The sequence below is a fragment of the Lycium barbarum genome, chromosome 1 (assembly GCF_019175385.1).
Source record: "Lycium barbarum isolate Lr01 chromosome 1, ASM1917538v2, whole genome shotgun sequence".
Lineage (NCBI taxonomy): Eukaryota > Viridiplantae > Streptophyta > Magnoliopsida > Solanales > Solanaceae > Lycium > Lycium barbarum.
Window position 1 is genome coordinate 74,934,730 of NC_083337.1, and position 72,089 is coordinate 75,006,818.

Sequence of the window (72,089 nt, forward strand, 5' to 3'; positions counted from 1 at the left end):
AATAGCCAGGCAGCTAACCACAACCTTCAGAAAAGGCTCGACACGAACTCACTCCACCCTTCACCATCCACTAGTACTAGGGACTTAATCTGCACCACAAAAAGTGCAGCAAGTATAGTTTGAGTACAGGAAACACATGTACTCAGTATGTCACATAAACCAACAACAAAAGAAGTAGTGACAAAGTAAAGTAGAAAAATCTCTTTTTCCCATTATTCTTACCCACGGTTGGCCTCGTAGCTGAATCCATCACCAAACAGAGTATAAAAGCACTGTTAAAGTCACTTAATTAAATAGGCAGATAGTCAAGTAGTCAAATAAACAGATATGAAATCCAACACATAACCATATAAGGAAGGTGAAGAATGCAATGCAATGCAATATGCTCTGTATACACACAGAACTTCTGGGACTGTATGGAAGATATGACCCATGGCTAACTGCTAATCCATATAACATCCAGAATCATCAGACTTCTCAGGTCACATCGGGTCCAGGACTCCCAGGACTAGTCATGCTCCAAACCGTAAGAGGTGACTGGCCTTGCATATTAATGCCACCCGTTGCAGGCGTGCAACTAGATCCCTTCGTAACCATATGCACTATTATCATAAATCCATATGTATGCGAAGTTTTGATAATTGACAAAGCAAAGATGATTTAAAGCAGATGAAGAAATAATAGTACTAGGCATGATGAAAGCTGAATTAAAGCAGATGAAGAAGTAATAGTATTGTTCCAAGCCAAAAAACACTGTGAATAAACCAGGTCAATATATATGTTAAAATTGAACAAATATGTTCAATGGTTGAGATACAGAAGAAGCTTCAAACAATGTAAAAGTTTTGAAAAGGCAAGCAGCACAGGATGGTTTGAACAGGTCCATAGACATGTTCCATTGCAAAGAAGCTACAAGAAAAAAGCATGCACATGAACCTGAGTGCATCAGGTGAATGGAACTGGTCCAAATACATGTTCCATCACAGAGGATGCAAATGACTCAGTCACAGAGCAGTTCATTAAGGAATAGAACAAGTATGATTACATGTCTTATAAGAGTCAACAGATGCAGTTTAGGAATTAAGACAGGTGATCAGGTGCAGTGGATGAATGACCTAAACATGAGGAGATCACGAGAAGAAAAGGTGAAGATGATTTAGACTCAGAAAATAATGTTGAGAAGAAAGAAATTGTTCAACAAGGAGAGTTGCAAACAAAGTAAAAGAGATGAACTAGGTCTACAAACATGATCAATGCAGAGCAAGAACAAATCAGATCCAAAGAGTGATCAGTGGTAGAGTTAATGAAGGGAGTTGACCAGTTGCAGACCAGAGCTATAAAAATATATGAAACAGGTCTGGCAACATATTCTAGTCAATATCTCAGAACCAGTTTAACGGCAGAGGCAGAATGAAAGAGATTGGTGGAACATGTATATGAACATAGATGGACGAACCAGGTGGATGAAACAGGTTCGTGAACATGTTCCAAACAAATACTGCAACAACAAGGATTTGTAGAAGAATTATGGTAAAGACTTGGTGGTCAAGTATGAAAGGTTCCTTTCCATATTTGTCGAGATTAGTAAGCCTTCTACAACGAAAAGAAGCCGACTCGACAAGGCAAGAATCGAAGTACAACAAAAACCTTATTGCATGTTATGGTCCAACAAGGAAAGGTTTTGTCACCGACCTGTGGAACTTCAATTGTTATAAATACCCAGGTCTTACCAAGAAGAAGTTTGTGCACCTACAAAGAGAGAATTCAGAATATTGAGCGCGGAGAAGATTTATCATGAATATTCAAGAATCTGTAGTTGCGTCCCTAGTGCAAGAAGACGAATTGAAGGAGTTGTTCTACTGAATAATGTTTTCCAGTTCTTAAGTCTAGAATATGTTAGGTTTCTTCTATCGAGTTGTATATTTATCCACTTACTGAGAAGCATAAAATTAGATACAAGCAATTGTAACTTCAAGTAGGAGTTTACTACTTGATGATAGCTTGCTAGTCAGAGTTTGGGTTGCAAGGCTGAGGTGGAAATTAGGTTGCAGAGTTTATAACTTAATTTGCAGTTGGCTCACAGTTGTAATGGAGTTTAGGGTAAATCCTAATCCTACAGGTCTGTAGGTTATGGTTTTTATCTCCTTTATGAGTCGGGTGGTTTCCACTTAAAAAATACTATGTAATTTACCTTCCTGTTTGTTTTATTCTGCAAACACATTCGTAGAACAAGGTAGGTAACGTGTTATGTCCATAGACGAGAAGTATGTTTACTTGAGGAAAGACACCTAGGTCGTGCAAAGCTAACAAATGTTATTAGAGCAGGTTCTCCTCATAAAGGTTAACACCTTGGGAGAAGATCATGATAAATGATGCACCGACCATTGGATAGAGTAAGGGACAATCAACTCGAAGGCTTTTGTTGTTGAATTGACAATACTATCAATAGTTGAAAGCTCGTATGAAGGACCACCTACAGGCAGAAGATTATGAGTTATGGAGCAAGGTCATTGAGGGACCTAAATATCCCACAAGGAAGGGAGAAGATGGAATAGAGGTAAGGAAGAAAGAGCTGAGTATGATGATAAGGACCACTAGATTCTTAAAAAGAATGCTAGAAGAGAAGAAGCAAGCTCAGTAAGGAAATTTATCAAAAGAGAGAATCAATCAGGCAAAAAATAATACCTCTGATAAGGAAATGATCTTTGATAGGGCACAGGCCGGTGGATGCTTGAAGTGTGAAAAGACTGATCATATGATCAAAAAGTGTCCACTATGGGAAATAGAGTGGAGAAGAAGGAGGGCAGAAAAGAAAAAAGAAGATACAAACCGGATCAAGGAAACCACCAACGTTATGATAGCAGCCTCGGGATCTAATGAAGACTCCGGAGATGAAATAGACCATACTGCTCTCATTATAGTTGATCATTCAGAGGATTACATCAATATAAGCACAGAAAGATCTGAGTCATCGCAAGTTTAAAGGACCAACTAGTAAAGAGTGAAGTTAGTAAAAACATAGTTGAATGGGAGAATGGTCTCTTGAGAAAACAGGTTGCTCAACTTGGTTCATCGGTCTTGAATCTTCAATCTGAGGTTCTAAAGCTGACGTTTAAATCAAGAAAGCAAAGCTTGGACGATGAGCAACTTGAAATTAAGTCTAATTTGGAAAGAGCAAAGAAAGAGCTAATAGATCCAATGGTCAAAATAAATGGACCCATACCTTCCTGGGTGCCTAAAACTAGCCCCTTATTGGTTTGCGTGTTAGAGGAGTAGAAAAGAAAGATAGAATGATAGATGAATAGTTCTTGCTCAAGACATAAAATGAACTTACATAGATAATTCTGCTCACTCTCAGAACAAAGAAAAAGTAGAATACTACCAAAGGAATGTCATTCAGTCGACTCAGACGAGAAGGATGTCAGATAGGGGGAATCCGGGGTGAAACTAGTAGATAAGCCTAGTCTCTGACTAAAAGGATTATACTGCACAGAGAGAGGGGCAGCACAAAATGCAATCACCACAAGTTCAAGCTCAGGTTATAGCACTCGAAATTGGAAGATCATCAAAAGGGTAAAGTACCATTATGACCCTGAAACAGGTTGAGGAACTTGTTCTTTGGGATTAATGAAGACAATCAACTGGAACAAGTAGTTCAACATGATCCAGCAGAGTGTAAAAATGATTTGATTATTGCTGAACAATGAAGGCATAAGGGGTCTTAAAGATATAAGTGAGGAGAAACCCCAACTATCTGGGAAAGAACAGCAATCCGGATCGTTGTCGACAAAATCGGTTGAAAAAATTGTGGGTCTTCTTGGGGAAAAAAGGTAGATGAAGATAGAGATCTATCCAATAAAAGGGGTTGACTCAGACGGTGATTAAGGGAAGACACAAAGAAGGATATATACCTTCTTTATAGCAAAAGATCCCCCCCCCCCCCCCCCCCCCCACACACACCTCCTAGATAGAATTCCATAGAATTTAGTTTAGAGTAGAACATCCACATTGGTCACATTCACTAGGAAAATGACCAGGTTCTCTCTAATTTTATCCATGTAATAATCTTTGTATCTAGGTCTCAAGTCTAGTAAAATGATCTATTATGTATGGTTGCAACCAAGGGACTGGAAATGTACTTGTAAAGGTTAATGAAATTTTACCTTTCAAATATGTGCCTCAAATACTGTGATACGAATGTTTGTAATATTGAGCAACCGATTCTGTTATTTTGTGCATATGTGATTGCCTCAGTGGCCTTGATTTTAATATTTAAAATTGCTTAAACTTCTTCTGAGACTATCTTTTTAATGATACCAAAAGGGGGAAAATACTTAACTCTGTGTGTGACGCTTTTTTCCTCAAATTGCTAACCTGGTTTACCTTCAGAAAATGTGGAATATAAGATGGATAGAACAGGTTACACAATTGGTGTTTGTCATCATAAAAAGAAATAATTTGTTGGAATAAAGCCATATGTATGCGAAGTTTTGATAATTGACAAAACAAAGACTTGGAACAAAAAACAAGCTTATAAGGCATGCTGAAAGCTGAATTAAAGTAGATGAAGAAATAATAGTACTAGGCATGATGAAAGCTGAACTAAAGCAGATGAAGAAGCAATAGTACTGTTCCAAGCCAGAAAACACAGTGAATAAACCAGGTCTAGATATATGTTAAAATTGAACAAACATTTTCAATGGTTGAGATAAAGCAACGGCTTCAACCATGTAAAAGGTCTGAAAAGGCAAGCAGCACAGATTGGTTAGAACAGGTCCATAGACATGTTCCATTGCAAAGAAGCTACAAGAAAAAAGCATACACATGAACCTAAGTGCATCAGGTGAATAGAACTGGTCCAAATACATGTTCCATCACAGAGATAGATGCAAATGACTCAGTCATAGAGCAATTCATTGAAGAATAGAACAAGCATGATTACATGTCTCATCAGAGTCAACAAATGCAGTTGAGGAATGAAGTCACCTCATAAGGTGCAGTGGATGAATGACCTAGACATTAGGAGATCATGAGAAGAGCAGGTGAAGATGACTCACACTCAGAAGACAATGTTGAGAAGAAAGAAATTGTTCGAGCAAGGTGAGTTGCAAAACAAAGTGAATGTTACACCTTGGAAATTTCATGTCGAAGCGTAGTGAGTGAACTACTGCAAGCTTAAGGATAACAGGAAGTTCTTAAGATTATAAAAAGGATAATTAGTGGTCTTCGAATACGTACGTTGAGATCTTGGAGCTATATGAATTGATTGAATAAGGATTGATAAGAATAAGTGGAGTATAAGTGAGGTTTAGGAAAGGTTTCGTAAATTATTGCGTTAATAATTGTTTGGTAAGGCCTTAAGGACGAGTTATAGGGATGTTTAGATCATTAATGAAGTATTAAAAAGTTGTTAAGAAGGTTGTATAAGTATTGGAGATCAAACGAAACGACGAGAACAACTTCGGAAAAACTGTGAGTTACACGACCATGTTATACGGCCCGTGGAATGTTATACGGACCGTATAATGGTTCGTATAACTCAACAGCAACTAAGTATTCCATGGTGGTGAACCACGACCACTTTCACGGACCGTGCCATGTTCCACGGACCGTACAAGTGTCCGTGGAAGTCCCAACGGGCTGAGAAAGTTCAATTATATATATGTGATCCCACTCCATTAATTTCATTTCCCACACACTTCTTCATCTCTCTAAAGACCTCTAGATGGTTCCACATACTTCATCTTCAAGAATACAATGGAAATCAAAGGTTTATACCATAGATTCAAGTGAATAAAGTGCAAGGAAGCTCACTAGGGTTCCTCCAAGTCAAGAATTCTCTTGGGAGTGAAGTTAGGTTTTCTCCAAGTGAAGTATTACCAACCAAAACCCGTTCCTACGAATTCAAAGGTGAGTTTCATGATTATTCCATGTTGTTTAAGGTAAGGAAAAGTTGAAACACTTGGATTTTGGAAGAAAATGGAAAATGGATCACAAAAGGTGAGATTAGTGACAATTGTGAATAGTGGATTAATATGAATCATGAATCTTGATATGTTGAGGTTGTAATCACGTTATGAATGATGTTAGGAGTAGTATGATTATGACTATGGATGACCATGAGAGTAAATTGTAGGAATTGAATAATGACGATGATATTATGAATGTTATTATTGACGTTTGGGAGTTGAAATATGATATGGGGAAAGTAGTAGTAACAAAGGAAATGCTGCCCAATTTTCCCTAGAAATAGTAACACGTTCTTATAACCGATTAACTAATGTTAATGCGAATTCTCTTGAAGGTAGAAACGTGGGCATTAAAGGAGAGCAAGCAAGCGATAGAATAGTTAAACGTAATAGGTATGTGACGCTAATCCTTTCTTTCTATGGAATGAATCCTATAGTATGATTTCTCCTTCTTTCTCATAAATCCTCTATATATCTCAGAAAGCTAAGAGTCTATGATCATAAGTAGCCATGTGAGACAAGATACATATTATGAGTTCAATAATGACGATGATGAGTGTAAGTCTAAAGATTCTAGATGTTCGTGATATGATGTTCCTATAGAGTTAATGATGTCGTTATTGTACACACTTACCTTATTTACTATTTCCTTCAAGGTGAGGCAGAATGCTTATAAATGCTCCATAATGGAATCAGGGGTTCACGACCTTATGTCACCCCGATAGAGTATAATTATTTTGAGCTTCCAGTCATGCATTATGGTAATAGTATGATGAGAGTATGATATGGCTATGATATGTACATGATGTTATCACACCGCGCCTATAAGGCCGGGCAGACACCGCTAAGGCGGGCAGCATATACACCATGTCCAGATGGCATGGGCAGACACCACTAGTGGGCGGCATAAGATGGTACCCCGGACGCGGGAGGCCTGGACGCAGGCTAATGATTATCACACCAATCTGATATGGACGGGCAGCTTATACATGTATGCATATATGATAAGATGATGATTATGAGTAAGACAGCATGTGTTATTTCTTTTATAAGTGACAGTCATATACAGTTGCTCCTTACTGATGCTTCCTTTATCTTATTGACGTATTATTATTGTTTATGCCTCTCATACTCAGTACAATGTTCGTACTGACGTCCGTTTTCTTTGGACATTGTGTTCATGCCCACAAGTAGACAGGGAAGTGATCTTGATCCAGACTCGTAGGAGCTAGTAGCTGATCTGAGAGCCCTCCATTGTTCTGGAGGTGCCTTGATTATTATTTTGTGTATATTTACATATTTTGGGCACGACAGGGTCCTGTCACGTCCCTATGTCTAGCACTCTAGTAGAGGCTCGTAGATACGTAGTGTGGGTTATATGGTCTCACGAGGTTGCCACTATGTTTGAATATATATTATTTTGATGGCCGAAAGGCTTATGTATATAAAAATATTTATGTTTCCAAATGAAAGAAGATTTTCTTATAATTTGAGTATGAATTTGATAAAAGAACGTTTAATGAGTATGATGAGTAGTAGAAAGAGTGGTGCTCGGTGGTTAGCCCCGGGTACCCGTCACGGCCCCTAGTCGGGTCGTGACAGTGAAAGAGGTGAACCAGGTCTGCAAACGTGATCAAAGTAGAGCAAGAAAAAATCAGAATCAAAGAGTGATCAGTGGTAGAGTTAATGAAGGGAGTTGACTAGTAGCAGACACGGAGCTATACAGATATATGAAACATGTTTGACATGTTCCAGGCAATATCTCAAAAATAGTTCTACGGCAGAGGAAGAATGAAAGCGATTGGTGGAACAGGTATATGAACATGTTCTAGCTCATATAGATGAAGATATCAGAGATGGACGAACCAGGTGGATGAAACAGGTTCGTGAACATGTTCCAAACAAATCTTGCAGCAACAAGGATTTGTAAAAGAATTATGGTAAAGACTTGGCGGTCAAGTATGAAAGATTCCTTGCCATATTTTTTGAGATTTGTAAACCTAAAGAAGCCGACTCAACAAGGCAAGAACCAAAGTACAACACAAAACCTTATTGCATGTTATGGTCCAACCTGGAAAGGTTTTGTCAGCGACCTGTGAAAGTTCAATTGTTATAAAAACCCAGGTCTTACAAAGAAGAAGTTTGTGCACCCACAAATAGAGAATTCAGAAAATGGAGCACGAAGGTGATTTATCAAGAATATTCAAGAATCCGGAGTTGCGTCCCTAGTGCAAGAAGACGGATTAAAGGAGTTGTTCTACTGAATAATGCTTTCCAGTTCTTAAGTCCAGAATCTTGTGTTAGGTTTGTTCTATCGAATTGTATCTTTATCCACTTACTAAGAAGCATAAAAGTAGATACAAGAAATTGTAACTTCAAGTAGGAGTTTACTACTTGAAGATAGCTTGCTAGTCAGAGTTTGGGTAGTAAGGTTGAGGTAGAAATTAGATTGCAAAGTTTAGAAGTTAATTTGCAGTTGGCTCACAATTGTAATGGAGTTTAGGGTAAATCCTGCAGGTCTATAGGTCATGGATTTTATCACCCTTGTGAGCCGGGTGGTTTCCACGTAAAAATATTATGTCCTTTACATTCCTGTTTGTTTTATTCTGCAAACATGTTCGTAAAACAGGTTAGGTAATGTGTTATATCCATAGTTGAGAAGTAAGTTTACTTGGGGACAGACACCGACTTCGTGCAAAGCTAACATGCACAATTATATATATAAGAGAATGAATTACTCAACAACTAGACTTAATAGCCAACAATTCTCATAAGTTCATCAAATCATCAAACATAGATGCCAAATTTTCCTTTATAATCATCAAAAGGTTTATCAAGAGCGTACGATGTTATTAAGGGTTTTGACACAATTCAATCATGTATAAGCACGTAGCACGTAATAGTTAATGCCCACATTCTTTGGAATTCTTGAGTCACAACTCATATCTACCATACATCACAACCCAACACAATACATCGATACTCGTACCAATGCCTGTCACATCACGGGTACGAGACCCCCGCTACGCCCTTACCCCTTAATTAATCCATTTTCAACCTTTAATTAATGAATATGTCCCTCAAGTGAAGTCAAGTCTCAATATATCTCGGATGCCTAGCAAACGTGCCATGAAACTTAAGAGAGCGCCTTTCGACAATGCTTTGGATCGATACCAATCTATAAATTACATAATCTACATGAGTATACGAGTTTGTAGGTGTTACACCTTGGAAAATCCCCCGTACATGTACAGTGAATAGGCTAACAGAGGACATAGCATATGCGATGTTTTGACGAGTAAGAAAGAGTATTAGATGACCCTCAATGAGATTTTAAAGGCATACGAGGCATGGAGAGAAAGTTGTTAAGGAAAGCAAAGCCATATATTGTGTATTGGATAAGAATTTCGAGCAACAAGTTTATGATGGAATAATGATGTCTTAGAGAAGAGTAATAGCGCCCCTAAGATTGATATTGAGATGTTAAACAAGTGCCAAGAAGTTTCCATAAGGATCGGAAATCAAACGAGACGACGAGAACGAAAACGGAATCACTGGGCATTATACGGCCCAACCTACGGACCGTATAAATTGTACCAGCCGTATGTTGGACCGTATAATTGGCCAGGAAGGCCACCAGCTACTGGACCAAACATACGGCCATACATACGGTTCGTATAAATAGTACGGACCGTATGTTTGGTTCGTATAACATGGTCGGGCAGATTTTAAGTTTAAGTATAAGGGACCTCTTTCATTTCATTTTCATTCTACTTTCACTCTACACTTCAAGAAACATCTAGAACCCTCTCTACTCTTCAACTACAAGAGAAAGCAAAGGAAAACCAAGATCAACAACATCAAATTCATGAAAACAAAAGTGTGAAACCTAACTAAAGTTCATCTTCCTCAAAGGAAACCAAAAGAGGTGAGATAGGATTTTGGTGCTGGAGGAGAAACTCCACTCAAGACTTGTTCAACCATCATCCAAGGTAAGTTTCATGACCATATCATGTTGTTTAAGGTATTGGAAGGTTAAGATACCCGAATTGTAGAAAAAGCATAGCAAATGGGTCATAAATGAGTGAATAGTACCATGGGTGAGTGGTAGTTGAATTGGATCATGAATGTTAATGTGTTGAGGTTGCCAATACGTTGTAAATGATGTTTAAACCATGGAATAAGTATTATATATGCGAAAGAGAGATAATGAGTTATAAGTATAAATGTGGAGAAATTGGAGAGAAATGGTGAATTGTGGTTAATGTATATGAATGACGATTGTTGATTGCGATATTGTGAATATTGTTGTGAACGCTTGAGAGTTGATATAGAAGGTGGGAAAAGTAGTATAAACAAAGGAAACGCTGCCCAAATTTCTCTAGAATTAGTAACGCGTTCTTATAGTCGATTAACTAACGTTAGCATGAATTCTCTCTTGAAGGTAGAGGCGTGATATCGAAGGAGAGCAAGTGAACGCCAGATTGATTAGACGATAAAGGTATGTAAGGTTTATCTTTTCTTTCAAAAGGCATGAATCTTTCATGTCTTATATAATCCTTCTCAAAACGAAGCCTACGAGTCCTTCTATGTATTGAACCACATATGAATATGATGGTAATGATAATGAGCTAGAGTATAGCGATTCAAGAAGTTGTGGTATGATGTTATCTTTGTTAACACTCGCCTTATGCTCTATTTCCTTCAAGGCGAGGCACGATACTCATAAACATTCATAATGTAATCGGGGGTTTACGACCTTACGTCACCCCGATATAGTGTGATTTCCCTTAAAACCTAACGTATGCTCTTAATGTTAAGATATGATGATATGCATAAGATACCAAGAAACGATAAAATGATGCTATGTTATGAGATGTGAAATAGTGATGTGTTATGATTAATTTTGTGATGATATAATTCCACCGCGCCACGATGGTCGGGCATGTCACCGCTAAGCCGGGCTGCATATGATTCCACCGTGCCTAGATGGCCGGGCATGTCACCGCTAAGGCGGGCTGTGATGTTACACCGAGCCTAGAGGGCTGGGCATGATCACCACTAGTGGGCGGCATATGATGGTTACCCGGACACGGGTTAACGATGAGGACTATGATGAGATGATTTATGTGATGTGATGACATGTATACTATGTTTATGTAAAACGTGATATATGTAAGCAATGTGATTGCCTATGACACTTGTACAGGTTATATCTTTGTCTCATGACTCATGATCTTCCTATTATGTTTATCTCCTTCTTGCCATACATACTCAGTACAATGTTCGTACTGACGTCCGTTTTCTTTGGACGCTGTGTTCATGCCCACAGGTAGACAGGGAGGCGAGCTTGAGCTAGACCCGTAGGAGCTGATAGCCGATTGAAAGCACTCCTTTGTTCCGGAGGTGCTTGATTATTCTTTTGTGTATATTTGTATATTTTGGGCTTGACGGGGTCCTGTCCCGTCTATGTGTTTTGTATTCCAGTAAAGGCTCGTAGATACACGATGCGGGTTATGTGGTCTCACAAGGTTACTATGATGTATATGTATAAAACCATTATTTTGATAGCCTAAAGGCTTATGCATATAAAGATATTATGTTTTGACTTGAAAAGTGATTTTTCTTGTAACTTGAGCATAAAATTAGTAAAAGGGTATTAAATGAGCATGAAATCAATAAATGATTGTTGAATGAGTCTAAGAAGTAATAGTATGAGCGGTGCTCGGTGGTTAGCCCTGGGTACCCATCACGGCCCCTAGCTGGTTCGTGACAGTAGGCACTCATATTGCTATACTTATACCCGACACCCAAAAATGAATCCAAAATATTATAACCCGAGCCCCAATTAAAATAGCAAACTGGAATTTTATTTTGGAAGTAGTTTACCGATAAGCGAAATAGTTTAAACCCAAATAAAAATCATGCGAAACTAACAATGGATGGACCTCCAATTTCAACTTAGGGCGAAAATCCCTAATTTCCCAACCTAAACTATGGATTAAATAACAAATTAAAGGAATAATTTATGAAGAAACATAGAAATGAGAGTTAGAATCTTACCCCGAGCTTAAATGAGCAAAACCCCCTTGAAATCGGCTAAACCGAGCTCCAAAGCTCCCAAAATTGTGTTATGAACAAATGAAATCGAATTGGGAATAAAAGGATATTTTTTCCAGCGATGTCACATGTACAAAAAATCCTTCGAAGATGCGGCGTAACATCTGCAGGAAATCATGTATAGGTACATATCCACTTAAAAGTCCCAACCTCACAAATGCGGAAGCATTGTTGCACCTGCAACATTGCAGATGCAGGGAAACTTCCGTAGGTGCGGAAACCCACCAAGATTCCAAAGCTCGTGTGGTACACCTTGAGCAGGTTCACCTCCCTCTCCCGCAGGTGCAGAGCATCAGCACCAATTGGACCCAAAATTCTCTGAGTCCTTCCGCACTTCGATTCAACACCCGAAACTCATCTGCGATCCCACAGACACAAACCAAGTATGCATTTCACTCAGAAAACATGCTACGAACCTGCTCGCGCACTCAAATTATCAAAAAGAGGTCATCTTGACCCGATGTTAACTGTGGTAAACTATTAGCTTTCACGTTCACTAGTTTCCAACAAAAAGCCCAAATCATGCTCGAGCCTCTCCGGACCCGAACCAACTCCGCCACTAAGTCATAAATTATGTTCAAGGCCTAATAGAATCGACGAGACTTCAATTCTGAGCCATTTACCCCTGATGTTGACCTTGGTCAAACTTTCTTATTTTCTTAACCTGAGGACTTCTAAATTTATTAAATCTCATTTGAAACTCACTCGATTGCCTCAGGAATTGCTTCACCACTCCTCGCAATATATAAACACTAAGATAAAACAACGAGAGCGGTATTTTAGGGAAAAAGAGTCAAAAAGCATTAAATGACCAAGCGGGTTAGGTAACACTTAAAAAAGCGTTTGTCCTAGAACGGTAAAGAACAAAAAGCACCTGAATGGCTAAAAAGATGAGAGATAGTACGCTGCATATCCCACTCGGTCTCCCAAGTAGCCTCCTCGACCAAATGATGCCTCCATTGAACTTTTACCACAGCTATCTCCTTCGATCTCAACTTCAAAACCTGCCTATCCAAAATGGCTACTGCACTTCCTCAAATTCCATATTTTGATCAATAAACACCGAATCTCACTGAATTACATGACAACCATCCGCGTGGTACTTCTTCAGAATCAAACTATGAAACACGGGGTGAACAACCGATAAACCAAGGGGTGCTGACTCATAAACTACCTCACCAAAATGTTGAACAATCTCAAAGGATCCAGTGTACCTCGGGCTTAACTTACCCTTCTTTCCAAACCTCATCACACCCTTCATGGGTGAAACCTTGATCAAAACCCGCTCTCCAACCATGAGATCCAAATCACGAACCTTACAATCCCTATAACTATTTTGTCTACTCTGAGCTATGAGAAGCCTACCCTGTGTAACACCTCGTACCTTTAACCTAAGCTTTGACCATGATCCTAGACTTAGAAAACCAGATAAACAATGTGGGAATTTGAAATTTACTCTTCAGATGTAAGATGGAGGTTTACGCCCATGAAAAGTGACTGTATTTCAGTATACGGCGCGTATTTCAAGTCATAAACTGGTGCCAAGCATTTCTGAGCATTCTGGAATTTGGCATTTGGATGTTACATTGTTAAATACGGACCGTATTTCAAAATATAGCCTGTATTTCAAAACATATTTGGAATTTGGGAAAACTTCCTTGATAAAAGTTTTAGAGCTTTGAAATACCTTTCCAACAGTATATTATGGGGGTCAAACGGACATCTTTGAAAAGCGTTATGGCCATTTTACTTAAAAGACGCAGTGCAGTCCACACGGAATACGGACCGTATTTCAAAATATGGCCCGTCTTTCAAAATACGGCCAGTATTTTGCTGGACGTAAAATTCAATTTTCCAGAACAGTATATATTTGTCCATATCAGTTCAAATCATTATTTTTCATTTCTTCAAACCCTAGAACGACCTCCTACCCTCTCCCATCATCAAGAACACCAAGGTAAGCCTACTCTAATTATTCCAAGTCAATTCAAATACATATCCTTGTAATCTAAACAAGAAATCATCATTCCTAAACTAGGATTTTCAAGAAAACGCATCTCAAGGTTCAAGATTCAAGATTTTGGAAATCTTCTTCAAAGTTTAACTCTTTAATTCAAGTTTGAAGCATTACCAGGTATGTAGGGTTGCTATCTACGTGTGGGAATATCATTATTCTTCCCCACGCCTCTTAATCCACAAAGTATGAATCCTTATGAAAACTAGGGTTTCTATACCATGCTCATGACAACCCTAGGTCCATGTCCATGATTATATTATGTATGAATTGATATTATTCTATCATTGTGTTCTTAATAACTCCATATGATTATTGAGAATCAGTCTGTAATCTATGAAAACCCATATCTCGTATTCCATGGGTTCATGCATGCATGTTTTTAGCTAAAAATGATTATTTCATGAATATCCTACATGTCTGCAAGTTTTCATGCAACTATATTATATAATTACTTTCATGTCATGATACAAGATACACACATGCTAAATACAAGCTATTTCATGAAACCATGTCTACAAGTTATTTTGTGAAATCATGATTACAAGTCAAGTACAAGTTAATTCACGAAAATCATGGGCTTCTTAGCCAATTATATCATGTTCATGTTTTTGGGAGTTGCATGAATTATCGAGAAGGCTCAGATAGCCTGAAACTACGTAGCCATCGTAGGACAAGGATCGCTCCGCCTAGTTAGGACGATTCCTTAATTTTACACTAAATGGATCCATCAGGCACGTTACCACCTTATACCCTGGCAAGGTATGGGGGCTCTACTGGTCCGGCGAGGTACCAGACTCCACGTACCCACGTGGTGATATCACATGGTCGGTTTATGTAATGCTCTCCCCACTGATCATGTTTTACTTATATCATATTATATATATATATATATATATATATATATATATATATATATATATATATATATATATGTACCCATGCTCATGCTCATGTTCATGTCCAAGTTTTCAGTTTCAGTTCTTATCATGTTATTCCATGTCCCATGTTATTTCTTTCAGTTGCTTTACATACCAGTAAATTCAATGTGCTGACGTCCCCTTTTATTGCCCGGGGGCCTGCATTTCAGGATGCAGGTACTGATTTACAAGACGAAACATCTGCTCAGTAGGACAGCATTCATGTCAGCTTATTGGTGAGCCCCATCTCATTCGGGGTTTAGTCAACTCTTTATTTTGTGATTAGTTATGCATCTAAGGTATGTTGGGGGCCTTGTCTCAGTGAGTATGTTTTCCATCTTCAGACTTATGTTAGAGGTTTCATAGACTAGACAAGTCAGTTATGTCATGTCACACTTTCAGAGTCATATAACCATTTTGGCTCATTCATGTTATTTTCGCACTCATGTTTAAACAAGTATTTTGATTAAGTATTATGACTTATTGCATTTTATAAAGGCTCATCATGCATTCACGTTATATTCCGCTCATGTTATGCCTCATGATGATTCAGCAAGCCATGTGGTTTGTTTGGTCACATGCAGTAAGGCACCGAGTGCCGTGTAACCCCCAAGCCATGGTTCGGGGCGTGACAGCCTGAATCAACTGAACCTTATCCAAGGACTCTCTCAACAAATCTTTACTCCAAGGCCTAACCTTAAATACATCAAATCAACCAGCTGGAGAATGACATCTCCTACTAGATAAAGCCTCAAATTGTGCCTTCTTGTAGCACTTCATAAATCTGAGTTAAGTTTGAATCCATTAAGAGAGTGATAATGTGACGATTTTGCTAAAGAAGTCCTATCAAAGTATGTTTGGGTGTGAAGATGGAAAGATTTGGAGAAAAATTGTTGAAAAGGTGTTGAAATTACAAAAAACAATGAGTGTAGTCGCCATTCTGGGGTGGTGCATGGAAAGCACCACCACAGAAGTTTTGTAGTCTCGCCATTCCACGGGTGGCGCAAGAGTGGCACATAGGAAGCACCCCGGAAGTTTTTTAGGCTAAGAATTTCAAGGGTGACGTAAGGATGGCACAACTATGCAATCCACAAACTCCGATTTTATTTTTAAATATACAAGTTCATAAATTCTTTATCACTTCATTCTAAACTGACCTTTTGGAGAGAAAACACCCTATGGCTTCCCCAAAACATCTAAGGTGAGTTCCTACTTAAACCCTATGATTATTACATAAATTTAAGAAATATTAACGCCATAATCATCATACATTCCATAGAGTGTGAGAATTCGATTCAATAATGGTTGAAAAGAAGAATCGATGTGGAATCATTATGAGGTAAGCTTCCTTGATTCAATTATCATAATAGGGTTAGTTTTAGGTTTACCTATTGTCACGCCCCGACCCATGGCCTGGGCGTAACACGGCACTTGGTGCCTTGCTACATGTGACCGAGCGAACCACATGGCTTGCTAAATCAACATGGGGCATGTACTGACGCGGAATATAATATAACATGCATGGTGAGAATGAAGCACAAGTTATGTAATCATAAGTCTGAAACTAAATGATAAATACTGAGCCAATACTGGCTATACGACTCTGAATATTTATCATAACATAACTAAACAAGTCTAGTCTATGAAACCTCTGACATGGGTCTGACACAAGCCCCCGACATACCTTTACTGCATAACTAACAACAAATAAATAAAGATAAAATCCCGAATGAGATGGGGCTCACCAATAGTTGGTACGTTCAAGTCCTAACGAGCTGATCCGTCTTCCTATAAATCTGCATCGTGAAATGCAGGCTCCAGGCAAATAAAAGGGGACGTCAGTGCATTTGAATTGTCTAGGTATGTAAAGCAACTAAATGAAATAAGCATGGCACATGAAATAATCGAACTGAAACTGAAACTGTATCTGTAAGCTGAACAGAAACATGAATATCATCTGACATGAATATGTATAACATGAATAAGATATTTTAAGTCTGTAAAGATATCTCTAGGAGTGCATTAGTATAACCGACATGTAACCACCACGTAAGTACGTGGCGTCTGGTCTCTGCCCGATCAGCTAAGCCATCATGTACCTTGCCGGGGTACAAGATATGAACATGACATGAATGGATCCAATACCCCGTAATGGGTAAACATGAAGGAATCGCCCTAACTGGGTGGAGCAATCCTTATACTACACTGGCATACATAGTTTCAGGCTGTCTGAGCCTTCTTGATAATTTGTACAACTCCCAAAACATGAACATGGATATAATTGGCTTAATAGCCCATGAATTATATAAACATGATTCGTGTTTGTATTATAACATGAAGATAGATATAAAGTATAACTTGTACGAAAACATGGAAGCATGTAGAAGTTCATGAAAATAAACATAAATGTTCATAGCTTACTTTTAAGAACCCATGGAATACAAAGTATGGTTTTTCATGAATTACGGACAGATTCTCAATAACCAAAATGGACTATTAAGAACACAATAACGAATTAATGACACAACATGTTATATCATGGTACATGTACTTAGGGTTATCATGAATATGGTTAGAAACCTTAGTTTTGGTGAAATTCCGTATAATTATGGAAGCACAATGATGTTCCCACACGTAGATAGAAACCATGCATACCTGTTAATGCTCCAAAACTTGAAACTAATTGTCTGAACTTTGAGAAGAAATCCCAAAAGCACTAATCTTGAATCCCTGTGATGGGTTTTCTTGAAAATCCTAGGTTTAGAACAATGATTTCCTATTTAATACTCAAGAATATATGTTGGAATTCACTTGGGATGCTTGGAATAGACTTACCTTGATGTATTCAAATGTTGAGAGAAGAAGACTTCGTGCTAGGGCTTGAAAATATAAAAAGTGGGATTAAAAACTGAAATCCCGAATTTATACTATTTGCTGAAGCGAGGAAAGTACGAGCACATTGTATGACCCGTACAATATTGTACGTCCCGTACAATGTGGGCGTACCTCATGTGCCAAATTCCAACAACCATGATTTTTAGTCTGTGGGGTACGAGTTGATAAGTACGGCCCATACTTTAAAGTACGTCCCGTACAATAATGTACGGCCCGTACATTCAGGTCGTACCTGGAATGCCAAATTCCAGTGGTTTTTTTTCCTCGATGAAGTACGTCTTATAAGTACGGCCTGTACATTTTGACGTAACACGTACTTTTATCGTTCCAAGGTAAATTCCAAATTCTAACACTTCCCGTATTGTTTTCTAAGTCCCTGAATCATGAACGTAGCTTAGTTAGAAGATAAGAGGTGTTACAATATCTCCCTCTTGGGATCATTCGTCCTCGAATGATGGGTCATGGTTAGGAATACAACTGGACATGGCTTGAATACGAGAACATGAAAAAAACATGACATGGATCGTGGGAACTGACATGACATGGTTTAGTGAAAACATGAGCACTGAAACATGAGATATGAGTACAGAGTACATGAACGTGAACGTGAAATGTGAGGCATGAATACGTAAGGGAGCTGACATGGATACTGAAGGCATTCACCTTGAATGTTTTCTACTTGCTTTTCAAACAAATGAGGATATATGGATTCCATGTCTTCTTCAGTTTTCCATGTAGCCTCTTCAACTTTCTGACTTCTCCACGAGACCTTTACTAAGGCTACTTCCTTAGTTCTCAACTTGCAAACCTGACGATCAAGAATAGCCACTGGGATCTCCTCACAGGTTAGGTCATCCTTAACTGTTATAGTACCAGCGGGAAAAACCAACGACGGGTCTCCCACACACTTCCTCAACATGGATACATGGAACACTGGGTGCATAGCCGCCAACTATTGTGGCAACTCAAGCTAATAACCTACTTGACTAACCTATTGCAGGATTCTATAAGGTCCGATATATTTGGGGCTGAGCTTCTGTCACACCCTAATCTTGATAGGGCATGATGGGAACCCGACCCCATACTCAGAGCCGAGCGAACCCCTTTAGCTCTCATTATGTTCATAACCTCACTGGACTCTTAAGTTACAAAATGAAATGCATAATAAAAACTTGTCAAAAACCATTCTTTTTGTCATTCTCAAATCGAGTAATATCTGTAATCATATGGAATTTGTAACATGGTGCATAATGGTATGTCAGCTTGCAGAGCCGCTTACAAGACTGACATTCTATACACGTGACTCTATCTGCAAAGTCTCTAACATCAATCAAGATACCATAACATGGATACTCTGACTCGGCAACACTCCGGAAGGAAATGGAGCTCGCCAATCCAGCTGGATCATCTTCTAGCAATACCCTCTACTCATCTGTATCCACCTGCGCGGCATGAAACGCAGCGTCCACAAAAAGGGACGTCAGTACGAGCAATGTACTGAGTATGTAAGGCATGAATGGTAACATAGTAAGGGATGTAAATATGTATAATAACAAAATGGAAATATAGGGCATATCATGGGGTAAAAGAGTAACATGTACATCTGAGTGCCTTTTAGGCGGGTACCATGCATGCTTAGTGCTGCGGAACGTGCAGCCCGATCCATATATATATACTATATTGCTGCGGAACGTGCACCCGATCCATATATATATATCATACTTTACTTTCTTTGAAAACATTTCTTTTTCATATATTTAGAAAATAGAACATATCATATTGCCGAGGCGTCGAATCCGATCCATTTAACCACATATATCCCGCGTCCGGGCATCCCGCGTCCGGGATGATATCATGTCATATACAGATACATGTATCGTGTGCATATCCCAGCGTCTATAGCTCTCTGGCCCTTTTTCCCATCTTCCCCGTATACATATACATATACATATATCATATAAGCAGCATGCATGAGAGCCCAAAGAAAGTCATGTATCTATCGGAGTGACGTAAGGTCGGTAACCTCCGATTATATTATGGAATAATCATCATCGCTTTGTCTCACCTTGAAGGGACAATTATTATAAGGTGAGACTATCAACGAAGAATAGCATTAAAGAGCATAGAATAAAATCATAAATCTCATAAGACGTCACTTCATATACTTTGGAATCTTTAAATATAGTCATCATCCATGAATAAAATTGGGAAATCAAGAAATAGCTCAACATTATTATATCGTCATTGAAATCGTAAACTTGGAACCTTTAAACATGAAATCATTCTCATCATAGTCATCATAGAAATATTCTCATTCTTGACATCATCGTTGTCATTGTAAAACATATCCATCGTTGTTGTCATAAAGGCTTACGGAGTCATAAACCTCTTATTTGGAAAAATACAGACACTTTGGAAAACATTTACGGTTATCGGGAAAAGAAATCATGCCTTGGAATCATACAGATCTACTTTTGGAATTCAGGAGGCTATGAAAACATTTATGGAATTGTAATCATAGGAATCATGCCTTTGAAAGAAAGGGACGAGCCTTAACATACCTGTTCCACATCCTATTAGCTACGCCTATTTATCCAAGCTTGCTTGTCTACATGCAAAAGAATTTACATAATTATTAGATTCGTCGTCATACACTTGCCTTAGTTTCTCACATAAATTCACTTATAATCTACCGAAATTTCGGCAGCATTTCCCCTGTAAATACACCATCCCCGAGAATCTAACTCGGCCAATTTTATCAACAACAATACCAACAATCATATCGCCAACTTCAACAATTATTTCAAATGCACTCTAACACTAGCAATCCTTTCTACACAATTCAACGGCATTTCATTTATATTCAATTCAATCACATATAATCAAGCCAACATCGATGCTTACACGTTCAAATACTTGCCCAAGACCTTACAAGCAAAATTCAAGAACACTTCAAACAATTCACACAATATTCAAAATAATCTAACCAATATGTCATTCCACCCGAAACCTCCAAAGGGCAACAATAACAATAACAGCACATTTCCTTCCTTCAAATTCATGAACTATACCAATAATTCATTCACTAACAACATTATTTTCCATAAATACAAGAGACTACATTCAATCCACATTGGCTTCCAAAACAGCCCACAACAATTTCAACTTCCATTTGAATCATTAAACTCTCATTTTCATCATGGAATCCACAACTACAACAATCAAAATACTAAATAAAATCAATTTATCACATCTACACAACACCACCTCTATTCGGCCATCCCTTACACACACATATATTTCGTGAATTTCATCCATTTCCACACACTACAACATACATAAATCATCCATAACACATAAGAGAGAAGATTAAACCTTACCTTCCTCCACTTGTCTCTCCACTCGGCTAGGGTTGCATATTGCTCAAATGAATGGTTTTATTGCTCCAGCAACCACTCCATGTTAATGAGGACCTTCCAATTGGTTGAATTGCTAGAAGGAAATAATTTTTCTTGATCAATTTCTATGGCTTAAATTTTTTATGCCATGGCCGAATACCCCTTATTTTTTCCAAGCTTTCTTGAATTGGAAGATGAGTAATTTTTTTTTGTCTTGCTTGGTAAGCCCTTATCTATATATATATATATATATATATATATATATATATATGCATAGCCTATAAGGGGTTGGACACATGCCCCACCTCATGGCTCATTGCTATTGGCCAAGCCATGGGTGGGTCCCACTCTCACACACCACACGGCCAACATGGCCCCTTTCAAGAACTTTCAAGACTTCTTGTAAAATTCCCATTTTGCCCTTAGCCTTTCACAATATTACCATGAACCATCTTCTGAATTTCCCTTTTTATCCTTAGCCTTTCTCAATATTTCCACATCAAAAAATTTCATAAGCAACTTGTATATTAAACAAGATCAAAATATGGCCTTGCCCTTAACTTCTGGCAATTATCTTGAATTATCCGAACGTACAAAATACGGGCTATAACAGCTTCCCCTTCTTGCCAAATCTCATCACACCATTCATAGGTGAAACCTTTAAGAACACCCAATCATCAACTTGAAACTCTTAAGTCTCTACGCCGCACATATGTATAACACTTCTGGAGACTCTAAGTCGTTCTCAAGCACTCTTGAATCAACTTGCATTTCTCCATAGCCTGATAGACCAAATATGATCCGAACAACTCTGCTTCACCAACTTTAAACCAACCAATGGGTGATCTACACCTTCGCCCACACAGAGCTTCAAACAGTTCCATCTTGATACTAGCATGATAACTATTATTATAGGAAAATTTGATGAGTGGCAAATGATCATCCCAATTACCTTTAAAATCTAGGACACATGCTCTCAACATGTCCTTATGAGTCTGAATAGTACGCTCTGCCTGACCATCTGTCTACGGATGAAAAGTTGTGCTGAGGTTTACCTTGGTACCCAATCCCTTCTGGAAGGATTTCAAAAAGTTCGCTATGAACTGAGCACCACGATCTGAAATAATAGAAACTGGGTTCCCATGCAATCTAAAAATTTCATGAAAATACAACTTGGCATAGTCTTCTATTGAATCTGTGGTTTTAACTGGCAAAAAGTGCACTAACTTAGTAAGTCGGTCCACAATCATTCAAATCGAGTCATGTCTTCTTGATGAACGAGGTAGACCTGTTATAAAGTCCATATCTATTATCTCCCATTTCCAAACAGGAATATTAATATTCTGAGCCAACCCACCAGGCCTCTGGTGCTCAGCTTTTACTTGCTGACAATTTGGACACTTAGCCACAAAATCTGCTACATTCTTTTTCATATCATTCCACCAATAAATTTCCTTAAAGTTATGATACATCTTCGTGGAACTTGGATGGGTGGAGTTCTTGGAATTGTGAGCTTCCGACATAATTCACTCTCTAAGCTCATCAACATCTGGAACACATAATTTGCCTCGGTACCTCAAAGTACCCTCATCTCCCCTGTGTTCAAAAGTCATCGTATTATGCTTGTGAATCCCCTCTTTCAGCTGTAATAAAAAGGGATCATTAAACTGTTTCTCCTTCACTTCAGCCACTAAGGAGGAATACGCCCTGTTCTGAACAACAACCCAACCATATTCGGATTCCAAGAGTCGAACTCCTAGGTTAGCTAAGCGGTGAACTTCTTTGGTCATAATTTTCTTATCTGCCTCAACGTGAGCTAAAGTTCCCATGGAACGCCAACTAAGAGCATCGGCTACAACGTTCGCCTTCCCTGGATGACAGAGAATATCCACATCATAATCCTTAACCAATTTGAGCCACTTCCTTTGCCTGAGGCTCAACTCTCTTTGCTTGAAAATATACTGCAGGCTTTTGTGATCGGTGAAAATATCAACATGTAGTCCATACAAATAATGACGCCATATCTTAAGTGAAAATTCACAGCTGTCAATTCCAAGTTATGAGTCGGATAATTCTTTTTATGAGCCTTAAGCTGTCGGGATGCATAAGCTACTTACCATGCTGCATTAAGTCACATAAGAGACAAACTCCCGAAGCCTCATAATAAACTACGAGCCCTTTGGTTCTCTCTGGTAGTGTCAAAACTGGAGCAGAAGTCAACCTCTTCTTCAACTTTTTGAAACTTTGCTCACATGCATCTGACCATTGAAATTTGACCTTTTTCTGAGTTTAACTTATTCAATGGAGCTGAGATAGAGGAAAATCCCTCTACAAAACTTCTGTAATAGCCTGCGAGACCCAAAAAACTTCTTATTACTGAAACTGAGGTGGGTATGGGCCAATTCTTTACTGCATCAATTTTCTGAGAAACAACTTTCACACCTTCACCAGAAAATACGTGGCTGAGAAACACCACTGACTTGAGCCAAAATTCACACTTAGAAAATTTCGCATATAGCTCACGATCTCGAAGTGTCTGCAACACTATTCTGAGATGTTCTACATGTTCTGTCTCACTACGAGAATACACCAAAATATCATCAATAAATACAATGACGAATAAATCAAGATAAGGATTTAACTCTGTTCATAAGGTCCATGAAAGAAGCTGGTGTATTTGTCAACACAAATAACATGACAAGAAATTTGAAGTGACCATACCGAGTCCTGAAAGCGATCTTCGGAATATCAACTTTCTTAACCTTTAACTGATGGTATCCTGATCTGAGGTCAATCTTGGAATAACACTAGGCACCCTGAAATAGGTCAAACAAATCATCTATTCTAGGAAGAGGATATTTGTTCTTAATGGTGACTTTATTCAACTAACGGTAATCAATGTACATGCGTAAAGAACCATCTTTCTTCCGAACAAACAAAACTTACGCGCCCCAAGGTGAGACAATTGGCCTAATAAATCCTTTGTCAAGAAGATCTTTCAATTGGGATTTTAACTCCTTTAACTCTGTCGGAGCCATTCTGTATGGCGGAATAGATATCGGATCAGTGCCGGAGAGTAGATCAATTCCAAATTCTATCTCCCAGTTGGGAGAAACTCCGGGAAGATCTTCTGGAAACTCATTAACGACTGGTACGGACTGGAGAGTTGGGATCTGGGTATCTGTATCCCTATCTCGAACTAAGTGATAGATATACCCCTTGAAAATCATCTTTCTGGCTTTAAGATAGGAAATAAATCTACCCCTGAGTACTACTGAATTACCCTTCCATTCTATGACTGGTTCACTGTGGCATAACATGAAGCTAACCAATCCATACCCATGATTAAATCAAAGTCTACCATTTTCAATTCTGCTAAGTCGGCTATGGTTCTGTGGTGATAGACTAAAACTGGGCAACCCCTATATATACATCTAGTTATAACTGATTCTCCAACTGAAGTGGACATCTCAAAGGGTTCATGCAACTTTTCTAGTTCTATCCCAAATTTCTTAGCAATAAATGGGGTTACATAAGATAGAGTGGATCCTGGGTCAAAAAAGGTATAAACTTCGAAAGTGAAAATTGTTAGTGTACCTGTGACAACATTTGCACGTGTCTTTTTATCTTGATGACCTGCTAAAGCATACAAGAAATTTCGACCTCCGCCTGCATTACTATACTTTGCTACACCATGCCCTGATTGGGCTTGGCAATTTCGAAGAGTTGCTGAATTTGTGGACTGAGCCACTTTACCTCCGATACCCTGTCTCGCTGATCCGGTCCCTCTGAAAATGGCCCCGCAGGCCACACCCATAGCATATATCCATATCCACACAACACTCCCCTGGGTACCTCTTAGCACACTTGCTGTAAACCGAATTATCATAAGTCTGTTGACCCACACTAGCCTGAGAATAGGAGTAAGCTAGCCTAAATTTCTATCTCTTCTAATCATTCCTAAACTTTAGGGCTGGGTCACTGGCTGCAGCTGAAGTGGGTCCTGATGACTTATTTTTGAAGAATTTTCTGCCTCTACCTCCCCCATGACTGAAGTTACCTACAGACTTAGCTCTTTTAAACTCTTTGTCCTTCTTTTTCTGAAGAGCTTCTTTCTCTTCCATTCTGTCCTCAATACCCTAAACAAAAGCAACCATCTTGGGGATAGTCATCATCCCATTCTGAGCAGCAATATTCGCATCACTATATAAGTCGGGTATAAGTCCCAACACAAATCGCCTAACTAAGGCCCTCATATCAGGGACCATATATTGAGCATACTTAGCTAAGGAAACAAACTTGAGATAGTACTCATTCACACTCATACCATTCTTCCTGAGTCTCTCAAATTGGTAGGCCTTCACCTCTCTGACCTCAATCGGCTGGAAGTGGTCAATAAAAGCATCTATAAACTCATCCGACGTTGTTGGAGATGCATCTTCCTGCTGGACTGTTCCCACGTCTCATACCAAATATGAGCAATATCCTGTAACTGATAAGCTCCCAACTCTGCTGCCTCTATCTTAGTAGCATGCATAACACGAAGACTTTCTGAAGCCCATCCATGAAGTTTTGCAGATCAGCCACCTTAAGAGACCCCCGTAAACACTGGAGGCTTCATATTCAGGAATTGCTTGGTCCTAGAATTGTTCGGCCCTCCATTACCACTTATGCTAGGAGCCATTTCCTGATGTTGAGCTTGGTTAGCAACAATTTGAGTGATCAGTTGGATAGCTCCCCTAACATCCATGTCAGTAGAAGTGGGATATGGAGTAACTGTAGGATGAACCTCTACAGGCCTTTCTGTAACTAGGGTTCAATCGGGGGCACTACATCTGATGCAAGCCTCTGAGCCTCGACGTGGACTTCCTGAGTCTGAGAGTCCTCAGCAGTAGCCCTTTGGCTAGTGGTTGACAACCTTCTGGTGTACTTTCTTTTCGCAGGCATTGTCTGAAATACGTAATACGCATTATTTAGAAGGATTCCTGAAAGCATAGTTCTAACTGCACGACCTAGAGTATGAAAGAAATGAGACAATCCTAGATGTCTTGGTGGTAAACTATTTATATGTGTGGTGCGCGCACAAATATAAAAGGGACACCACTGGACACGATATCATAGACTCCCTAAGACACTTGAACCTAGGATCTGATACCAAGATTTGTCACGCCCCGACCCATGGCCTGGTCGTAACACAACACACGGTACCTTGCTGCATATGACCGAGCGAACCACATGGCTTGCTGAATCAACATGGGGCATGTACTGATGCGGAATATAATATAACATGCATGGTGAGAATGAAGCATAGGTTACATAATCATAAGTCTAAAATTAAATAATAAATGCTGAGCCAATACTGGCTATACGACTCTGAATATCTGACATGACATAACTGAACTAGTCTAGTCTATGAAACCTCTGACATGACTCTGGCTGCTAAATTGTTTACCGGGACAAGGCCACGGAATATCTTTACTGCATAACTTACAATAAATAAATAAAGATAAAATCTTGAATGAGATGGGGCTCACCAATAGCTGGTACGTGCAAGTCCTAACGAGCTCATCCGTCTTCCTGTAAAACTGCATCATGAAATGCAGGCCCCAAGTAAATTAAAGGGGACGTCAGTACATTTGAATTGTACAGGTATGTAAAGCAACTAAATGAAATACACATGGCACATGAAATAACAGAACTGAAACTACAACTGTATCTGTAAGCTGAACACAGACATGAATATCATTTGACATGAATAAGATATTTTAAGTCTGTAAAGATATCTGTGGGAGTGCATTAGTATAACCGACATGTAATCACCACGTAAGTACGTGGCGTCTGATCTCTGCCTGATTAGCTGAGCCATTATGTACCTTGTCGGGGTACAAGACATGAACATGACATGAATGGATCCAATACCCCGTAATGGGTAAACATGAAGGAATCGTCCTAACTGGGCGGATCAATCCTTATCCTATGCTGGCATATATAGTTTCAGGCTGTCTGAGCCATCTCGGTAATTTGTACAACTCCCAAAACATGAACATGGATATAATTAGCTTAATAGCCCATGAATTATATAAACATGTTTGTAAACATGATTCGTGTTTGTATTATAACATGAAGATAGATATAAAATATAACTTGTATGAAAACATGAAAGCATGTACAAGTTCATAAAAATAAACATAAAAGTTCATATCTTGCATTTAAGAACCCATGGAATGCAAAGCATGAGTTTTCATGGATTATGTACAGATTCTCAATAACCAAAATGGACTATTATGAACACAATAACGAATTAATGATACAACATGGTATATCATGGTACATGTACTTAGGGTTATCATGAACATGGCTAGAAACCCTAGTTTTGGTGAAATTCCGTATAATCTTGGAAGAACAATGATGTTCCCACACGTAGATAGAAACCCTACATACCTGTTAATTCTCCAAAATTTGTAACTAATGGTCAGAACTTGAGAAGAAATCCCAAAAGTTTTAATCTTGAATCCTTGTGATGGGTTATATTGACAACCCCAGGTTTAGAATAATGATTTCCTATTTAATACTCAAGAATATATGTTGGAATTCACTTGGGATGCTTAGAATAGACTTACCTAGATGTATTCTAATGGTGGGAGGAAAATAACTTCATACGAGGGCTTGAGCATATAAAAAGTGGGATTAAAAACTGAAGTCCCGAATTTAAACTTTTTGCCTAAGCAGGGAAAGTACAGGCACATTTTGACGACCTGTACAATATTGTACTTCCTGTAAAATATGGGTGTACCTCATGTGTCAAATTCCAAAAACCATGATTTTTAGTCTGTGAGGTACGAGATGATAAGTACGGCCCGTACTTTAAAGTACGTCCCGTATAAATTTTACAGGCAAGAAGTACGGCCAGTACATTCAAGCCGTACCTGGAATACCAAATTCCGATGGTTCTGTTTTCTCCTTGTTGAAGTACGTCCTATAAGTATGGCCCGTACATTTTGACGTAACACGCACTTTTACCGTTCCAAGGTAAATTCCCAATTCCAACACTTCCCGTCTTGGTTTCTAAGTCCATGAATCATGAACGTAGCTTAGTTAGAAGGTATGAGGTGTTACACATATCATTTGAAATGCGTTAGAAGCCCTGGGTGATTCATGAGATATTAAGAATATGAATGTTGGCTTAAAAACCCTAGTTTTTTTTTTTTTCAAAAAAGGGGAGATGGGTGGAATTAGATTAAAATTATAATCTTTGTCATTCTAATCAATTGTAAAGCGATTGTTGAACCTTGAAAATTATGTTAGAGAGCGTTATTTCCGGGGTTTGAGGTATGTCTCTTTTTCAACATACTTACTGACCTTAAAGATGGTTTCTTTGATAAGGTGTCATGCGTGTGTTAGGTCAAGCTCGTATCGAACCTTTATGCATATTAGATATTATGTTATACTTCGTTATTGTGTCATTCCCCTATATTGGGATGATTTAAACTTATTTCTTAAGAGATAATATTTAAACGTGGCTTCTAAAACATTGGTCTTTAATGTGTTTTGTCCTAGAAACAAGTTTTCTTAACTGAAATTTGATTAATGATTTGAAACTGATTTCTAAATCGATTAACGACTTGATATAGCCATACCAACGGGATGATGAACATAATTCATAATGAATTATTCAGCTTCCAAGCCATGATTTATGACTCGGCCAATATGTCCTGATTTCTCTTTGTTTGTGTTTGGGCCTGTATGGCCAAGCTATGCTATTCCATAGGATGAATAGCCGTTATAGATCCTACTGTATCGCTCTTGAGCATTGTTGTGTCGGTCCGGAAGATGATTGATTGATGTGGGTTGGTAGCCTCAATGCATCAATGAGTAATGGGATCCTAAAGTTGCTCTCCCTGTTTTGTTGTGTCAGTGTAGAGGATGATTGGCCTCCGTGGGTTGACAGCCCTCGTGCATCTATTGGTTGTTTACCCATGAGTTGTCGTGGATGATCTTGATATCATAACGGAAAGACTTGATATGATAAACAGCATAATGAATCGAAATTGACGTATTTCTTCTTCATTTGTGTACACTAAATTGTATTACGAATTTTGAAATGTTCTTAGCATTGTTTTCAATTATGATATGAACTGTATATTTTGTTATAATAACTATTTCCCCTTATACACTCCAGTACCCAAGCATACCATTGTTGTTTTTTATGGTATGTTGGGTAATGAAGAAGAGCAGGTACAGACAGACATCGCGGGCTAGGAGAACTTGCTTGTAGGACTCCCTCTATTCTTAGTCATTTATTTTATTAGTTCCGAGCTGCGTCCGGAGGTTTGATTATTCGCTATTGAACTTTTAGAAGCTCCATAGATAGTTGCTCTAGTTGGATAGTGACTTGCTATCCATCATTGACTAGATGAAGTACTCAGTTTACTTGCTAAACACAGGTTATTTATATATTAGACTTTCGCTTATCATTAATGTGATTTTATTATTAATCTTTATTGTCTTATTTAGTTGATGCATAATGAACCATTAATGAAATATAGACGATTAGTTGACTTATAAGGTGTTTTTGATGTGGTTCTGTAACATTAGATGTCTGTTGCGCCAGGGCCAAATTTGAGGCGTGACACATGTCACACCCTGAACCATGGCCTAGGCATAACACGGCACTCGGTGCCTGACTGCATGTGACCGAGCGAACCAATTGATTGTCTGAATCAACATGTGGTATATACTGAATACGAAATAACATATACAAGCACGCGGATCATTTAAAAGACTGACTAAATAACCATAAATGCGAAAATACTGAGTTAAGTCTGAAAGTATAAATAAGTAGCCGACATGGCTAGCACAAAATCCTGCTAAATACTGACTAAGTGCAACTCTAGTCTATGAAGCCTCTAAAGAATAATGGAGTACTGACTGTTCACTGGAACAAGGCCCCTAGCATACCTGACTGTCTAAAAATACTAGAAAGACTGTAAATAAGATAACGCCCCGAAAGGAACTGGGGCTCGCCAAGCAGCTGGTAAGAGAATTCGAGAAAGCAGATCCATCGTCCTATAAATCGTTACCTGCATCGCGAAATGCATGCCCCGGGAAAAAGGGACGCTAGTACATTTGAATTGCACTGGTATGTAAAACTAACTGAAAGACTAAATAGTTGTGGGGTGCTCGGGAAAGGGCAACCCAAATCAATAAACAAATACTGTACTGAAACTGAACATACTGATAGCTGAAGTGAACAAGAGAAGTAAAGTCATAAGTACTTCCTGTTCTGAATATGGAATCACCTGTTTAACTGAATAATAATCTATGGCCTCAGGCCCAATATAAGTGCACAAATATATGGCCTCATGCCCAATATAAGTGCACAAAGATATGGCCTCGGGCCCAAGTATACGTATACATAAACTGTGGCCTCATGCCCAAATACAGGTGTTCAACATTCAACAATTTATAATAAGAAACTGATAATCATACTATAATGCATAACACTAAAATACTAAACATTACTATGTTGAAACATGTATTCATGAACTGATTATGGAGTTTAAAGAATTAAATGTTCATAAGCATACTGAGTTTTCATGACTGAGACTCATAGTATAACAAACATGAGTCTATACTAATTGCGTACTCAGTTCATCATTGAAAATTTTGTTCAAACGATCTTGTATCAATATCCTGTTCTACCATATTAGCCATGAGAATGTAGTTTAACCTAAGTAGTGGAATTGTTAGTGTTACTAAATTGATGGCTCAATATCAAATACTAAGTCCCAAATCTTTTTAAAAAAAAATGGATAATGACGAGTATGAATAAACCTCGATGCACCAAGGACTCAATTCAAGATTTTCGACATGGGCAACACTGTGAAGAAATTCCTTCATATCTAAACTACTCCTCCAAGTTTTGGTCTCCTTCATCATTGCCTTCACCATCATCTTCCTCATCAAAATCATAATCTAAATGAAGGACTGCAGTGACAAGTGAAGGCGCATATCTATGCGGCAAGCTTATCTCATCACACAGCCCGTGTGCCCCAAGAGTTGCAAAGTTTGAATAAAGGGGGCTAATATTTCAAGCCAAAGGTCATGATTTGGATCGTAATAGTCTTTTATGATCAATTTTCTCAACTTGACACTGCTGATTTCCAAATGATGAATGCTCGAAAATTCATCTAATTCCCAGCACTCCAAGTTAGGGTAACCAGATAATACCTTTTCCATGATATCTTCCATCAAATTCAGGTGCCCAATTGAAAGAGAAAGGAGACTACTCTAAAAGGGTTCGATTCGCAGCAATTTTAACCAAATTCCTCAACGATGTATTCATATATGCAAACTGAGGAAACTCATAACTTGGTGCGGTGTAACAATAAAATTGAAGTGTAAAACTTTCAAGATTAGCAATTTTAGTTGCAAAGTATATCCATAAATCATCTTTAACAAACTGCTCCCTGTACATAAAGTGTGTCTTGTATGTTTTGAACTCCATGGAGTACCACTTTCAGTTGAGTAGAATTCAGGCCAAAGGTATATCACGGATTTTGTATGTTATTCATTTCTGGTTTGTAACAGTAAAATTGAAGTGAAACTTTCAAGATTAGCAATTTTAGTTGCAAAGTATATCCATAAATCATCTTTAACAAACTGCTCCCTGTACATAAAGTATGTTTTGTATGTTTTGAACTCCATGGAGTCCAACTTTCAGTTGAGTAGAATTCAGGACAAAGGTATATCACAGATTTTGTATGTTATCCATTTCTGGCTTATGGAGAAAATGATAAAATAGTGTATTAGTAAATTGTTTTGGTTCTTAAGTTTGTCAAAAGTTAATATTTTTAGCTTGTTTGGCCAAATTTATGAGAAGCCAAAAGTACGTTTTTTGCTTTCAAGAAAATATTTATTCTGGAGAGTTAGAGTGTTTAGCTAAGCCTTTAGAAAAAAATAGGTGATTCTGAATAGTAGGAGAAGTTGTTTATGAAGTTGAAAAAAGCAATTTTCCCTCATAAATGGAGCCATCTGCTCCACCATAGTAGGTCTCTTTCTTTTCCTCATCCCACTTCACAACCTCCCTCATATACTTGAACATCTCATCGACGTCACCCTTGTCCGAGCTTTCCACACAAATAGCTTTCTACCCGTGACAGAAGCATAGAGGTCTTTAAACTTCATGGCGACCAAATAATATGCTTGGTTTGCTAGTGACTGTTTACTATATTGAGTTCGCACTAGACTGGAATTGCTGAACATATTTGCAAGAGTCCAACGGTACACAAGCGACCTTCTCCTCAGACAAATCATACTTGATCAAGATTAAAGCGAATGGGGTTTCTTTGAAACACGGATGTCTGACCATTGTTTCAAAGAGTTTTTGACATGCTGATTCTTGTTCTGAAATAGTGTATCGCTACCACTGTCCTGCAGAGACAGCCATAGCTGATCATAGTCACTGAGGGGGCCACACAAATTACTACAACAGAAACATTTCCTTCCACTTGCATCCTTCATTCATTCCGTTGGCTTTTTATCTAATCAGCTGGTACCTGTCAGGCAGGACATAAAATCATGTATCTAAATAATGGCAAGTGATAAATACACCTTATACCACATATAATTTCAGGAGGCTAGCTCCATCAATGTAGTTGCAATTGTCAGCCCGAAACCATTAAAATGAGATTGCTTCATCTCACTTTAGACAAGTACATAGGTAACATATGTTTTGTACACGAGTAATGTAGTTACAATTATTGGTCCTAACAATTAAAATGAAATTAGTCTGTCATCTAGTCCACAAACTTTTCCGCCTGTGATCGTTCTATTATCATATTTCTTCCAATAGATGTCATACCGAACATCAACTTTATCTATCTTTACAGTGTTGGACTAGGGGAGGACCTCTTTCCCAGATCAGTGGTCCCTTTCTGGACGTCTTCATTACCTAACTAGCATAATGTTTTCTACTTTTCTAGAAGCAAAGAAAGACTTCATTAATATAATTGACAGAGCACCAAGCCTGTGCTGGTGAGTACAAAAACTCTATACAACTCAGGCTAATCCTGAAGGTGACATCTATCACAGCAATATTTTCACTAACATCTTTCAGTTAATTTACCCCAAAAAGCAGTTTTCAGTAATGAGTGGCTTCTTCTGGTTTTCGTTCAATGCCCCTGCTGTTTCTTTCCTTCAGTAATACCCACAGCACACTCGCCATCTCAACTGCCATTTTTGACCCCCTTAGTTCTCTTCTTAGAGGAAATATGCTTGTTAATTTTGTCATTTAGACTAATTACAGCAGTGAAATACTGGAATATACAAGTTGACGACTTAGAAGATTTTGCAGATATATTTTAATCATCAGAAGGTGGTATTACATGCAAAATAAAAAATTACACTGCCCATCACAAACATGAGTCAAAGTAGAGTACCTTTAGAGAATTCTGAACATCTAAAACTAAAAGAAAACTTTTGTTATCATTCAACACCAAGAAATGTATCTGTTGGGCTACAACATATCTTGCTCTGATATCTCAACAGCCTACAAACCATAGAAGAAACAAAGTCAATTCAGTAACCATTGTATATCTTCTGCAGTGGTTAGCATTAATCAAATTGAGAATGTATCCATTAGAAGGTGTACCAAAGATTCTACATTACTTGGTGAAATTACCCTCTGGCAGCAATTGCTTATATGATAGTCACTCGACAAAGTCAAAAATGTTTTTGTACTTAAAAGAGAATAGTTAATAAGTAGAAACATTGAGGAGAAAGTCAATATCACTCTTTGTAACAGTATACAGCTGAGTCACAAATGTTCTTGACAAATGCATATCAACGACATATGGTCCACAACTCAGATCCAACTAAATTACTGAAATAACTGATTGTCCATGCACATTTGAGATATTCAATGCAAAAATGTTCTTATGCAACTACATGCTCTAAAGACTTCTATTTGACAACTTGATTAACTAAGACTACTGTACTCCGAAAAGTACCATGCTCAAGAAGAAACCTGGAAGGAAGTGAAGCTCATATCTTCTCTTGTATGTTTCCTGTATAGTAGGATCCGTCCACACCTCTTCGACCTGGAGAATATATTAACGTACTGCTGCAGGAAAAACCGCATCTAATTCTCCAGTGGCAATGATATCCAGTAGCCAATCAAAGAAATGCTTCAACCTCGGGTTCAAGGAGTAGATGCACTGATTACTTTTGGCAGATTCGACATCGCAACCTATATAATGGAACTCAGTTGCTAAAATGCATAAAGAGACGCTTCATTTTTAGGATGTTCATAATGCGTATGTTCACAATCATGAACCTAAATGACTATACTCTGAACCTTAGAAATAAAATCCTAATATATAAAGGCACACATTGATGTAACTCAACTTCACTTCTTATAAATCTTATTGAAGAAAAATCCAATAAATTTTGTTCAGTAACTTTGAATAGTTGAGCATGGGTGACACTCTGTAGCAGTAAAATATAGTATATCTACAATTTTTTTCTTTATCTTCCTCTACAATTTTTTTAAAGTCACTAGCAAAATGCATATGCGACAAGGCAGAAGAGGAGGCCATAGGCACAGACAGGAGGGAGAAGAGGAAATGAAATCAGACAAACAAGTGCACAGCCAATCATTCACCTAGATACATTGCCATGCGACAAAGTACTCATTTCGTCTCAAACTTGGATCTTCAGTTTACTTCCTTGTTCTATGAGATAGAATGTCCACATACGTTTAAAAACTGTTAGGTTGTAATTCGTAATATACTAATAAGATTCTTGGATTTCAATTCAATTTGGGTTGCCTGTGGAGGCAATTCATTTTGAGCTGCCCAAAGATAGGTTTTCAGAAAACTGTTGTTTCTACTAAAGCCGAAAGGTACATAGTGTTGAGATAGAAGCTATGAAAGTTGGTGTATAAGACCAAATCCTGACGTGTTGGAACACAATTTCTAATGTTCTTGATAGTACCTACTTGGATTACATTAATGATATTGATCCTCACTTATCAAAAAAAAAAAAAGGCTGTATAGTTATTTCATATGTTCATGGTTTATTATACTACAGGTTACCAGAGTATGATTGGATTACATTTTTTATTCTTAACACTTTGTCACATGTTTTGGTTAAAAGGAACACTGTGCAGTAGAAAGAACAACCAATATGAGCAAAAAACTTAGACAGATCCAACAAAGGCAATTACCTGTTTGAAAATAGTGCTTGTTCCAGAACTATCAAGTCCAAGTAAAAGTAGCTTCTGAACCTTTTTCTGCTCTAAATAAATTGGAACAGTGGTATATCTTCTAGGTTCATCCCTTTGTTGGTTGACAATGTTTTGACATGCTGATTGTTGTGGCGGTCTTTTATTGTGTGATTTAATGTAGGTTAGGTGGTCACTTGTCACAGATTCTTGAGTTGGGTCCAAGTGTAATTTCAGTAACCACTGAGGTGCACAGCTGAAGTAACTTTGGAAGGTTCAACAAGATCAGCCTTATATTTCAGCAGATTCATGTTAGCGTTCAAAGTTTTGATGTAAAAAGGATCTCTTTGAGCACATCCAAATTCCTCAACTTACCTATTCTAAGGGGGTCAGCGCATTTTTACACTAAGATCCACTGAAATAGTTATGGATTGGCCTTTAGCGGTATCAAAACCTACTTTCAGCGAAAATACATGCATTGAATAGTTCGCATTCTCTTTACCTGTAAGAAAAATAGTGTGCATTTCTTCAATATGGTGGTGTTAACAAAGCATTTCACCCAAAAAGGAATTCAATACCTTCTGCCCAGATTCCAGACTCAATATGCAGCCAGAGTCTCAAAGTAAGAGTAGCAAAATCACAATACGAATGGGGAACCACTTTATAGTTCAACTAGTTTTAATTAGAAGATGATAACAGATACAAAACATAAGGAGCATTTGACTTTCCTATCCAAAAATCACTCTTAGAACAGTAATCTCAGAGCTATAAATGATGACATAGATGTATATTTAATAACTTTATAGCATATCAGTAAAATGACCCAACACTTATGGAGGACAAACGGTTGCAGCAGTAATAGGGTCAGGAAAAAATCAATGTTGCAGTTAACATTTGTGGAAGAAATCCGTAAGAGATGCAGTATGAAAATAAGTGTTACAGTTAACATTTGTGGAAGAAATCCGTAAGAGATGCAGTATGACAATAAGTCACAAATATGAGCAAAAAAGAGGAAAAGTCTTTTATTGCTAACAAACAGGAAAACTTCATTTATATAGTTGATAGTAAAGGTTTTATTGCCCAAAAATATTGGTGTTATGAATGGAAACTTAGTCGTAGTACAAAGGACACACCTTCAGCACTTTGAGTTCCAGTTTTGTTATCTCCCGGCCACTATATAGACCTGTGTGGTTTCATTGCTTGCATGCAGACTAAGTTTCCCGGTAAACTTCAGATTTGAACTCAGAATTCTGTTAGATCTCTCTCCTTCCTATTGAATTAAGAAGTCAATGTTGCATTAACATTCTCACTTCCCAATAGGGATTACAACTTACAAGGAATAATTAGTTAAACTTCAATAAACTAAGCTACCATTCTCCAAAGTTCAAATTCCTTGTCATACTAATAACTTCCAGGCTTCAACTTCTGAGGGAGTAAAGGGCACCCAAAAAGTTTTGCCCCTCTCATCAGGCTTAAAAGGAAATCCATTAACAATCAAGCTCTGGTAGTAGCTGATTAGCAGAACATTTTTTCTTTGATTTCATTATTTGCTTCACTTCCAAGGGACTAAGCAATGTTTGCGAACATACTCTGAAAAAGCATTATCTCAATGTCAACCACTTTTCTTTTAGATATATTAATATAATTGAAAAGTTACCTTAGGGGCTCTTCTCCTCTCATCATAGAATGGGCTGTGCTCAGATCCCGGGGACGCCGAGGAGGAAAATGGAAAAAAAAAAAAAAGGGTTCTGCAGTACAGACTTGGTGGAAAGTGGAAACCTTGGACTTTGACTTGGTGGACTGGTCACAGCAGCAAACTGAGATACGTGCAACGGGATCTACTCTATAACAGGTGAGACGTCCTGGACTAGAGATATTCTTGAGGAGAACTCTTGGAGAAAAAAACCTCATCACCATCTCCCTCCAATCTTTGTTTAGGAAAGAAATAAAGTGGGAGAGAGCAACTGCTATACCTGCGTGAAAAGGTGGTGGAAGAGTTTAAATATTTTAAAGTTTCTTTTCCACCAATAAAAAAAAATTCAGGCCAATGAAACAAGTCCTTCGACACGTAATGAATCTGGCAGTACTACTATTTTGGAAGATTGGCTTTCAACCTTAATTTTCATAGTACAAAAACAAGCTCGGGATACAGTAATATGAATAGAAACCACAAAACATTTAGAGGAAACTTTCTCACATGATAATTAGAGAATGAATACATTGTTACTTAGACATAAAGAACTCTAACAACTCCTTGGATACTGACAGATATTATCCAAGCCTAGTCTATCAGCTATAAACCAGTTCAACACATAAAGTAACAGCTGTCAAAATATGTTGTTATCAGTACAAACGATAGGTGTCAATAAGAAAAGACAATTGAAGCATGCAGGGAGGATCTTGGGAAGCTTTGGAACTCCTATGTCATTTTAACTTAATCCTGAGGCACATCACTCCCTTCAAATTCTGCAGCAATGACAAATTTTTCTAGCACTGTTGCATTCTTGAGCAGATATTTTTCAAATGGAAATACAAACTCATATCTACTTAGCGGTTCATGAAAGTCAATGAACTTGATAGTCTTCAAATGTAGCAATGAGCAGTTAAACTTATGTGTCTCAAACCTCCTGCTCTGTTCATCCTCGTTTGTGTGCTTTGACAGTAGACCCTATAGGGAAGAATTCACAACATTAACTAGTTATCCTCCTTAGATGGTAGTAGAAAGTGAAGGAGTTGATTGTGGATTAAAAAAAGGGAGGTGGTGATTTTTAAGATTCAAGGAACATGTCAAATGCTTAGAAAATGTTACTTACTTGCAAAAAACAAAAAGTTAAAAAGCTGACATTTTATCTCCTCGCATGAAAGTGAGTAGTATCCCTTAATTATATATCTTTATCCTACAACTACAAAAAAAAAAAAAAAAAAAAAAAAAAAAAAAAAAAAAAAACCTTAACTCAAACAATCAATTTTGACAATGACAACATGAAATTTTTTCAAAGAAACTCAAGCTGAACTATTTTCTTGAAGAAAATAAATTGAGAGAACAACAAAGTTCCTATAAACGCTTTACATGAAACGAAATAATCAATTGTATGACTTTTCCTAAAGCACTTAAGATGAGAAATATGTTGATACATACAGTCTTCTTCTTCCACTAAGAGTTGTTTGATATTAATAACATGAAGTACCAAAAACAAATGTCTAAAGAAAAACTTACTCTTGGTTTGCGATTGCACCGGTCAATGGTCAATGTCTCAAGATTCGGTGAAACATGTAGAAGGCTGCATATTCCAGGGAAGTCCAACTGTTCCAAGGCTGTGTCAATTTTTAAGAATTTCCGTCTTGATGGCGGAGACTGCCAGCCTTTCAGCTCCAGTATGGAAAGGCACTTATAAATCAAATATGTCAAAAAAAAAAAAAAAAAAAAAGAAATGCAACACAATTAGTGGCATGCTAATTGTTGAATAATCTATAAAAACAACTTGGACTATATGACTAGTTATTGACATGTCAAAGTGTTCAAGGTTGGTTTGGAAATCCAAAAAACGGACCTTTAAACACACATGACTTAGAAGAAAGAGCATGAAGAATGTAAATCAATCCAAATTTTACAGGTCGTTCTGTCCATTTTGTTCATCATCCAAAATTTTGTTCAAAAGATCTTATTTCAGTTACCTGCCACTGTCCACCCAAATTGGTCACGAGAATGTAATTCTTTAGTAATTATCAACTTAGTTATTGCATTATCCTAAGTAATGGTCCTGTTACTATTATTAAAGTCATGAATCCAGTAGCACATAAAAAGTCACAAAACGAAAAAGAAATCTAAATTTTGGATAGTAAAGCTCGATGCACCAGCGACTCAATCCAAGATTCTCGACATGGGAAACCCTATGAAGAAGTTCTTTAAAATATCTACACTTCTCCTCCGAGTTCCGTTCTGCATATACAAAATCTAAAAATAGGTTTGCACTGACAAGTGAAGCCACATTTCTCTGCTGCAAGCATATCTCATCGCAGCACCCCAAAAGTTCAAAATATTTAATATGGGGCGCTAATATTTTGAGACGACGATCAAGATTCTCATTCTGGAAGTCTCTTATGGTCAAAGATGTCAGCTTCACAGAGCTGATTTCCAAACGACGAACAGCCAAATCACCAACCAGTTCCAAGCTCTCCAAGTTGGAACAACCAGGTAATACCTTTTCCAACACATCATCTGTCAAATTCAGGCACGCAATTGCAAGAAAAACGAGACTGCTCCAGTTAATACTACCAGAAGGGTTCAGTTCACAGTTGACTAATTTCAACCTCTTCAACGACGTATTGTTATATGCAAACTGAGGAAGCTCATATATTGGGTCACTTTCCCAGCAAAACCCAAGTGTAAAACATTCCACGTTAGCAACTTTAGTTGCAAAATGTACCCATATATCAACATCTTTAACATAACTCTTGTCATACCTAGGCAGAAAGCACCTGAACCTTGTGAATTTCTGGCAAAACCTCCAATAATAAAGCTCTCTATTGGCGGAAGCTATGAAATCAGAAACTTCCTTTTTAGTGTAACCATTAGGGGGCCTATGAGGGAGGTTGAAATCGGGTGACACCGGAACGGACATCCAAAGAAACCGCCATCGTGTAGACAATACACTCATTCTCACAACTGCTTTACTGTCGGGCAACATAGAGAGTATGTGAATTAAAATTGGCTCTGGCAAATCGCTGAGTCAGTCTCCTCCTACCATGATTTTCCTTTGCATTTCCATTGGTAAAGTTGATGGAGCTCTTCTAGTCTGAAATTTGAAATGCATAACCTAGGTCAGTTCGTATAAATGTTTTGAACAGCTTATGAAAGATTCCCAAAACATATTGTCAAAAAAAAAAAGGGTAAAACATAAAAAGATACTACTCCCTCCGGATAATTTGCCATTTGCACCCCTGACATATACGCTCTTTTGTGACCGCTCTTTTGTTACTTACGCCTTATTCTATTTTTTTTTTAGCTATTTGCATCCTAATCTCCTAAATTTCTTGCAAAATCATAAAAACCCCAATTTTTCCAGTAATTCACAAAGGGAAAATAGGGAACACGATTAATATTTCTCTAAAAATTATTTTATCTACAGTCAAATCTCTCGAAAACAGTATCGTTGGGTCCGAAAATGTTTTGGCTGCTATACCGAATGGTTATTATACAGAGAAAAGGACAAAAATGGTCTCTTAACTATGATAGTAGGTTCAAAATAGTCTCTTAACTATGCACTTAACGGTTTTAGTCCTTTAAGTTTGTTACAAGTTAACAAAAACGGTCCCTTAACTATGAGAGTAGGTTCAAAATAGTCCCTTAACTATGCACTTAACGATTTTGGTCCTTTAAGTTTGCCATAAGTTGACAGTTTTAGTCTCGACAAAATATTCATCGAACTCTATTTGTTAGATTTGACGAGAACTATGAAAAAAAGAGAAAAATTAGTGAGAACTCTAGATCGGTCAAATAACTCGGGACAAAACCGACGGACGTTAGTCGGTTATAGGAAAAAACTGAGGAAAAACCTACAGACTTGATAATGTCAAAAAATAGTGTCTCGGAGCACAAAGACCGACGGATTCTGTCGATTAAAATCGAGGGAGTCCATTCGCTAAGTAAAATACACTAGATTCGTTTTTACTGAAAACTAGAGAAAACTAAATACTTCCAGTGTAGTGGTTCTTTTTTTTTTAAATTGTTTCCGCCCATTTTTCCTCAAAAATAACCGATGGACTTCCGTTGGTTTTCGTAAAAAACAATAAAAATAAATTTAAAAAAATAGTGTCCCTCGATTTTATCCATCGGTTTCCGTCCATCGTTTTTTTCGCTTGTTTTTTGTAGTGACAACTTTTTTAGTTTCTGCTATTTCTAATTTATTTCTAAAGTCTAGTGTATTTTATTTAGTCGATGGAGTCCCCCAGTTTTAATCGATAGAGTCTGTCGGTCTTTGTGTTTCGAGACACCATTTTCTGACATTATCAAACCGTTAAGCATACTTAAGGGACTATTTTTAACCAACCCTCATAGTTAAGGGACCATTTTGTCAACTTATGACAAACTTAAAGGACCAAAACCGTTAAGTTCATAGTTAAGGGACTATTTTGAACCTACTCTCATAGTTAAGGGACCATTTTTGTTAACTTGTAACAAATTTAAAGGACTAAAACCGTTAAGTGCATAGTTAAGGGACTATTTTGAACCTACTATCATAGTTAAGGGACCATTTTTGTCCTTTTCTCTTGTTATACACCTATAACAACATTAACATTTAAATAATATTTCGCGCAAAAAAATAATTGCATAAAACACAATTTTTCCAATAATCCACAAAGGGCAAAATAGGAAACACAATTAATATTTCTCTAAAAGATATTTTATCTATAAGAAAATATTGTTCCCGTTCTTCTCTGCGCAATAGTAGCATATTGTACTAGTAAATGCACACCCCAATAGTTGCAGGTTATTATCATATCTGAAAGAAGATTCTCAACATATCACTGAATCAATCATGCATAGGATCAAAGAGGAGAAATTTGCAATACAAATGTATAGACTATTTTAGAGCTCACAATTTGTGAATGCAACATGCTTTTCAAAGTGCTTTTTTCCTGCTTGATAAATGCCAAAAAAGATGGATAAATAGCTTCAATGAGTCAATATATGTATGTACCTTCAATGGAAGTAAATAGCTTCAATTGGGAATTCTAACACAAGGGTAAATATGATTCCTATTTCTTCTGTTCTCGACGGATGGAAAGACAACGGGCGTTCCTTCGTATGCTAAATGTTGGAATTAATTAATTAAAGCAGTGTTTGGGTAAAATGAAAAAGTATTTTTAAGCACTAGTTTTTAATCTAAAATGAACAAAAGTAAGTCAAAATCACAAGCTAAAGAGCTAGCTTTTGACTTATAAGTCAAAAGCTATAATCACATTCAAACGGGCTCTAATAGTCTGTTTGGCCAAATTTATTTATTTTTAAATAATTATTTTAAAAAAGTGAGCGATTTGGCTAAGTTTCCAGGAAAAAATAAGTATTTTTGGGAGCAAAAGCTTTTTTTTAACAAAAATAGCTTGTATGTAAAAAGTACTTTTGAAAAAAATACACTTCAAATCACTTTAAAAAGCTTGATCAAATACAAAACTGCTCAAAAATATTTTTTGAATTAAGTGGCCAAACAAAAACTATTTTTGGGTAAAATAAGCTCTTTTTAAAAAGCTTGACAAAACAAGCTATAAATCAGTTTGTATAATAGTCCTGGCAGAAATTCACTAGACACGCATGATGTGTATCTAAAATTTTCGGGTGGGAAAATGCCCAAAAATCAATTAATAGCTTCAAAGCTTCAACCTCTCCCTTCAACGAAAGTAAATCGTAAAAGAAAGAAAATATCACTCTAGAAAGTTCTAAACAGCAGCATGCATGTCTTAGTGTTAAATTCACATCCACTAAAGGTGAAAATTGTATACATGGTGAAACATAACTTGACACGTGGCGTATCAATAGCAAGACATGTGGCAGCACGGATGAAGGCATTATGAGTAATCTTTACAGATCAAAGTGGAGGACTTCGATTTCAACCGAAGTAAATCTGTTAAAATGGGATTACCACGGGATACCAGCGGATCGGGTCATTAAATGAGGATAATACGGTTCACAGTTGTTACGCAACCGAAGCAGATCCGGGGCAGGCGTTACGGTTAGAATTAAATGAGCATTTAGGGCTTATTATTAGTCATAATTGCTAGATAATCTCAGCCAAAAGGCTGATTCTTGTTCTATAAATAGGAGCCCAACATTCATGTTAAGCGCATCTAATTCCAGGAGCATAACAATCACAACATTTCGCGCTTAAGCAATATACACATTTTCATTCTTGTTCTTACTTTAGTGGTAATTCAATCATCAAGCTCTAATCTGTGTCGGACTGGTCCTAGCTGGAAGGATCACTCCGACCCAACTTCACAGGCTATTTCTTTCTATTTATTTACTAATTTATTATCTCTATTCAATTGTTACACATTATATCATAGACCAATCCACGTATCCTTTAAACCACTAACAAATTCAATTATACCTTTTTTAGGGGTAAACAGTTTGGCACTTACTGTGGGGCTGAGGATAATAGTGGTGATTTGTTCAAAAATCACTTATTTCTTTTAAGGTTTTCTTGTGACCAGGGTTTTTACCAAAAATGTCTGGCAGTCAGGAACATAACGATGGTAACAACAACAACAATGTTGTCAACAACAAAGCTCCGGTCTTCGATCCAGTAACTGGTGAAATCAGAAATGGACAAATTGTTTCACCTCAAGGGTCCAGAAGAAATAACAACGAGGATGAAGCAGAGAATGGGGTACGGGTCACCAGGTCAGATTTGAAAAAGATATTTGATATACTCGAGAAGCAACAGCAGGCGATTACACAGTTGCAAGAAAAGGACAGCAGAGCGAATGGATCAAATTAAGACGACGGAGTACGCACCAAAGGTCGAGGTGATCGAAGACAAATGAATCCTCGAAGGTTCTGAAATTCCTCCAGGGTCTCAGTAGCCACATGGAACGGAATGAAAAGAAGGTGGATATTTTCAATTCACGGGCAGATCAAATTCCTGGAGCATCACTAATCCTAAAGGGACTAGATTCTAAGAAGTATATTCAGTTGCCATTTCCACCCAGTGCTGTTTTGAAGTTGATCCCTAAAAGGTTCAAGATGCCGGAACTACCGAAATATGATGGGACAACGGATCCGCAAGAACATGTCACAATAATATGCAACCGGGTGAAATTGAGCCTGTTATGCTCAAGAGGTTCGGTGAATCATTGGCTAAAGGAGCGATGACTTGGTACACTCAGTTACCTGAGCATTCTATTACCTCTTTTGAAATGTTTGCAGATGCATTCATCAAGGCTCATGCCGGAGCAAAAAGGTACAAGAGAGGAAGGCCGACATATTCAGAATATCCTAGAGAGATAATGAGCTGTTGCGGGAGTTTGTGACGAGATTTCAAAAGGAACGGATGCTTCTTCCCGTAGTACCGGACGAATGGGCGGCTAAAGCCTTCACTAGAGGTTTAAATCCAAGAAGTTCCAGTGCGCCACTAAAATTGAAGGAAAACTTGCTAGAGTTTCCGGCAGTGACATGGGTGGACGTACATAACCGGTACGAAAGATTCGGGTGGAAGATGATCAATCCGAATTCCCGATTGGGTCTATAGGAAGAATCAAAGGATGCGACAAGTCTAAAAGAACAGCGGATTCGAACCTAAAGACATTAAAGGATAGGTAACAGCCTTATGGAGCTCCGGAGCAGTCAAACTTTCGATCAGATCGAAGGCAAAATAACTGTCCTTTCTCATCTGAAAGGGGTAGTGGTTATAGGCGTTACAATCGGAGGCCTTCAAGCAGAGGTCTACAAGACAAAAATGGCGCTGGGACTTCGTGTTCTAATAATGTGGAAAATCCCAGGATATCCGAATATAATTTCAACATAGATGCAGCTGAGTTGGTGTTATCAATTAGGTGAGTTGAAGGTGCTAGATACCCAAAAGATATCCGAACAGACCCTCACCTGCGGGATCGGAGGTTAATATGTGCATACTATCAAACACACGGCCATCGGACAGAAGATTGCCGTCATTTGAGAGATGAAGTAGCTCGGCTATTAAAGGAAGGTGTTACACCTCGGAAAATTTTCCGTACATGCACAGTGAATAGACTGACGAATTGCACGATGCATACAATGTTTTGATGAGTAAGAAATAACATTTGATGATTCTAAATGAGATTTCAAAGACATGTGAGGTAGGAGACGGAAGTTGTTAAGGAAGGCAAAGAATATGTTGTGTTTTGAAAAGATTTACGAGTATCGAATTAATGATGGCTCAATGATGTGTTGGAGAAGAGTTATAATGTTCCTTAGATTGCTAATGAAATATTAAATAAGTGTTAAGAAGGTTGTATAAGGATTGGAGATCAAACGAAACGACGAGGACAACTTCGGAAAAGCTGTGAGTTACACGACCACTTACACGGACCGTGGAATTTTATATGGACCGTATAAGAGTCCGTATAACCCAACAGAAAGAATGTTTTCCATGGCAATGAACCACAGACACTTATACGGACCGTACAATGTTATACGGACTGTATAAGTGGTCCGTATGATGCCCGACGGACTGATTAATTTGCAAGTATAAATACATGTTCCCACTTTTATTTTCTCATTCTTTCCACTTCTTCATCTCTATCAAGAGTTCTAGAGGATTCTAAATATGTCATCAACACAAATTCAAGACAAATCAAATATTCATATCATAAATCCAAGAGAATCAAGTGCAAGAAACTCACTAGGGTTCATCCAAGACAAGAAATCTCTTTGGGAGTGGAACTAGGGTTTTGCTCAAGTGAAGTGTTTCCACTCAAAGCTCATTCCCACACTATCAAAGGTAAGTTTTATGATCATTCCATGTTGTTTAAAGTATTGAGGGGTTGAAAGACTTGGATTATGGAAGAAGATGGAAAATGGGTTACAAATATGAGAATAGTGACACTTTTGAGTAGTAGCTTAATGTGAATCATGATTCTTGATATGTTGTGATTGTAATTACTTTATGAATGATGTTAAGAGCATGAGAGAAACATTAGATAATAATGAATGTAATGTTGTATTATGATCATGATTAGGGATGACCTTGAGATTGGATAATGATGAATTTGACGAAAGTTATTGATGATGATATTATGAACGTTATTATTGACGTTTGGGAGTTGACATACGATATGGAGAAAGTAGTAGAAACAAAGGAAATGCTGCCCGATTTTCTGTAGCTTAGTAAGCACGTTCATATAATCGATTAGCTAATGTCGATGCGAATTTCCTTGAAGGTAGAGACGTGAGCATTGAAGGAGAACAATCAAGCGATGGAAATTGTTAAACGAAAGAGGTATGTAAGGCTAGTCCTTACTTCCTAAGGCATGACTCCTATAGCATGAATCCTTCTATCTTTCCATGATTTTCCTACATATCGGAAATTATGAGTCTACGATTATAAAGAGCTTCATACATGATAAAGAAAAGAGACACGTTATGAGCATGACAATATTGATGATGAATCTAAGTCTAAAAAAGTCCTAAAGCTCACGAATGATGTCTATGAAGTTAATGATCCTATTTACGATCCCTTGATGTTGTTCATGGTGTACACTCACCTTAAAAGGTTAGTTCCTTCAAGGTGAGATATGATGTATATGATCACTCCATAATGTTATCGGGGGTTCTCGACCTTATGTCACCCCGATATTGTTATAGATTGTCTATAAGCTCTTATGCATGTCTTATGACCAATGTTTCGAAAAATCACGAGTCTATGTTCATAGAGGATTTCATATGAGATAGAGGCAAGAGATATGCCATAGATGCGATAATGGTAATGATGAGCCTAAGTTTAGAGATTATAAAGCCTATCATACGATATTGTTACGAAGTTCATGCTACAAATATGATATGATTTTCATAGATTGTCTTTAAATCTAAATGTATGCTCTATGAAAAGTTATGATAAGCTTATGAGATGTATGTGATGGCAAGGATGATGATGAGATATACCGAGCCTTGTTATGGCCGGGTACGGAAGACATGTATGTGATATTGTCGAGCCACTACGTAGCCGAATACGGATAATGCTTTGTGTGTATGAGCAGATACAATACTATGATATACATATGATATGATGACGTATACGCTATGATGATACATGTATTATGATTATATATGAGATAGGCATGAAAGGTATCCACCCTTAAGAGTTACGCAGGTTATATTTTATGATTTCTCTATTATGTTCATTTCATTCATGCCTTACATACTCAGTACAATATTCGTACTGAAGTCCGTTTTCTTTGGACGCTGTGTTCATGCCCACGGGTAGATAGGGAGGCCACCCAGATTTATAGAAGCCGATAAACAGACTTTTGAGAGCACTCCATTATTCCGGAGGTGCCACTGATTTACTATTGTGTATGTATATATGTTTTGGGCACGACGGGGTCCTGTCCCGTCCATATGTCTAGCACTCTAGTAGAGGCTCGTAGATACGTATGTGTGGGTAATATGATCTCACGATTTTGATAAGTGTACATATATATATATATATATATGTGTGTGTGTGTGTGTGTGTGTGTGTGTGTGTGTATTATTTTGATAGCCAAAGGGCTTATGTATATAAAGGTAATTATGTTTCCAAATGAAAAATGATTTTTTTTCTATGATTTGAGTATGAATTGATGAATGTACGTTTAATGAGTATGATAAGTAATAGAATGAGTGGTGCTCGGTGGTTAGCCCCAGGTACCCGTCACGGCCCCTAGTTAGGTCATGACAGAAGGACACTTGAAGGAATTTTTTAGTGATCGGGCTAAGGCGAATCACGACAAAAATAAAGATGTTAATAAGCCTGCGGAACCGGCTAAACCACAACATGTTATTAACATGATTATTGGGGGAACTGACTTTGCAGAAACTACCATTGTGGCTTCGAAGAAAACGAAGGTGTCAGTGACTCGAGAGAAAAGATCCAGAGACTACTTGCGAAATAAAGTGATCACATTTAATCATGAAGATGCAGAGGATGTTGCCCATCCGCACAAGTTCGCGTTAGTAATTTCTGTAAATATAATGATTTTCTGGTTAAACGTATTTTGATTGATCCAGGAAGCTCGACCAATATAATTCAATGGAGAGTGGTGGAGCAGATGGCTTTGCTAGATCTAATTGTTCCGAAAATAAGAGTTTTGAATGGTTTCAATATGGCGAGTGAAACAGCAAGGGAAAAAACCATTCTACCAGTGGATACAGACGGGACGATTCGACAAACGAAGTTTTATGCCATAGATGGTGTGATGACATACAACGCGTTATTCGGTAGACCATGGATTGTCGTGACCTCAACTTTGCACATGACGTTGAATTTTCCAACTCCAGAGGGAATCAAACAAATTCGGGAGGACCAACCTGCGGCTGAGGAAATGCCGAAAAAAGTGGAAAAAACAAAGAGTAAAGAGGTATTGAATAAATAGAAATTATAGATACCGGAGGTTGTTCATCCGGTGAGGCTAGAGGGTAAAAGAGAGGAAGTAGATGTTGCAAGCCCTTAAAAGCTCAAAGGGGAAAAAAGATATTGAGGAGGAAGAAGATCTATATCGGGTTCCGAGAACATTTGTAGTACCAGATGATTCAGATGCTACAAAGTCGACCATATAGGAACTCAAGCAAGTGGTCTTGTTCATTCATTGGCCAGAAAGGAAGGTATACCTGGGCACCAGGTTAACTCCAGAGCTCAGGATTAAGTTAATTTAAGTTAATTGAATTTCTTAGAGCTAACGCAGATTGTTTTTCATGGTCCTATTTAGACATGACAGGTATACCATCAGAGATCGCAACTTATAGGTTGAGCCTGGATCCTAGTTTTCAGCCGGTAAAGCGGAAGCGGAGGCCCATCGCAGAGGTCAAAAACAGGTTTGTTAAGGAAGAGATAACCAAGTTATTATATATTAGTTCTATTCATGAAGTTGAATATCCTGAATGGTTAGCAAATGTGGTCGTAGTGCCTAGAAAATGTAAGAAATTTAGGATGTGTATAGACTACAAAGATTTAAATAATGCTTGCCCGAAGGATTCTTTTCCTTTGCCACACATTGTTCGTATGATCGATGCCACGACAGAGTATGAGATGTTAAGTTTCCTTGATGCTCACTCCTGATATAACCAAATAAGGATGAATCCGGAGGATCAAGAGAAAACTTCTTTTATTACCAAGTATGGAACTTATTGTTATAATGTAATGCCATTTGGTTTAAAAAATGCTGGAGCAACATATCAACGCCTAGTTAATCACATGTTTGAAAAACAAATAGGTAATACAATGGAGGTTTATATAGACGATATGTTGGTTAAGTCCCTGGAAAAAGGAGACCATTTGAAGCATTTGCAGCAAACGTTTGATGTTCTTCGAAAATACAACATGAAGTTAAACCCGGAGAGATCTGCTTTTGGAGTAAGCTCTGGCAAGTTCTTGGGTTTTCTAGTATCAAACAAAGGAATTGAAATGACTCCGGATAAGATCAAAGCCATAGAAGAGATTCCAGAAATCATTGGGGATGTGAAAACGGTGCAAAGCCTTACCGGAAGGATAACTACTTTAAGTCAATTCATTTACAGGTCTTCGGAGAAGTATCTTAAGTTCTTTTCATTGTTGACAAAGAAGAAAGAGTTTGATTGGACTCCAAATTGCCAACAAGCATTGAGGGATTTGAAGAAATATCTTTCTACTCCGCCGTTGCTGCACAAGCCGAAAGCAGACGAACATTTATTCCTGTACTTGGCAGTATCGGAGGTAGCGGTTACTGCTGTATTAGTTCGAGAAGACCAAGGTACGTAGTTTCCAATTTATTATGGAAGTAGAACTTTAGCTAGTGCAAAAACTAGGTATCCGCATTTAGAAAAACTAGCATTGGCCTTAATAACTTCGGCTAGAAAGTTAAGACCGTATTTTCAATGTCATTCTATTTGCATTGTAACAACTTATCCATTAAGGAACATAATGCATAAACCCGAATTATCGGGTAGGTTGGCTAAATGGGAAGTAGAAATTAGTGGGTATGATATAGAATATAAGCCCAGAACGACAATAAAATCCCAAGTTTTGGCTGATTTCATAGTAAATTTCACTCGGGAATGATTTCGGAAGTGGAAAAGGAGCTTGTAGTAGCTTTTAGTGCTATGTTTGGAGTTTGGACCTTATTTACGGATAGTGAATCCAACGTGAAGGGGTCTGAACTGGGAATCGTACTTAGAACACCTAGAGGGGAAGTCATTAGGCAGGCAATAAGAACTGTGAAATTGAATAACAATGAAGCTGAGTATGAGGCTATGATTGCAGGTTTGGAATTACCTAGAAGCTTGGGAGCCGAATAATTCCAAGTTAAGTGTGATTCACTCTTCGTGGTGAATCAAATAAATGGGGTCTTCGAGGTAAAAGAAGAAAGGATGCAGAAGTACTTGGATAGAATTCAAGTATTAGTGCATCGGTTTAGAGAATGCAAGATGAAATATGTGACCCGAGAGCAAAATAGTGAGGCAAATGACTTGGCGAATTTAGGGTTGGCCGTGGATGTTGAAGGAATTAGCTCTGGGAAGGTGGTGCAGCTATTAAATTCTGCTATAGATAATAGTCACGAAGATGTAAATTCCACAAGTTTGACTTGGGACTGGCAAAACAAGTATATCGATTACCTCAAAGATGGAAAACTTCCAATTGACCCGAAAGAGTCAAGAATTCTTCGTACGAAGGCGGCCAGATATTGCATAGTTAATGATCAACTATACAGGAGGTCATTTTATGGTCCGTTGGCAAGATGTTTGGGTCCAGGAGAAACAGATTATGTGATGCACGAAGTACACGAAAGGTGTTGTGGAAATCATTCCGGAGCAGAGTTATTGGCTCGTAAATTAATTAGACCCGGATATTACTGGTCGACGATGGAGGAAGATGCGAAAAATTTCGTACAGAAATGTGATGAATGTCAAAGGCAAACTCACATGATTCACCAGCCGGCGGAATTGTTGCACCCGTTTGTTTTACCCTGGTCTTTCATGAAATGGGAGATGGACATTGTAGGGCCATTACCAGCAGCCCCCGGACAGGTAAAATTCATTTTAATTATGACTGACTATTTCTCTAAATGGATTGAAGCAAGGACTTTTAAGAAAATTAGAGAGAGAGAAAGAGAGAAGTCATTGATTTTATTTGGGATCATATCATTTGTCGGTTTGGAATACCGAAGGAGATCACTTGCGATAATGGGCCACAGTTCATTGGTAGAAAGATCACGGAATTCCTCAATGGTTTGAAAATTAAAAAGATCATTTCTACCCCATATCACCCAAGTGCAAATGGTCAGGTCGAATTAACGAACAAAACAATCATTCAGAATTTGAAGAAGAGGCTGACTTCAGCAAAAGGCAAGTGGAGAGAAACCTTACCGGAGGTATTATGGCCATATAGGACAACGCCGAAAACCAGCACTGGAGAAACTCTATTTTCCCTGGTTTATGATACGGAAGCATTAATTCATGTTGAAGTGGGTGAACCAAGTTTGAGGTTAGTCATGCCACCGAAGAAACAAATAATGAAGCTATGGCGGTGAAATTAGATTTGACGGATGAACACTGTGAGAAGGCATTCTTACGAGTGGTGGCTCAGAAGCAAAGAATGGAAAAATATTACAATCGGAAGACAAATCTTAGGCATTTTCAAGTAGGGGACTTGGTCCTCCACAAAGTGACTCCTAATACTAAAAATCCTAATGAAGGGAAATTAGGCCCAAATTGGGAAGTACCTTATAAAATATCAGGAATCACAGGGAAAGACTCATACCAATTGGAAGTTGAAGACGGGCGAAAGCTGTTAAATAATTGGAATATAAGTCACTTGAAACGGTACTATTGCTGAAGGAAAGGTATGTGTCTTACTTTAAATTGGCACACATTAAGGTTTTTTAGTTTTTGTAGGGAAATGACCGGATGTTCAAGGTCAAGAGAAATCAAGAATGAAAACATGTGTTGCAATTTTTTTTCCCTTAGACCGGTTTTTGTCCCAAAAAGGGTTTTTCTAGTGAGGTTTTTAATGAGACAACAGTGTAAAGCTTGTTACTATGAGGGAATACTAGGGACTGCACGGCAGTCGACAATCTATCATAGTATTTGGTTTTTCATACTTCAAACACAAATACTAGGGGGAATACGCTCTGTTAGAGTTGTTTCAAAATTATGTTGAGAGGATAGAGGATAGATGTTTTATGAAGTTTAGTTTATCCTTACAAATGTAAAGGGAAGGAAAGATCGAATGAATCTACCCCTGATATTAACTCTTTGTTGTAAAGGACATCAAGGTCAAATAAATCTTGTCTGTTTCATGAAGTATGAATGAATGATGATCCGAATTGTTTCCTCCGAATGACCATGTTAAATTCTATTTACTCTACATTTTTAATTTGTCAAGTCTTCGACTAGGGACTGTCGGCATAAAAGAGGTCAAAACAGAATCTGAATATTTCTTTTGAAAGGCGTCATACCGTCCGAAAATTGAGAGTATGCCCGAAGTGAACAAGAGAAGTCCTGTTCATAAGCATAAGTAAAGGCCCAATTCATTTATTTAATTGAAAAACTTAAAGGAATTGATTCTGATTAATTTAACACGAGAGAATTGCCTCGTAAGTATATCTGAGTAAGATAACAAAAATAATAAGGTCAAAAGACTTATAAAAGTCGATTAAAATAGGAAACTTGGATAAATTCATTCACAAAAAGACCAAAATGGTCTAGAAAGGTACAAAAAAATAGGGAAATCACAAGCAAATATATGAATCACTCAGATTCAGTGTCTGAGTCGTCGGGATCTGAGTCTTCGGGGTCATCCTCGGAGCTTTCAGAAGCAGACACCCGTTAATAGGCTTGAACCTCGAGCTTTTTGGCTTCAGAAACTTTAGCGACCCAATCCTCAAGGCCACTTCGAGTTTGTTCTAGGGTATACCTGCGAACATTCCACTTGGTGTATTCGGTCTTTAAAATGGATAAAGCTTTCTCAACCTTCAAGTCAGCGCGAGCCTGATCTAGGAAAGTTGAAATCTCTTTGTTCATCCTAATAGAAGAATCGAGATCAAATTTCAACTTATCAATAATGCTGGTTTGTTGGCAGTTCTCAGCTTGGGATTGTTGCAAGTTTTGTTCGAAATCCTGAGAAGCAGCAGTCAACTCGGACAACCATTCTTCATCAATTACGAAGAGCTCATTGTTAAGTCGGTCAACCTCAGCAGAGAGAAAGACTTCATTCTTTTCCTTAAAACGCAGAACCTCTTCTTTGAAATCAAGTTCATTTCGGAGGTCCTCGAGGTCTATAAAAAGTTGATCAGCCTCTTTTTCCAAAGTGGTTTTTTCATCTTGAACTCGTTAAAGATCCTCCATAGCCTGGGTATAATCATTCTTGAACTTGATCAATTCTGCTTTTATTAAGGGAAGCCCCCCTGCAGATTGATTGTCTCTTCGCTCAAGCTATTTCCTCATATGAAGAATTTCCCTCTCTTGGGCATCCAGTTGAGCTTTCAAATCATCATTTTCTTCAAGGCAAAGGCGAAAGCCTTCACCGGTCAAAATGGATGCCTAAGCAAAAAGGGATGAATTGATTAAAAAGATAATTAAAGAAATACACAGAAGTAAACCGAGGAAATTTGAAAACTTAACCGGTTTGACGCATGCATTCTTTCGTTGATTAAACACTTCCAAAAGACTCCATTCATCTTCTCCTTGTCATATTCCGATAGCAAAGGTTTTAAATAACTAGAGACTCCAACCGGACGACCCAAAAAAATTGTATCTTCAAAGAGGGAAATAGTTGTTGTTCTACGTCCGGTAGGTTCCGTACTTGGAGCCGGAAAAACGTCCACCTGGTTGGAACAAGATAAGGTATGGTTCTTTGGCGTTCTTGAAGATGAAGCTTTGGCTTGAGGAACTGGAAGATGTTCTAAACCCGAGGCGCTCACGAAAGGCTCTGGGTTCCCGATAGCTTCAGTTCCCTCAAAATATTGGTCAAGGTCATCAAGTCCAGTTGGTGGGATTGGAGCAGTTGCCGAAACGGCAGTTGAAATAGTTGCCGGAGCAGTTGTTGGATTAGGTGTTTGAGAAGAAGAGGCCCTTACCCTCTTATTGGGAGATCATCTTCGGTTTCCTCTTCATCAATATCCATAAAGGCAACATGCTCTTGTGTGGAGAGTGGCATAACTCCTTCAGTAAGAAGAGCCTCAATTGCTTCAGCAGACTCATCTGTTGTTGCAGCAGTATCAGGGAGAAAAGTTGTCCTCGGTTTTCTCTTCCTCTTTAGAGCCGAAGGAGATGATGGTACAAGAGGAGATCTAGCAGTCTTTTTCTTTAGAACTGCAGCTTGATAACTTAAAAGGGAAGAAGATTCCGGATCAAATTCAAGGTCGTTCATTACCCTTGGAATAGAGGATCCCTTCGGAAGACCTGATAAGAAAAAGAAAATAATGTCAAAAAGGAAAGGAAAAGGGAAAAATAAAAATGCACTCTTCCGGTTCAAACTAATCGTGATGTAGCGTTCCGTCGGTCCTTGGAAATAAATTTCCAAGAGCATGAGGCCTTGGTTGAGATAGCCAAAATGGCTTGGACCCACTCATGAAGGTTCGTGATAGTCGCGGGGGTCCAAGCAGTAGCTGCAAAGAAAAGGAAAAAGTTCAAAAAATATATGATAAAACAAGGCGGGTTACTTACGAGATAAGTTCCAAGCCTTCGAAAAAGGCATATAGTCTGCCGATATAATATCGGCAGTAGGGACTGCTACGAAGCGTTCTGTGCAGCCCTGGTCATAATCTTCATCAAGGCTAGAAATAATAGGGGTTTTCCCCCGCTTTAAAAGTCGGATTACACCACCGCAAAAAATGTGAGGGTATGCAAATGGATCAAATGATCCAAAGTAAAAGGAAGCTTAGCTTCCTTTGTTAAAAAACATAGGCATGCAATCAACCTCCACACTGACAGACCAACATGTGCTAGACATACGTTGTAGGTGCGGCACAAGTCCAAAATTATGGGGTCAATTAGAGGTTCGAATTTGAGAGTGAAGGGTTAAGTATAAACATTGGAAAAAAATGGTCAGGGGGTGAGAATGGATTCACCTTCCGTTGGGAAAATAATTTGGGAGATAATTCCTCCACAACTCGGTGGGGGAGTAGTAGTAAAGTCATCTTCCGATGGAACTCTTCCCTAACCACAGTCCTCTCGGACTTAGTCTTCAAAATCGAAGGTAATGGAAGAAGGATAGGCTTCTACCATCGCTCTTCGGTCACTTTTTGTGGTTGTCGTGCTAACGGAAAATTCTTTGAAAAAGTTAAAGGATGAAGCGAGCATGTTGAAGGCTTTGGGTTCTGGAACTTCGACGGCATCGGCAGCCGTTGACGGAAAAGAAAGAGGAGTAGAGGAATTTCTCGCCAAAGTTGAAGCGGCATGAGTGTTTTTCTTAGGATTCTTTGCCATAGTAAAAGCTCAGGGGAGGAATTCCGGCAAAAGAGGTGGTCGGAAAGATGGTTGTGATAGGAGAAAATTGGAAATCTTTGAAGAATTTTTGGAAAGAAAAAAGTTTGAAGTTGAAAGTAAAATAATGAAAGTAAGGTGGTGGAGAAGTTTTACAGTGAAGGTAGTCATCATTATGGTGACGCTTCGGGAACTCGCACCGCCTCAACTTGTTAATAAAAAATTAACACGTGCTCGAAGTCCTAGTGTGACAAGACGTGCATCAGAACATGGAGAGGTGGAGACGTTTTGTTTTCCCGCTTATTTTAGAAGTTATTGTTTTCGAAAAAAGTGTAACTTCCAAGAGAATTTACCAACATGGTTGTCTCGACTTATTACTGATTCAACGTAATTAGTTCCAAAGAATTTGTGCATAGCAAATTATAATCGGATTAAAATTAAATCGCAAAACGAATATATACATTCGTAAGGAAGTTAGACAGCAAGACATATGATAAGTCATAAATCGACCCAAGTCTATTGCCAAAGTTAGGTAAAAATTCAGGTTAACATAACCGAACAAAACATGATTAGAAATCAAAACAATTGTCCATAAAGTTTAAAGCAATAAAGAAAAAAAATAAAGGCTAAGACTATGGGGCATTGTCGACTGTCTCGGATGTATCGAAGTCTTTTATTTCCGGCCTGACAGCTTCAAAACCCTCAATATCTTCGAAGGCTGCCTCAGCAGCCTCCAAATTAGTCATCGCTTCAAGGAGTGATGAGGGAAGATCGAATCTGGGGGCACTAGCTTCCTCGAAAGCTTTCCTTCGCATCTCAAGTATGGCTAAATCTCGACGGAGGCATAATTTTTTACACCGAACCTTGAAACGATCACGGGAAACTTCAACACTGACAAGCTGTTCACGAATGCTGGTTATATCTTTTTCCAACTTAGCATTTTTGTTTTGTAGGCCCATGTAGGAAGTTGCCAATGCTTGTAAGAAATTCTCCCGTTCTCTTAAAGAATCAGTTGCATCATGTAAACGCATTATTAAGGAGGCCTGAAGGGAATTAGAATCCCGGAGGTCAGACCTTAATCTTTCATTCTCAGCTTTGAGGCACTCGTTTTCCTCTTAAAGATCTATTTCCTGTTGAGAAGGAGCAAAGGAACGGGCGACTCCTATTGCTGAGGTAGCGACAGTATAGCCCTGGAACAAAAGTGAGGGAAGAAATTTTAGAACGAAACATTTGAGTAGAAGAAATACGTACCTGAAGGAGAAAATCGGCCAGTTGAGTCAAAGATGACTCTAACTTGGCAGCAAAAGATTTGGGACGGGGTGATGACCCCGAAGAAGCAGTTTCATTTTGAGGAATAAAGTTCTTCGAAGTCAAATTTTTGATTGGAGAAGTAGGGCAGTTGAAGGTTGGTCGGTGACCATCTCGGGACTGTCAGGCATTAGATTGTTAACTTCATTGGTTTGCTCATCCTCATCAAGTATAATTACTAAAGGTTGAGCATCTTGTTGAGTTTTATTCGGAGCCTCTAAAAACTGGCGCCGGGTACAAAGCTGAGAGCGGATACCTACGGAGGGAGAAAAAGCTTCTCTTTGCTTATGCTTCCGGCTAGAGGATGCAACATTCTCCACAGCAACATTTCAGGAAGGAACTTTTTTAGAGGTTGGCTTCTTCACTAGAAGTCCTGTAAGAAGGATACAGTTATAAACAAATTAAATGTACTAAAAAACCTACAGAAATGTTTGGACTTACAGTGATTTTTGCCTTTCCACCACTCGCAGGTCATACTCCTCCAAGAGTGGGTTAGGTTGTTAGAAGCATCAAGTAATGCAACAACCCATTCAAAAATTCTAATCACAAGTTCCAGTTCGACTAAAACTGCTGCAAGGAGAAAATTTTTGTTTGCTGAGTTAAGGATAGTATTGAGTAGCATTAAAGTACAAAAGGAAGAAGAAGATTACATACAGGAACTTACGGGAAGGATTCCATAATTCTTCGGATAAAGGGCGGTGAGGTTGGTTTGTCCGGATCATGACGAACCGGTGTAGCCAGCCTCAATCGTAATCATCTTTTGGATCAATCAAACCGTGCCTTCCTTGGGGATATAAGTGCACTAATCCACCTCGATTTACTTGAGGACGTACAGATGAATCAGGTGGTCCAAAATGAAAGAAACATTGGCTATGTCAGCCCAGAGTTGAATGCAATAAACTAATCTCCAAACCTGTGGCGCAACTTGCCCAATGCAAACCTTGTATCAGCGACAAAAATCTTCGATGATTTAGGGAATGGGGAAAGAGAACCCTATGGCGAACGAGTAGGTGTATGTCATGGAGAAACCTTGTATATGGTGGTTTATCCTTATCCCACATCAACGTTAATGATATCAACGTCAGCGTCAAAATTGCAATCCCTTCTTACTGTGGGAATTGTTTCAGCATCTATGAACGATTTAATCTTAGCAATGGATTTAAGATGGGTTGAAATACGACAATCGTCGTGATATTTGAAGCCAACAGGAAGAATGTCGGAAGCAAGAAATTCAAGTTCCTCTTTTGGGTTGGAGGAATTCATCGAAGCTTTATCTGAACGGCGGCCAGGAGAGGCGGAAGTTTAGGAAATTGAGTTAACAATGGAAGAGAAGACATGGTTAAAGAGTTAGAGTTTTGATGGAAGAAGAAAAGGGTAGAGATTGCAACTTAGGGTTTGCTGAAAAAGGAAAGAAGATGAGTGATGATAGGATATGATTTCTTGCCTTATACACATTCAAATCGAGAAGTTGAAGAGTTGGGAGTTTAAATGGCAACAATTTCCAAGACAAAGTAAATCAGCTTTATGTCCAGTGTAATGATTGACCACCAGTGTCGTGTAAAAATGTATTAACATCAATTTCAACAGCTGGATTTTCAGTTAGCTGAACCAGACGTTTCATGTTCCTGCCATTAAATAGCTTCGGTGACGTTTCAAATCCATTCCCCGGAGTCAAAGCTTTCCACCGAAAAATGGAGGAACTATCTGTATACATGGTGATACAAATCTTGACACGTGGGGTATCAGTAGCAAGTCATGTGGCAGCACAGGTGAAGGCATTATGGGTAATCTTTACGGATCAAAGTGGAGGACTTCGATTTCAATCGATGTAAATCTGTTGAAACGGGATTACCACGAGATACCAGCAGATCAGGTCATTAAATGAGGATAATACGGTTCACAGCTGTTACGCAACCGAAACATATCGGGGGCAGGCGTTACAGTTAGAATTAAATGAGCATTTAGGTCTTATTATTAATCATAATTGCTAGATAATCTCAACCAAAGGGCTGATTCTTGTACAATAAATAGGAGTTCAACGTTCATGTTAAGGGCATCTGATTCCAGGAGCATAACAATCACAACATTTCACACTTAAGGAATATACACATTTTCATTCTTGTTCTTACTTTAGCTGGTAATCAATCATAAAGCTCTAATCTGTGCCGGACTAGTCCTAGCTGGAAGGATCACTCCAACCCAACTTCACAGGCTATGTTTTTCTATTTATTTACTAATTCATTATCTCTATTCAATTGTTATACATTATATCACAGATCAATCCACGTATCATTTAAACCACTAACAAATAGTAAATGTAACATCTCGGATCTTCGAGCTAGGTTTAACGCGTAAAGTGGGAGGTATAATGGAACCAATATAGGAGATATAGGAAGTGTTTTAAAAACTAATCAAGTCATAAGAAGAGTCTTTGTGCAAAACAAAGTTGGAAGCCACTCTACGGGGCATGTTTTTAATTGAGTTTGTAGAAGGTCTTACTTCCTGCGATCATAACCCCTTTATTATTTGGGAATTTGGGAAAACTTCCTCACTGAAAGTTATAAAGCTTTGAAATATCTTTCGAACAATATATTATGGAGGTCAAGATGACATCTGTATAAAAAGTTATGGCCATTTTACTGAAGAGTCGTAGAGCAGTCCAGAAAATATGGCCCATATATTAAAATATGGACCGTATTTAATGACCATGTAATTTCACGACCCAGAACAGTATATATTCGTCCATATCAGTCCAAATTATTATTTTACATTCCTTCAAGCCCTAGAACGACCTCCTACCTTCTCCCATTATCAAGAACACCAAGGTAAGCCTATTCTAAGCCTTTTAAGTCAATTCTAACATGTATCCATGGATTCTAATCAAGAATTCATCATTCTTAACCTAGGGTTTTCAAGAAAACCCAATTAAAGGGAGTTCAAGACTAGGCTTTGGGATTCTTCTTTCAAGAACAGATTTTTTATACAAGTTTGGAGCATTACTAGGTATGTGGAGTTACTATCTACGTGTGGGAACATCATTGTTCTTCCCCACGCCTCTTATTCCATAAAGTATGAATCTTTACGAAAATTAGGGTTTCTATACCATGCTCATGACAACCCTAGGTCCATGTCCATGATTATATTATGTATGAATTGCTATTATTCTATCATTGTGTTCTTAAAAACTCAATATGATTATTGAGAATCAGGCCGTAATCCAAGAAAACTCATATCTTGTATTCCATGGGTTCTTGCATGCATGTTTTTAACTGAAAGTGCTTATTTATTGAATATCCTACATGTCTACAAGTTTTCATGCAACTATATTATATAATTACTTTCATGCCATGATACAAGACACATACATGCTAAATACAAGCTATTTCATGAAACCGTGTTTTACAAATTATTTCGTGAAATCATGATTACAAATCAAGTACAAGTTAATTCATGAAAATCATGGGCTTCTTAGCCAATTATATCATGTTCATGTTTTTGGGAGTTGCACGAATTACCAAGAAGGCTCAGATAGCCTGAAACTACGTTAGCCACCGTAGAATAAGGATCGCTCCGCCCAGTTAGGACAATTCCTTGATTTTCCACTGAATGGATCCATCAGGCACGTTACCACCCTATACCCCGACAAGGTATGGGGGCTCTGCTGGTCCGGCGAGGTACCAGACTTCACGTACCCACGTAGTGATATCATGTTGTCGGTTTACGAAATGCTCTCCCTACTTACCATGTTTTACTCATGTTTTATATTATATATGTTGTTATATCCTGTATTTTGTACATTTGGATATTTCAAGGTAGTCGTGGTAAGTTAAGGGCAAGACTATTTTCTAAAGTTATTTTAATATACAAGTTGTTATTAGTATGGAAATATTGAGAAAGGCTAAGGGTAAAAAGGGAAATTCGCAAAGTGGTTCATGGTAATGTTGAGGAAGGCTAGGGGCAAAAAGGGAATTTCACAAAAAAACTCAAGAAAGTTCTTGAAGGGCCTTGGCCGTGTGGTGTGTGTGTATGTGTGGTTCCCACCCCAAGGCTTGGCCAATTGCCTCAAGCCATTAGTAGGGGCATGTGTCCACTTTGTTATTTGTTGGAACTAATTATATATATGGGCTAGTGCTTGCATAGCAAGACACAATTTTATCTTTCAAATTCAAGAAACTTCAAGAGAAAAAAAAAATAAGGGGGCATTCGGCCATGGCTAGGGGAAAATGAGGTCATAGAAATTGATCAAGAAAAATAATTTTCTTCTAGTATTTCAACCAAATGGAAGGTCCTCATTAACATGAAGGAGTTGTTGGAGCAAGCAAGGCCTTTATTTGTGTAACTCATAAGCCCTATCCGAGTGGAGAAGTCAAAGGATGAAGGTAAGATTTAATCTCCTTTTCTATGTGTTAAGGATGGTTTGTGAATGTTGTAGTATGTAGAAATGGATGAAATTCATGAAATATGTATGTGTAAGGGTATGGCCGAATGGGGGTTGAATTGGTGAGATGTGGTGAATTGATTTTACTTAGTATTTTAATTGTTGTTGTGGTAGATTCTATGATGTAAAATGAGGATTTAATGGTTTGAAATGAAGTTGTGATCATTGTGGGATTGTTGAAGAAGTTAATATGATATTAGTATAGTTTCTTATATTTGTATGAATGAATTTGCTAATATGTGGGTTGTTGACAAAATTCATGAATTTGGAAGTGAGAGATGTGTTTGGAAGATTGTAAGTTGGGTTGTTGTGATTGAATTGAAAATAAGTAAAATGTCATCGAATTATGTAAAAGGAGTTACTAACGTTAGAATGCATTTTGGATTGATTGATGAAGTTGTTAATGTGTAGATTGTTGGTGTAGTTCATGAATTTGGAAGAAAGGAATGTGTTGTTGTTGTCCTTATTAAGTTTGGAAGGTTTTGGATTGTTGTTGATAAATTGGCCGAGTTGAATTCTCGGATTGTTGATTGATAATTTGGCCGAGTTGGATTCTCGGGGATGGTTGTATTTACAGGGGAAATGCTGCCGAAATTTCGGCAGATTATAAATGAATTTGTTTGAAAGACTAAGACAAGTGTGTGACGATGTGTTTGATGATTGTGTAAATCTTTTTGAATGTAGACTAGCGATAGCGAGCTTGGACAATTAAGCGTAGCTAATAGGACGTGGAGCAGGTATGTTAAGGCTCGTCCCTTTCTTTCAAAGGCATGATTCCGATGTTATGACTTCATAAATGTTTCCATATCTTCCTTGTTTTCAAAAGTTAGATGCTTATGATTCCAAGGCATGATTCTCTTCCCGATAACTCGTAAATGTTTTTCCAAAGTGTCCGTATTCTTCCAAAACAGAGGTTTATGATTTTGTAAGCTCTTATGACAACAACGATGGATATGTTTTACAATGACAATGATGATGTCAAGGATGAGAATATTTCTATGATTACTATGATGAGAATGATTTCATGTTTAAAGGTTCCAAGTTTACGATTTCAATGACGATATAAGAATGTTGAGCTATTTCTTGATTTCCCAATTTTATTCATGGATAATGACTATTTTTAAAGATTCCAAAATATATGAAGTGACGCCTTATGAGATTTATGATTTTATTCTATGCTCTTTAATGCTATTCTTCGTTGATAGTCTCACCTTATAATAATTGTCCCTTCTAGGTGAGACAAAGCGATGATGATTATTCCATAATATAATCGGAGGTTACCGACCTTACGTCACTCCGATAGATACATGACTTTCTTTGGGCTCTCATGCATGCTGCTATATGATATATGTATATGTATATGTATACGGGGAAGATGGGAAAAAGGGCCAGAGCGCTATAGACGCTGGGATATGCACACGATACATGTATCTGTATATGCCATGATATCATCCCGGACGCGGGATGCCCGGACGCGGGATATATGTGGTTAAATGGATCGGAGTCGACGCCTCGGCAATATGATATGTTCTATTTTCTATATATATGAAAAAGAAATGTTTTCAAAGAAAGTAAAGTATGATATATATATGGATCGGGCTTCACGTTCCGCAGCAACATAGTATATATATATATATATATATATATATGGATCGGGCTGCACGTTCCGCAGCAATATAGTATATATATATGGATCGGGCTGCACGTTCCGCAGCACTAAGCATGCATGGTACCAGCCTAAAAGGCACTCAGATGTACAGGTTACTCTTTTACCCCATGATATGCCCTATATTTCCATTCTGTTATTATACATAATTACATCCATTACTATGTTACCATTCATGCCTTACATACTCAGTACATTGCTCATACTGACGTCCTTTCTTGTGGACGCTGCGTTTCATGCCGCGCAGGTGGATACAAATGAGTAGAGGGTATTGCTAGAAGATGATCCAGCTGGATTGGCGAGCTCCATTTCCTTCCGGAGTGTTGCCGAGTTAGAGTATCCATGTTATGGTAACTTGATTGATGTTAGAGACTTTGCAGATAGAGTCACGTGTATAGAATGTCAGTCTTGTAAGCGGATTTGCAAGCCGACGTACCATTATGCACCATGTTACAAATTCCATATGATTACAGATATTACTCGATTTGAGAATGACAAAAAGAATGGTTTTTGACAAGTTTTTATTATGCATTTCATTTCGTAACTCAAGAGTCCAGTGAGGTTATGAACATAACGAGAGCTAAAAAGGGGTTCCCTCGGCTCTGAGTATGGGGTCGGGGGCCAATCATGCCCTATCAAGATTAGGGTGTGACAAACTGGTATAACAGCAGGTCGTCCTAGGGGTTTGTCACGACCCAGCCCCGTGGGCCGCGACCGGTGCCCTATTTGGACACCCAAACATACTTACGTACCAGATCGACATATCAAAAGCTTAATCAAACTTAGCATACGTTAATTTAAACAGATACTGGAAGCAAATATCGTCTTAAGTGGTCGCCCGTACAGAAACATCATATCAAATCCTGTAGGCTGGCGGAATAAACATCGCCCAGATATACACACATATACAAACAGATGGGTCGTTTAGGCCATAATAACAAACGGGACCGCATTAAGACGCAGATCATAATCACAAACGAACAAACGTGACCCATGACCCACATATATGACTACAGGCCTCTACAAATCCTGACAGAACATATGACGGGACAGGGCCCCGCCGTACCCAAATAGTCATATATACAGAATAAGTATAACAGAAGATATGTACCAAAATATGAGCTCCGGATCAAAAGGAGTAATCCAAGTGGCAGAATATGTATCCTATATCGGAGGATCACCAAAACGAACATCCGTACCTGCGGGCATGAAACGCAGCCCCCGAAGAAAGGGGGTCAGTACGAAATATGAACTGAGTATGCAAAGCATGAAATACAGAAATCTGAATCATAACCGAAGTGAGGAGTACCGAAAATGGATACAGAATGAGTATATCAAAATCTGTGCCAAATATATATATATATATATATATATATATATATATATCATGCAAATAAAAATAATGCATAAGGCTCAGGAACGTGGCCGCCACTCCGACGCTAGCGCCACAACACATCATACTCCAGAAGGTTTCATATCTTCGTACAATCCCCGAACATATCGTATCATCGTACATATCACAACACCATAACATATCATATGCCATATCACATCATAACGCCGTATATAAGCGGTACCCAGCCCTATGGCGAGGTCTCCGGAACCGTAACACATCATACCGCCGAATATCACATAGTGCGCACGAACACAAAACCGGCCCGGGATCCGGCGAACGATACCATAGTAGTAAGCACGAGCGGAGTAGTGCGGAAACCATATGCATATACATATTTAAATGAATTCCAAGACTCGACGAATAAATACATATACATACTGATATTAGAAGGTTCAAGGTAAGCATCGAGTCCATCGGAATTAGTATACAAAAGTTACGAACGTTCAAATTTCAAATCTTTCGAAAAACACATCATAGGTTATTTTCTGAAAATTTAGTATCATTCATATTGAGGAACTTTCAAATAACATTATAGGGTACTTCAACGGAGCATTTGAATCATATATATATATCCGAAATATACATATCCAAACTTAGGCCATATCAAATATTTTTCAAACCATATCCGGAAACGTATCGACTAATGCTTCAAACATTATAGGCATGTGACTAGTCATATGGAATAGTTTATGGAAATCAAAGACATAGGCCATCCTAGTGGCTCTAGGAGTAGAATTTTTCTTTAGAGCATACATATATGTCATTCGTTTATTTCGTAAAGGTCATGCCAAAAGAAAGAACGGTAAGCTTTACATACCTCGATCGCTCACTACCAAATCTCGATCCCTCACCAAACAAATCCCTACTCAAGTCTCGGGCTCTCCAATATCTACAATAATATTATCAATTACCCAAAAATTAGCTACAAGTACTTAGAATTTTAATTCTAATTAGTATTCGTCTACCGAAATTTCGGCAGCATCTCCCCTGTAAATTCAACATCCCCGAGAATTAAACTCGGCCAAATTCATCAACAACAACACCAACAACCATACCAATAACATAAATAATCGATTCACAACACATTCTAACATTAGTAATTTTCCTTCCAACATAATTCATCAACATTCAATTTAACTACGAATTTTCAAGCCGATATCGACACTTACATATTCACTACCAATTCAAGATCATTCAAGTGTCATTCAAAAGCATTTCATACCATTCTACAAAATATACAAAAATCCCACCAAGACTAGAATTCATCCTAAATCTCCAACCTTCGACACAACATTCACAACACATTTCTCATCTTCCTATTTAATCAACAACAACCACAATTTACACCTTAACAATTCCATTTCCATAATTACATAAATTTACAATAAAATCACAAAATTTCCTATAACAACTTAACAACAATTTTCATGCCAACTTAAACTAGAATTCTTCCATTTGCATAAAAAGGCCATTACAACACAATTAACATAATAAATAAAATTTGATCATTCCTCTCCATCAACACCCATTTTCGGCCACACACACACATACCCATGACACAACATTTTCATACTCTACATTCATTCCCACATACTACAACATATATATAAAATTCTTCCAAGCTAAAAAGAGTAGAATCCTTACCTTTTCCAAATCCCCCACTTTGTAAAAAAAGTACTTTCTTGCCTCCAAATTTGTATCACATTGAAGAGGGTTCCGGGCTTAGTAGGAATTCAAAAGAGATGAGTTTTGAATCAAAGATTTGAGCTCCAAATTGTTTTATTTTTTTTTCACTATTCGGCCGAATGTCCTTTTGTTGGTTTCTCTCTCCTTTTGTTTTGTTCTTGAAGATTCTAAGGTGAATGGCAATTTACAATGGCCCTTTACTAATTTATTTGTTCCAATTCTAATGGGCACATGGGCTTGGCCCATATTTCTCCACTCATGGCCGGCCAACACCCCTTGGGCCTCTTCTTCTAAAAATTTTTTTTTGAGCCCGATTAGATATAAGTCGTATTTTGTAATTCCCGAAACAAATTTCTAAAATTCCCCATTTTGCCCTTGACCTTCCTCCATATTTCCGCGTCAATATTTTTCATGATCAACATATATATATATATATATATATATATATATATATTAAATAAAATCAACATGTGGCCTTATTTCTTACAAGTCACAACTATTTCGAATTTTTCCGAATGTGTAAAATTACGGGTTATAACATCCTCCCCCCTTTTAGAACATTCGTCCTCGAATGTTAAATTAGCCTTATATGACTTACAAGCATTTTTGGGGGAGGTTCTTCCTATGGATGGCACATATAAATCGTTCATTAATCAACATAACCAATTACAGAATTTAGATTACCTGAAGGCATAGGAAACAAGTGAGGGTACTTCTTCTTCATCTCGTCCTCCGCTTCCCAGGTCATTTCTTCCCTATTATTGTTTCGCCACAGGACCTTAACAGAGGGTACATCTTTGGTGCGTAGTCTCCTCACCTGACGATCCAGAATAGTTACAGGTTGTTCTTCATAAGATAATTCCTCCGTTACTTGAATATCTTCTATGGGGAATACTCTGGAAGGATCACCAATACATTTACGGAGCATTGACATATGAAATACCGGATGTACTGCCTCCAGATCGGATGGTAAGTCTAGCTCGTAGGCGACCTCGCCTATCATCCGAATAATCTGATAAGGCCCAATATATCGCGGACTGAGCTTTCCTCTTCTGCCGAATCGCATCACACCTTTCATAGGCGACACTTTCAGAAATACCCAGTCACCAATCTGGAACTCTAATGGTCGACGTCGTTTATCTGCATATGATTTCTGTCAACTCTGAGCTGTTAATAACCGTTCCCGAATGAGTTTTACCTTATCGACTGCTTGCTGAATCACATCTGGCCCAATCAATTTAGTTTCACCCACATCAAACCAACCAATCGGAGACCTGCATTTTCTACCATATAAGGCTTTATACGGTGCCATCTGGATGCTGGAATGATAACTATTATTATAGGAAAATTCAATAAGCGGCAAATGATCATCCCAACTACATCTGAAATCAATAACACAGGCCCGTAGCATATCTTCCAGTTTCTGAATAGTACGCTCGGCCTGTCCGTCGGACTGAGGATGGAATGATGTGCTAAGACTCACCTGAGTCCCCAATCCCTCCTGAAATGACCTCCAGATATTTGCTGTAAACTGAGCACCTCTGTCGGTTATAATAGATATAGGAACTCCGTGGAGCCTTACTATTTCTTTAATATACAATCGGGCACAATCCTCAGCCGAATAAGTAGTCCTGACCGGAAGAAAATGGGCTGATTTCGTCAGTCTATCAACAATAACCCATATAGAATCATACCTGCGTGGAGTGCGCGGTAAACCTGTAATGAAATCCATATTAATTATTTCCCATTTCCAAGCTGGGATTTCCATTTCCTGTAACAATCTGCCGGGCTTTTGATGCTCGATCTTAACTTGCTGGCAATTCGGGCACTGAGCAACGAACTCTGCAATATCTCTGTTCATACCATCCCACTAATATAAGCTTCTGAGATCGTGGTACATTTTAGTGGATCCAGGATGAACAGAATACCGAGCATAGTGTGCCTCTCCTATAATCTGTCGTCGCAATCCTACAACGTCAGGCACACATAACCTGTCACTATATAGCAATACCCCGTCAGGTGACATCTCGAATTGGGTCTTTTCTTTATTAAGGGCCACATCCCTGTACTGTACCAAAATAGGATCCTCGAACTGACATCGTTTTACCTCTTCTGTTATCGATGATTCGGCAACCTCTCGGATAGAAACCCCAATATCTCCAGAATCGGCCAAACGGACTCCAAGGCTGGCTAACTGATGAATTTCACGAACTAATTCCTTCTTCTCTGGCTGCACGTCGGTCACACTGCCCATAGATTTGCGACTAAGTGCATCTGCTACAACATTAGCCTTTCCAGGATGATACAAAATATCGACATCATAATCTTTCAATAATTCAAGCCATCTTCTTTGCCGCAAATTCAGCTTCTTTTGCTTAAAAATATACTGAAGGATTTTGTGGTCCGTATAGATATCAACATGGACCCCATATAAATAATTCCGCCATATCTTCAAAGCATGAATCACCACGGCTAATTCCAGATCATGGGTGGCATAATTACTCTCGTGCGGTTTGAGCTGCCGGGAAGCATAGGCTATAACTCGACCGTACTGCATTAATACACAACCTATCCCAATACCAGAAGCATCACAATAAATAATATACCTATCTGATCCCTCTGGAAGAGTTAGAACTGGAGCTGTAATTAATTTTTCCTTCAGCAACTGGAAGCTACGCTCACAAGCATCGGTCCACTGAAATTTGGCTGCCTTCTGAGTTAACTTTGTTAATGGTGCCGCAATAAAAGCAAAATTTTCCACAAACCTCCTGTAATATCCGGCCAATCCCAGAAAACTGTGTACCTCAGTCGGTGTCGTGGGCCTAGGCCAATTCTGTACAGTCTCGATCTTCTGTGTATCGACCCGAACACCATCTGCTCCAACGATATGCCCCAAGAATGCCACTGAAGTTAACCAGAATTCACATTTGGAGAATTTTGCATATAATTTCTGTTGCCGCAGTGTGCCAAGTACGGTCCTCAGATGATTTGAATGTTCCTCTGCTGATCGCGAATAAACCAGAATATCATCAATAAACACAATCATGAACATGTCGAGGAACGACCTGAATACCCGATTCATCAAATCCATAAACACTGCTGGAGCATTAGTTAGCCCAAAAGACATCACTCTGAACTCATAATGCCTGTATCGGGTCCTGAAGGCAGTCTTTGGAATATCTGCCTCTCGTACCCGCACCTGATGATAGCCCGAACTCAAATCTATCTTCGAAAAATATTTAGCACCCTGCAACTGGTCAAATAAATCATCAATCCGGGGAAAGGGATATTTATTCTTGATAGTCACCTTATTCAGCTGTCTGTAATCAATACACATCCGCAGCGATCCGTCTTTCTTTCTCACAAATAATACCGGCGCCCCCCAGGGAGACGTACTAGGTCTGATGAAGCCTTTCTCTAATAGATCCTTCAGCTGCTCTTTCAATTCTTTCAATTCTGCAGGTGCCATTCTTTAAGGAGGAATAGATATAGGCCTTAGTATCTGGTAGTACATCTATCGTGAAATCGATCTCCCGTTCAGGTGGGAGACCTGGAAGCACGTCCGGAAATACATCTGGAAATTCATTAACAACCGGAACTGACTGGAGAGTAGGTGTTTCTGCTTTAGTATCATGCACTCGAACCAAATGATAGATATACCCTTTCTGGATCATCTTCTTAGCCTTGAGGTATGAAATAAACTTACCTCTCGACGATGCTGTATTTCCTGCTCATTCTATAACTGGTTCCCCTGGAAACTGGAAACGAACCATCTTTTTCTGGCAATCAACATTAGCATAACAGGAGGCTAACCAGTCCATACCCATAATAACATCAAATTCCATCATATCTAATTCTACCAAATCAGCCTTAGTGCAACGGCCACATATAATCACAGACAGTCTTTATATACCTGCCTCGCTATAATAAAATCCCCAATTGGCGTAGCTACCTCGAACGGTTCTATAGGTTCAAGTGTTATCCCAATTTTACTAGCAACGAGGGGAGAAATATATGATAAAGTAGAACCTGGATCAATCAATGCATATACAGCTCGGGAGATGACCAATAATGTAATTGTGACCACATTTGGCGACGCCTCCTGATCCTGTCGGCTAGCCAATGCATAAATGCGATTCGAAGGACCGCTAGAATCAGAAACCCCGCCACGGCCTCTACCGCGGCTCGCTGGGGCTGGCATACCTCGCCCCGCAGGGCGTATAGCTAAAGGAATAGAAGACGAACCAGCGACTGATCCCATCGATTGAGCTGCACCACCAGAACCACCCGCCAACGGACAGTCTCTCGTAATATGGCCCTGGCGGCCACAAGAAAAACAGGCACCTGTAGCTCTATAGCACTCTCCTGGGTGTGACCTCCCATAATAAGAACACCGGGGCATAGGTGGCCTAGACTGACTGGGACCTCTGCTCGTCTGAGAACCTGAGGCTCTGGAACTCTGGCCTGCTCCAGACTGCCCCGCACCGCCAAACCTTCTACCTGTAGACTGTGTACTCCGGCCTGATGAAGGAGGATATCTACTGGACCGCTGCTGCTGAGGCTGCCCGCCTCGAGACTCTCCAGAATACCTAGCTGACCTAGCCCGCTTGGGCGGCCTCCTATCACAATCTCTGCCCGACTGATCCTCTCTGTGCCGGTCCTCCATCCCTTACGCATAAGCCTGTAACCGGGCAATGTCCATATCGGTCTGCGATGCCATCGCCATACAGCTGTCAACCAAGTAGCGATCCAACCCTATCACGTACCGATGCATCCGGTCAGGCATCTCAGCTACTATGGCAGGTGTATATCTAGCCAGAGAATCAAACTCCAAGTTGTACTCTCGGACACTCCTGCCTCTCTGCCGCAGCTGCAGAAATCTATCAACTCTCGCCCGCCGCAACTCTGGGGGCAAAAAGTGGCTGAGAAAGGCGGATACAAACTCGTCCCATACGGCCGGTGGAGCATCCTCGCCTCTGGACAGCTCCCAAGACTCGTACCAATTAATCGCAACATCTCGCAATCTGTGTGAAGCTAACTCGACAGACTCGGTCTTAAAAGCCCTGACCAGTCTCAACGAACGCTGCATCTGTAGAATGAAATCCTGGGGGTCCTCTTCAGGCTTAGACCCGTAAAACTCTGGGGGACTACAAGTCAAGAAATCCCGAACCCTCAGACTGTCACATCTATCAGCATCATCACCCCCTAGCCCGCGTCTGCGAGCCTGTCCTGCTACCAATGTCGTCAATAACTGAACAACCTCTCTCATCGCCCTGTCCTCTGCCCCTGGCTGAGGAGCTGGAGGCTCGGGCGCTGGAGCCTCTGGAGCCACTGGGGGAGCCGCTCCAGGCTCCTCCGATGATGATGGTGTAGCAGAACCCTCTGACTGGGGCACAACATCGGGCATAATCTGAGCACGAGCCCGAGTAACTCTCTGTATCTGACTGGTCTCTTCTGCCACTACTTTGCCCTTCTGGGAAGCCATCGCCTTCTTCGGAGGCATCACTGAAAACATAACAGTCGGTCAGAAAAGAGTCATCCTATTGGCATAGCTCTATCGCACGATCTAAGATTCAAAGAAAGGTAACACCCTAAATGTCCTGTAGCCTCCTGTTTATAGATGTGGTGCACAACACACCGATAAACAAGACTCTACTAGATGCGGCCTGTAGACATTCCGAGGACAAACCGCTCTGGTACCACTTCTGTCACGACCCAGCCCCGTGGGCCACGACCGGTGCCCTATTTGGACACCCAAACATACTTACGTACCAAATCGACATATCAAAAGCTTAATCAAACTTAGCATACGTTAATTTAAACAGATACTGGAAGCAAATATCTTCTTAAGCGGTCGCCCGTACAGAAATATCATATCAAATCCTGTAGGCTGGCGGAATAAACATCGCCCAGATAAACACACA

At 38.6% G+C, this 72,089-nt stretch overlaps 1 protein-coding gene and 1 pseudogene across 5 annotated transcripts; both read right to left on the reverse strand.

The window, feature by feature from the left end:
* Positions 1-32,252: 32,252 nt before the first annotated feature.
* On the reverse strand, positions 32,253-39,168 carry LOC132612325 (uncharacterized; annotated as a pseudogene).
* On the reverse strand, positions 32,253-42,366 carry LOC132635942 (F-box/LRR-repeat protein 25-like). 5 transcript variants are annotated; one of them, XM_060352563.1, is made up of 8 exons: positions 38,758-40,493; positions 37,198-37,513; positions 36,912-37,130; positions 36,674-36,810; positions 35,544-36,042; positions 34,344-34,565; positions 33,757-33,866; positions 32,253-32,874 (listed from the first exon to the last, which is right to left on the reverse strand). In XM_060352563.1, the coding sequence occupies exon 1, from the start codon at positions 40,226-40,228 to the stop codon at positions 39,320-39,322; it is 909 nt and encodes a 302-aa protein (XP_060208546.1). In that variant the 5' UTR covers positions 40,229-40,493; the 3' UTR covers positions 32,253-32,874; positions 33,757-33,866; positions 34,344-34,565; positions 35,544-36,042; positions 36,674-36,810; positions 36,912-37,130; positions 37,198-37,513; positions 38,758-39,319. The 5 variants fall into 5 exon arrangements, with proteins under 5 accessions (XP_060208546.1, XP_060208572.1, XP_060208554.1 ...); XM_060352589.1 differs by lacking the exon at positions 36,912-37,130; XM_060352571.1 differs by lacking the exons at positions 32,253-32,874; positions 33,757-33,866; positions 34,344-34,565; positions 35,544-36,042; positions 36,674-36,810 and adding an exon at positions 42,242-42,366 and having other exon boundaries at positions 36,819-37,130; positions 38,758-40,336.
* Between the last annotated feature and the right edge of the window lie 29,723 nt (positions 42,367-72,089).

Excerpts from the sequence above, each read along its gene's own strand:
- LOC132635942 (XM_060352589.1), bottom strand. The coding sequence starts at position 40,228 with ATGTTGCCCGACAGTAAAGCAGTTGTGAGAATGAGTGTATTGTCTACA.